The 72,089-nt window shown below is 47.6% G+C and overlaps 1 protein-coding gene across 1 annotated transcript; it reads right to left on the bottom strand.

The window, feature by feature from the left end:
* Positions 1 to 749: 749 nt before the first annotated feature.
* TUNAR (transmembrane neural differentiation associated intracellular calcium regulator) lies at positions 750 to 49,554 on the bottom strand. The gene is made up of 2 exons (XM_073241891.1): positions 49,237 to 49,554; positions 750 to 3,186 (listed from the first exon to the last, which is right to left on the bottom strand). The coding sequence occupies exons 1-2, from the start codon at positions 49,246 to 49,248 to the stop codon at positions 3,001 to 3,003; spliced, it is 198 nt and encodes a 65-aa protein (XP_073097992.1). The 5' UTR covers positions 49,249 to 49,554; the 3' UTR covers positions 750 to 3,000.
* Positions 49,555 to 72,089: the final 22,535 nt, after the last annotated feature.

Raw genomic sequence — 72,089 nt, forward strand, 5'->3', positions numbered from 1 at the left:
CAAGGAGCAGGGCTGGTGGGAAGCTGCGTGCCCTGGGGCTGAACACGTCAGATGGTCCAGCGGAGTCCCAGCCCACAGCCTGGGCCATGCGGGGTGCCGATGGCACATGGACACAGAGCCCCAAGGGCTGAGTCAGCTGCACAACCTTGGGAAAGGCATAGTCTTTTCTAGAGCCTTTTCCTTCATCTTATAAGATGGAGATAAGCACACACCTCACACACAGTTGAGGGTCCCTGAGGATGGGTGGGAAGTGCTGGGTATACAGCCCTGGTGGTGTCATGATTATTGCTGTTAAGGCTGGGCTCAGCGCACTGAGACTGCAGATCCAGGGCAGTGGGCAGCCTCTCCCTTGCACACCCACTCAAGATGCCTTCGCATCCCAGGGAGGCTGTGAGTTTGCCCTGTGCCTGTCCTTGGGCTCTGCTAGACCAGGACAGAGCTACGCCCAGGCATGCCAGGGCTGTAGGAGAGAGTGCCATGCTCAGGCTGGCAGGCAGTCACCGAATGGGCAGCGTTATTTCCAGCCTGTGGATCAGGAAAATCTAGAGGAACCGTTGGGGAGCTGTTCAGAGCACTGGAAAAGCAGTTGTTCCCCTCAGTAAATTTCAAATCACTGGGGCTTCAATGGTCCGAACACCACTGTTTCCATTTAACAGTTGCCTTCAGTTTTTTTTTTAATGAAACAAAAATATGTATAGGCAAAGGAATGACACTGAAGTTTTAATATACCACAATGTTGAGAAAAGACATTGAAGTTGTTTTTCCATTGCACCTTTATTGTTTACTCTGTTCACTGTTCAGAATTTTCATACAGTCTTTCTAGAATCACACAGAACCTGTTAGACAGCTCCCTCCCCAGGACATTCCATTTTATTTCTAACCAGCCTTCTCCTGTCCCAAGTCCCGATGTGTATGATATTCTGCCAGTGTTCAAGGAGTTCCCAGGGATTGTTTATTTTTATGGGGGAAGGAGAGGGAGGTGTGCAGAGCCGTCCCTCAGCAAGGTCACTGGACTTGTGTCCTGATCCTGGAGGGCCTTTTGCTGTGACGTCCCCACCTCTCCATTCCCTCCCTCCAGCAGCCTACTGGCCCTCACTGGGCTAAGGAATCAGGCAGACCAGGGCTGGAGATCTGACTCACCACTAGCAGCCACATGATCTCAGGGAAGTTTCCCGATCTCTCTTTCTTCTTCTACACATGGTTACAGTGAGCATTCAATGACATCAGCAATACAAAGTGTCTGGCATAGTGCCATGCACACAGTAGGCCCTAAATGCACATCAGCTTCCTTTCTTCTGGTGGGGAAGAGAAGACACCTGACGAATCAATGTCCGAGCCATGTGCTCAGGGGCATTGGCTTTATAAATGAGCCTGGTCCCTTAAAGAAGCCCAAGAAATGACTCTCTAATGGTGACATTTCAGATACCACAACACGAGGTGGGAGAGATCTGGCAGTAGAGACCTCCTGGGCATCATCTGAATCCAACCAGGCAGGCTGCTGCTTTTCTTGCCCATGGGCAAGGCTGGCACTGGCAGAAGGAATTCTGATCCTCTTTTTAAGGCCATGCCACTACAGCCAGGCAAAGGCCTATCTCAGGGAGCTGGGAGAACAGGGCCAATTCATATTTGTTCCACCATCCCTGCCAGGGATGAAGCAGCTTCATATGGGTGTAAACCAGGAGCTTTAAGAGGCACAGCAATCCTTAGGGCGATTGTTCCATCCCCTTCTAGTGTTCTTGAAAAGTCACCCCTCACAGGGATGTCCTTACAGCCTGCAACACCCAGGTGAGCTCTCACAGAGGGGAAGGCCAGGTGTCACTTACACCCCATCTACTTTGAAAAGGATCCCACGTGGTTCTCTGAGGAAGGAATTATGCACCTAATGCTAAGCTTTTCTCCTTGTTCTTCCCCTCTACCGCGGTATGTGCCCATTAAACTAAAAATCTGATCTACGAATGGTCACAAGAATAAAATAATAATGCTGCCACTAAGAAGCTGAATATTCTGTCCCGCAGTTGTTCTGCAAACATAGCCGCGCTCTCCTTCAGTGGTAGTCCTTTTGACATTGTTTTAAAGCTGATCTGTCACTCAGCCCTTGTTCATGCAAATTTCTCAGTAATGATACAGTGCATCTAAGTCCACATGCCCACGATTGTTTTATATCTCTGATATAAGAACAAAAAGCCACTCAATGGACAATCTTAAAACATGCACCAACAAGACCATGGCTGGTATTACAGAAAAATGTCCTTCAGACCAAAAAAGAGAGAAAAAGAGAGAGTGAAAGAAAAGGTGAAATATGCAAGATGAGAGAAGTAGGACTAGAATAACAATACAACAGACCATCGGTGGTCCACGGGGTGAAGCAGTTAGAACCAAGGAAAGCTCTATGAATCCAGGAGCGCCTCTCCAAATATTTGGTTCATGCTAAAAAATAGAGCACATTTATTAAAAAATAGATATTTATAAACCTTGATATGAACAGATACACATGTCAAGCCAATGAAAAAGAAAAATAAGTTATCTTCCTGGTATCAAATAGTTGGACACTTTTGATGAATGGTATGTCTTTCAGAGACTGCCCTTGTGGTTTTTCGTACTAAACAGCTCATCGAGTTAAGATGAAATGCATGTCGCCGGAGACACATTGCTGAGAGCTGCATCCGCCCTGTTCCTCTTTTCGAATGCGTGATATCCATTAGCGATCTGGGAGAGTGAATTTTCGCACCCATCTGCTCCCCGATGGCGCCGGAGGCTGGTCTTTCGAGTGTTCTTTTCAGCCCCTTGCCAAAGACGCTGAGTTCCTTGTTGTGTGAATGAGTTTTGTTGGATTCATTGTGCTTTAGGGTCTGCTCCTTGCAGCAGGATTGGTTTATTTGTGTGACCTTTTATGAAGTTCGAAGGTGCATTTGAAGTTCAAGCCTGCTTGTTTGCAGAGTGTCAAATCACTGACCTGCCGTCTTTGGGCCGTCCCGAGGCCTTTAGGGACCCTCCGGGCATTCACAGAGTGGTGTATATGTATACAAATATGATCACGATTAGGTTCAGAATGGTCCCAATAATCCCCAGCACGGCCAAGATACTTTCCTCTTTACTCTCTTTTTCTTGGCCTCCTCTGTCTTCATCATTTCCACTCGTGATTACCATCTTGGTTGCAAATGGCTTTATCTTCCTCCCCAGGCTAACCTGTAAGTGGAGAGAGGCAGCACAAAGGATTATCATTGATACGCATCCTCTCTGTAGCCAGGCAGATCTGCTCGGGGAGGGGATTTTATGCCTGGGCACCAGATCACAGGTGGGAGTGAAAAAATACCCAGGGGTCCAATTCAGGGACATGCTGCTCTTGCCGTGGAGAAACGGCAGAGCATGGCTTATCAATTTCAAGGATGAATGTGCCGACATTGGAATAAAGAGACTAGCTCAGGAATCCAGCCTGGGCCATCCACTCTACTGAGCTTGTTTTTCCTATTTCCGTGAAGCAGAGAGAAACAGAGGCCACTGAATAGCGGTCAAACTAAAATGTGCACTGTCCCACACGATCATGAATTTCACACATACTTATATACTGGATCACACCCAAGAAGCGTGCTGTCCTGTCTTACATGTGCACAAAGTGTATAAATTAACCATCACAACCCTGGAGCAATGAGAGCAGAAGGAGACAAGGAGCCCTGGCGTGGTCCTCGTCACATCCCACAGAGCAGACAGGCTGCCACCACACACATGGTGATCGCCTGGCACACTGTACACTACACCACACTGCACACTACACCACACTGCACACTACACCCTGCGCTGGCTGCAGTGTGGGCAGGGGTGGGTGGAACTTGGGGAAGGTGATGCACTGAGATGGAGAGGATGGCGAGGCGCTGAGAAGAGCCCTATGAGAAACTTGCATAGCCTCTAGCAGAGGTGTAAACTGGTACAACCATTCTGAAAGTTCCTCGGCATCACCTGAGAAAGCAAAGAGATGCACATTCTACAACTGGGTTGGGCATGTACCCTGGAGAAATCTCTGGAGATGCAGGATTTGCATCATTTGTGACAGCAAAGGACTGGAAGCTGCCCAAATGTGCACCAAGAGTAAAACAGATGGACATGTGATCTGAGCAAAGGACACACCCCTTTGATGTAATATTATATATACTGTAGCAAAATGAATGAACTGAGGGTACACGTGACGTGAATGAAGCCCCAACATGTAACACAAAGTGAGAAAGCAGGGTGCAGAATATGTATAGGGAGTCGATTCATCAGGGCTCAAAATATAGGCAAAACCAAAAAATGCATTATTTAGAGACATATACTTTGACTTTTATAAGCAGCATAGGATTGATTCAACAAAACTCAGAAGAGTGAAGGGCCTCTTCTAGGCAAGGACAGAGGGGGAAGCCACTTGGGAGGAGCCCAGGGGCCTCTGATACACTTGCCACTTTCCGTTGTTAAGCTCGTAGGGAGTTCCTGGGTGTTTTTTATCCTTTAAACTGTAGCTGCATGTTCCAAATATTCTTTTGTGTGTATGATGCATTTTGCATCATAACTAAATAACTAAAATAACTTCTTTTTATTCTTTAAAATAATAAACATGGCCGTCCAGAGGCTTGGTGGGTAGCTGAAGCCTTCTTTTCCATTGATTACTAATCCAAACCACATGCAAAAATGATCAAGCTGTGGCGGTGGCAGCCTGTCTTCTTGGTGGGATGTGACGAGGACGGGCCAGGGCCTCCTCGTTTCTTCCATCAGAGAGCTGAGCCTTTAGAGCTCGGGGGACGTGATGGTTAATTTTAATTGTCAACTTGACTGGGTCATGGAGTGCCCAGACATTTGTAAAACATCACCCTGGGTGTATCTGTGAGGATGTTTCTAGATGAGATTGCCATTTAATTGGAAGACTGAGTAAAGCAAATGATCCTTCCTAATGTGGGTGGGTCTCATCTGATAGGCTTTAGGAAGCCTAAATGCATCAAAAAGGCAGAGTAAAAGGGAACTCCTGCCTGGCTGCCTTTGAGCTGGGACATCAGCTTTTTCCTGCCTTCTACTTCAAACTGAAACATCAGTTCTTCCTGGGTCTTGGGCCTGCTGGTCTTCCTACTGAAACTAAACCATCGGCTCTCCTGGGTCTCTTGGTTGCTGACTCACTCGGGAGATCTTGAGACCTCCTATCTATCATCTATATCTTATTGCTTCTGTTTCTCGGAGAACCCTGACTATACAGGGGTCAAAGGTTATCTCAGGGTAATTGCCTGGGAAAGATCACAACAAGTATGCAGGAGGGTGGGGAATGTGGCTGCAAAATGAAATGTCTGTGTGCCTCATCCTCAGGGCACATGAACCCTGAAAGGGCTGGGTCACGCCATGAGAGTCAGGTCGGGATTCACAACACAGTATATGTAAATAGATGTCTTTAGGAAGGAGAAACGAGTGGTCACGGAAAACAGGAAATTAATGAAGCATGCATGTGCATACAAGTGAATGAATGGCTTGGTTTACTAGATAGGCCCACCATGGGTGTCTATCCTCATTTCTCAGGTAGGCAAAGCTTCTAGTGGGATCTGTTTTATTTTCTTTTTTCCCTAGTAGAGTTTTTAATAATATATAATACACATACAGAAAAGTACACAAACTTTAAGTTTGATAAAGTGTCACATCTGTTTAGCTAGCTCCAAGATCAAGAAACAGAACCTTCCAGTACCCCAGGAGGCTCATGGCACCCCACTCAATATCCTTCTCTCCTTTCTCCCCAAAAACCATTATCTTGATTTCCAACACCCTAGGTTAGCTTTGCCTGTCTGTGAATTTTATACAAATAGAGTAGTATGGTGTGTCCTCTTTTGAGTGTTGTTTCCCCCAGCATTCTGCTGGTGAGATTTGCACATGTTGCTGTGCATAGCTGTGACTCTCACTGTGAACAGTATCCCATTATAAAACAGACCCACAATGCATGAATCTATTTTACTGCTGATGAGCATTTTGGCTGCTTTCAGTATGAGGCCATTATGCTGCTAGGAACATTGTTGTACATGGCTGGTGGCAAACATATATATGCATTTTCCCCAGCATTTTGTATGAACTTTTGCAACATATACGAAACCTGAAAAAAATTTTACAGGAAGTGCTCATATACTCACTAGTTATATTCCATCACTGTTACTGTACTTGCTTTATCAGATATCCTGTTATGAGTCTATCCATCCGACTTCTTTTTGGGAGCATTTTAAAGTAAACTGCAAATATTGTTATACTTCCCCTTAAATGCTACAGCATGCACAAATTGATTAGAATTCAATATTTTTTTCAAATTTTCTTTGGATGTAAAGTTTATATGTGTGCAAACTTCCTATTAGCTACATATACCCAGGAGAGGGATTGCTGGGGTGTAGGGTACGCATGTGTTCAGCTTTACTAGATACCGCTAAACAGTTTTTCAAAGTGGTTGTATCTGCTTGCTTGTTTGTGAGTGCTAGATTGATCTTCTCTTTTATTTGAGTGACTCCCAGCCTTTGCACAGTCACAAGAAGGTATCAGTAATCTAGAAATCGACTCCCTTCTCCACTCTGGACAGACATCTAGAACACCATGTACCAGTTATGTCTTTAATGGGTCTCTGGTTTCTTATAGTCTCCTTAGCTAGACTTCCAGCCCTGAGAGGACAAGAATCTCCACATATAAACATGGTGCCTGGCATGGGCCAGGTACTTAGGAAAGAGATACTGAATGAATGAATGGGTCCTGAGGAGGCATCAGCATCTACTGGTCTCTGGAGGGCAGGGAATAGATCGCTGAGTTTGGTTGGTCTAAAGAGATACAATCAGTGCTGCCCTTGAAACCAAAGCCCCATGATTGCGGTCACTCAAGCTAAGCAAAGTGGCTGTCATGGAGGCTGCCTGCTTTCAAGGCTTAATTTAGCTTCTTCCCTGAGTTAACCCAAGATAACTCTGACTCAGGAGGAAGTGGAGGAGAATAATCAGGTCGACTGCGTTTACTTTCTGAGGACTGCAGCGAACCAAGGGCCAGAAGAGTCCTTTGAGTCACAATAGAGTTGCATCCCAAACTGTTGTTTCTAAGGTACCTGAGTCATCAGCTTGAATTTCCTTGTAGAAGCACAGCTGGGTTCCCAAGGGAGCTACCAAGGGCTTCGTAGGAGAGAAGTGTTTAGAACCCTGTATTCCTTGGGAAAAGTTATCTGGCCAGGTTGTGGAGGATTAAGAGTGGTGGAGGAGAATGGAAGCACTGGGAGATTAGCATGGAGACCAGGTCCGTAACAGAGATGGGAGGAAAAAACAAACAAAATAAAAGGCAAAGGCTGTGGCTGGACAATGTCTAACATACAGCTTGCTGCACAGGCATAAACCCATTAACTCACTCATTCATTCATTCAATCCACCCTGCCAGGGGCTGGGTGGAGGGGAATGGGGAGAGATTGCTAATGGGAAAAGCACTTCTTCTAGGTGATACAAATACTCTAATCTCAGATTTGGTGGTGTTTGCACAATTCCAGTAATCAACTAAAAGCACTGAACTGTGAATTTTAAATCAGTGAATTTTGTGGTTTGTAGATATCTCAATAAAGATGTTCATTTTAAAAAGACAGCATCTGCAGTTGTATCTGAAATATAAAAGTATCTAGAAATAAATATAACAAAAATGTATAACATCTTTATAAAGAATATTAAAAAACCTTACTAACAGACATAAAAGTAGACCTACATAAAAAGGAAGGGAGATATACCATCTTCATGGAATGTAAGATTTAATATATTAAAAACATCAGTTTTTCCTAAAGCCATCTATAGATTCACTGCAGTTCCAGTCCAAGTTTCTACAGGGTTTTTGGAGCTACTTGACAGGGTGATTTTAAAATTTATATCAAGGTGCAGAGCCATAATAACAGCCAAGATATTCATTAAAGGAGAACCAGGTAGGAGACTTGCCTTGTAAGACATCAAGAATTATTATACTGCTTTAAGTAATTAAAACTTAGACAAATACGCCAAAAGAATGGAAACAGAAACAGAGCTACACATGCACAGACCCTGTTGACAAATGGGGGAAATGAGCCGTTGGCTAAACAGCGCTGGGATAACTGAGTATCCATATGAAGGAAAAAATGAAATCAAACCAATATTTTACCAATTACAAATAGATTATAGACAACTGTGTAAACTTAAGAACTTTAGAAGACACTGTTGAGTGTATTTACCTTGGGGTAGAGAATATCTTAAGACATAAAAGCTCAAACTATAAAGGAGAATGTTAATAAATTCAGAAACAATTTGATATTGATAAAAAAAATCATAGAAAAGTGAGGAGTTAAGCCATAAACTGGGAAATATATATATCATATATATATATACTACATATATCATACATATTATGTTAGTGTCAAGTCAGTAAGAAAATGATAAACTTCCAGTAGAAAACTGGGCAAAATCCATGTCCAGACACTTCCAAGAGGGGGAAATAACCATAAAGAAGCTAAACCTCAACAACCAGAGGAATGCAAATTAAAACACAACGAGTGACCACCCAATAGCCATCAGATTGCTGAGAGCTAGAAAATCCAATGGAATTACCAGTGTTGACAAAGTCTGTAAACAACAGGGACTCTTAGACACCAGGTGCAGGAGGTACAACTTGGCTACTGTCACTTAGGAACACAGGATGACATTGCCTTGCAAAGCTGACAGACTCACTCCCTGGTGGCCTACCATGCTACCATTTCACCTCGGGGCACACCCCCAAATACACCTGCATCTATGCACCAGGATTCACAGCCGAGAACGCCCACGACAGCAATGTCAGGGGTTAGTAGCATGCTGGTTACAACACAAATGTCCATCCACGGTGGCCTGGATCTGCCGGCATGTATTCCTACAGAGATGGAAAGGAATGAAATGCTGCAACACAGCATGAATAGTAGCATGAATGGATCGCTCATATGATATGGTGTGAAAAAGCATGCCCCAAACCACTGCATGAAGGATGTTTTCCTGTATACGAAGTTCAGAAGCATGGAGAACCTAACAATATACTGTTGAAGATATGAACGTGAGGCTGCCTGCGCTGGGCCCGTCGCTGAGCGGCAGTGACGAACTGGCTCCTCCGCTGCGGTGGCTGCGATGGCGAAGTGAGGGGTCCCGAGGCTGGACGGTGCTGCCCTGGGTAGGGCCATCTTCTTCCAGCAGGACTACGCACTCCTCCGTCCCACCAGAGAGAGGGCTGAAGATCAACTGGAATATGTGTTTCATTCCGGAATCTCAAAGCAGTCCACAAACAGTAAATTCTTCCTCACCTTGTCAGGGGGGACAATATATTTTTAAGAAGAATCACTAGCTGGAAGCACAAGATTGGTTATTTAATGATGTTAAGATGAAGTTTTCATCAGCAGAGGTGCTGTTATCACATTTGTCTTCTGGTTATAAAATAAATATGACTGAAGTTCAAGCAATGGTAGAATTCTCGGTGGAGCTAAACAAGTTCTACAATGTGGATTTATTTCAGAGGTTTTTACCAGATTCATGCATCTATGAAAATTCCACCAAGAGTTCCCCACAGAAAAAAAGCTAGTTTGTTACATGCAGCAGGTATGGCTTTAGCTTTTCCAGCTTCAGTTCATGATTCCCGGATTTGCAGTAAAACATTTCAAATTCTATATAAAAATGAGCAGGTTGTTTTAAATGATGTCATGATCTTCAAAGTTAAAATGTTATTGTATGAAAAAAAAGATTGAAGAAGCCTTTGAGGAAATGAATTCTCTGTTATCCTTGGATCTACACTTCACAGACGGAGATGATGCGGCAGATGATCTGAACGCTTTGCAACTAATAAGTAGCCGAACATTGAAGCTGCACTTTAGCCTCCATAGGGACCTTCGTCATCATGTTAATGTTATGTTTGATTATATCCACCTTCCTGTTGTGTCTGTCACAGCCCACACATCGTTGGTGGCACCACACCAGCCACTAATGAGCTTTCCTCGCCCTGTGAAGACTAATTGGTTAAATAGAAATGTACCAGCACAAAACAAAGATTCTCTGGTTCCTACTCTTGAAAGTGTGGTCTTTGGTATTAAGTACACAGAACGGTCAGCGCCTGGCGGTTGCAGCTTCGTCACTGCAGACGCCTTCCTCATGCCTGTCATTTTCAATACACACTTGGTGCCACTTTGCTGCTGGCCTTCAAGGCATTGCACAGCTACTTCATTACGAGGAAATGGAGTAGAAGCTCGACTTGCTGAACTGTCTGAAGAAGTTAAGGAAGTAGAATATCCTGATGAACTGGCTGAACTTATAAATATGAATCTTGCACAACTTTGTTCACTTCTAATGGCTTTATGGGGACAGTTTCTGGAGGTCATAACACTACATGAAGAACTAAGACTGTTATTAGCACAAGAGCACCATGCTTCGAGGGTAAGTTAAAGAAAAGTGATGGTAGACCATTTAAATGAGTATTATTATCTTTAGAGTATCTTCAGAATTTCTTATGAATAAAAGGCCTGATTTTTCCCAAAATGTTAATAATCAGGAAAGGAACACATAATAATCCTTGTGTGTTTGTTTGATTTTTAAAATTAATAGGTCAAGTGTTTACCTGTATTTCTCTATTTCAGTTACAATTCCTGCTAGTAAGAAAAACCACCTAAACGTAAATATAAATAAAACAGAAAAATATATGATACAGGATATCCCCTGGAACCTGAGAACAAGAATTACAGCCAGGCCTCATGAGGGACAGAAATCAGAAACTAGAGAGTCGTCCCAGACTAATACAAAGTCTCTCTCTCCAACTTTTCCTCCCCTTCTCTCTCATTCCTTCGCCTCACTTAGGGATGTTTCTTATCAACTTGGAAGGTTGGGGGGAATAGTCTAGGCATACATGTTTGCTGTAGGCTTAGTATGGACATTATTTAGAAATTTTTGCATACTCTTATTGTGTAGCACGTCAAAAGGCTTTGAGATACTAAACATCTGACAACCTGCCCAGTCTTAGCTCTATTGTACTCTAAACACTAATTTTCCTGACCTACTAGTACTTCCTCAAAAACATGTTTATTTTTTCACCTTTTCTTGTTTTTTTAATTATAAAATATGACATAGAATCAAAATCAGAAAAATCACATAAAAGATGCACACTTAAATAAATCATTAAAAACATATACTCTTTTAGCTGTGACCCAGATCAAGAAATAGAAAATTGTCAACACTACATAAGTCCTCTGTGTGTTTTTTTCCAATTTCTATTCCCTCCCTGACATTTAGAAGTGATCACCATCCTATCCTCTAAGGTGATGAGTTCCTTCTCTCTGAATCTTACCACCTATGTATGCACACTAAAAAAAGGAGTTTCATCCTGTTAATGTTATTCAGCCTGTTATTGAAATCTATGTAAGGGAAATCACACAGTGTGTTTTCTTTTGTATCTTGCTTCTTTCACTTTAGATTTTGTTTGTGAGAATAATCCGTTTTTGCCTCTAGAGCAATCCATTTTTTGCCGGCAGCTACAGATTGTTCATTTTCAATGCTGTGTATTTCATTTGAATATATCCACAACTTGCTTATCCGTTCTACTATTGGAGGACATTTGGATTACTTCTGACATGTAGTTACTACGAACCAAGCTTCTGTGAACATTCTTGAACATATTTCCTGGTGTACCAGTTTCTTTAAGTATTTAGGAGATGCGTACCTTCAGTTTTACTAGTTAATGCCACACTGCTTTCCAAAGGGGTGCTGATTTTTACTCCTCCCAGCACTGGGTGAGAGTACTCCCCATACTCCCCAACTCTTGATGTTGGCAGACTTTAAAAATTCTGAGTATCTGATGGATGTACAATGGTATACCGTTTTGTATTTAATTTGCATTTCTCTGATGACTTGTGCAGTTGAGCACTCTTTTGTGTGATTATTAGCTATGTAGATTTCCTCTGTGTGAAATGCCTTTTCAAATTTTTCACCCTTTTTTTTGTAGGATTGCCATTCTTTTCCTTCTTGATTTGTGATAGTTTTCTATGTATTCTAAATACTGGTCCTTTGCCATATGTGTTATAAATAAATCTCTCATTTCAAAAAAAAAAGATATGAACATGAGAAAATTATAAAGAAAATCAAGAAAATAATAAACACAGGGCCAGGGTAGCCCTTACTACTAAGTGGAGAGGAGAAGTGGTTGGAGTGGGGGAAGAACCTTTCTTAAGCTGGGTGATGGGTACATGGATGCTTTTCTTCAATCATTTTGTAAATATGCTTGTTATCTATCCAATAATTAATAAACTAATGGGTTACTAATTATTACAACTGAGTAACTGATTTGTTCATAAAACAATATTGATAATAAAAACGAATTAAAAACAACAGATTCTAAACACTGGAGGGGCTGAGTGCTACACTAAATGCCAAAGGAGGCCCTGGTGCTATAACCAGGAAGGGGGCCACACTTTTGGCAAAGACAGAGCACCCCAAGAATGCCAAGGCGATGGACATGGTTTTCAGCAAACTGGCCCTCCGCTGGACTGCTTTTGATAAACACACTCATGAGGCTTTAGTAGTTTGCCTAAGGAAGTTGTAAGTCTTGGAAACTAAGCCACGAGTGTATGGCGCTGAGTGTGGAGGTTGCAGGGCAAAGCCCTGAGCAGAAGTTGGGGCTCAGTGTGGCTCCTGGATTCCAGCTGGTCAGGGTCGGAAGGTACCTGGGGGCATTCTCCACCAGTATTGCCCAGCACGTATGCCTTCAACGTCTTGATATTCATCTGGAAAGACGCCCTTCCCAGTGGGCGCAGTGGGTCATGTGTCAGGGGATGGGCCTGCATCCAGGCTAAACCCAGCAGACCTCTCTGGAACTCAGTCTTGGGTGGCTGTGGGAAGCAGAGGCCACTCTAAGTGCTGACTCACCCAGCCATGGTGCTGAAATGAGATCCCATTGGCTGCTGCCCCCTAGATGCCTGGAGCCAGCCTGGTTTTTACCCTGTTTAAAGTTCAGCTCACCATTTCCTTCTACCCCGTGAATTATCTCCTATCCCTGCAAAAGTAGCATATTTCTGCTTAAGGCAGGGAGAACCCGTTTCTTATCAATGTCTGCTGCTTGCAACCCCAAAAGTTTTACTGGTACAGAAGAGACAGGAAGTTTCTTTTGTTGGCTTCCTCATTTGACCTCTGGATTCATCCTTGGGGAACTCTTCTAAGTGCTTCTTGAATACCACCTGTCACTCTGGAACTTACCACCTGTCAGGACAGCTTATCCTACCTGCTCAGTCAGGGAAGTTCTTTGCTTTAAACATCCTCACTGTAGCTTTCACCTGCTGGAACCACTTCTATAATGAACAAAAAGAAGGCCTCCTTGTCCTCTGCCAAGCAACACCTCAGTTTTTGAAAAATTGACATACAGTGGGAAGAAATGACAACTCTGGTGTCAAATACAACTGGGATCTAATTTTGGCTCATGGTTTACCAGCTGTGTGACGTGGGCAAGATGCCTCCTCCTTCTGAGATGGGAGTTTCCCCATCTGTAAAGTGGAGTAATAATCAGCTTGTAAAATTTAAGATAATGGTTGTCGATTGCCTAGCTCACAGACTGGCAGCACTATGATTACATGATGGAGATGACGGTGATGAAGAGGAGGGTGCTGATAACGACTATGATAATGATGGTGGTGGTGAGGATGATGAGGATGAAGATGAGGATGAGAATGAGGATCACCATGATGGTGACTGTGAAGGTGATGATGATGACAGAGGTTCGTTCTCAAGCCTCCAGGAACCTTCTTTTCTCCAGCTAAATGCTGCCTATTCCCTACTTGTCCATATAGCCCCTCCTAACCATGATCCCTCTCCTGGAAGGGCCCCTCCTAACGCCATAGCATGCATAAGAAAAATGTCACCCCAGGAAAGGAAGGATCCCGGCCAGACCGGGCAGGACTGTCTGCCCTTCATTCTAATGCAGCACACCCTTTAACACTGCTGGGGCCACCCTGGCTCTGGGGCTGCCCCACCTCGCTGTGGATTCATGATGCTGCTGCAGCGCCACCCTGCTCCCTTCCTGCAGAAGGAAGTGAATGTTTTGAACCCAAGCACGCAGCTGTGTATTTGGCTGGCATTACATTTCTGTTGCCTGACTTCTGCTTGCTGGGCCACCTGTGAGGCCACCTTGGCTCCTGATGGTCCTGTCTGTCTACCCATCACTTCCTCCCAGCTTCAGATAATCTACCACCTGGATGTGCATGCCTCCATACTGTGGTCTAGGTGACTCACTTAATAATTTGTGACCAGAATTCCAGGTTAGTGTGAATTCTTCTGATGCCATCATTATGTTGTTTCAGTACATCATTCTGTCTCCTGCCTACATTTCTGCATCTTTTCTACAAGGTGCTGTGAAGTCCAGCTGGGACTTCTAGGTCTACTAGGTCAGTGATCTTGCCAGAAAGAAGCTAGACAGGAGAAGTCCAGTCCTAGGAATCCACACTGGGTCCTAGCACTGTCTGCCTCCACTGCTTCTTGTGGGGTCCCCTCTCTATACCAATTTCTCAGAGCCACTTACTAAGAGTCACAGACCTTCCTTCCATAGCTACTTGATCAATAATAAACAGGGGATGGAAAAGCTATGGACCTATGACCCACTGAAACATTTGTACAACTGTTAAAAATGATTTGACAGACCACATCACTAAAGGAAGAAGCCAGGCTATGATAAGGGCAAACACAGGATGTTAAGTTCAGGACCACTCAGGACTGCGAGTCATATTTTTAAAACCTCACTTGTATAAGAAAAAATGCCTGGAGAATAATGTTCAGAAATTTTCTGTAATGTAGTTATCTATTTATATCTATTTGCTGTTACATATATAATAAATATATAATATAGTTACTATATATTACATATGTTTATGTATTCATATATTTATTTAATTTACCTTTAGGTATCATTAATGTAGCTAGTTATTTACCTTTCGCATGTTCAAACACACACATACATAAAGAAAATCAAGACTCCAAGTGCTTCTGTTTTCCTACAGTCCTTGGAAAACCTCACATGAGGGTGACAAGAACCGAGTGTTCAATGCCTGTGTGCAAGCGGACATGTCTGTGTCGGCATGTCTCATCTGAGAGGTTGGAATATGAGCCAGAAAGGGAGTGCTGTTGCAGATGAGATGGACCAATTCTAAAGATTCTGACAGCATTTCTATAATATGGCAGGCTGAAAGGAGTTGGCTTCAGTTTTCCTGAATGCTAGTTGACATTCATTTTTCAAAATACACCAGTATTGGAATGAAATCTGCTCCCCCACATGCTAAAAGGTACCATGGATTCAAGACAAGGGCAGGGACCATTTCATACAAATTCTTTCTGAAGTGGCTCAGGCTCAATTGTAATTCCACGTATTTCTCTGCCTCGAGAACATTTCCGTATTTTAGGATGAGGAAGGTTCATTCTGATCTTATTTATAAGGATGAGCTCCTGCCTGGCAATTCAGAAATGCCAGGGGATAAACCCAGTGGGTGATGCTTGAGCATTAAGGAAACATCAAATTCCCTAGAGAAGAGACCTACATGGTCACTTCAAACACAACATCCCTTCGGGAACCTGAGGCCGGGGCTTCCAATGAATAGTCCCTGAGCACCCATGCCAAGCCAAGTCCTAAGCAATGGGTGCAGGCACATAGAAGACAAGGCCTCTGGCCCTCAGGGACCTCCTGCTCCAGTGAGGGGAAAAGTGAGATGGCTACTTAGGGAGATGGCAGTCAGGATAAAGCCGGTGACTAGAATTTACTCCCAGGAGGTCCAAAAAGCCACTGGAGACAGAGAACATTTTTAAAGCATTTAAGCTGCTCATTATTATTATTAACAACAAGTATAGTGCTACTATCATTATTATTTATATATATATCATTAATATCTAATTTTTAATGATATATATTAATTAATAGCTGTCATCATTATCATTATTAACAAGTAGAGTGCTGGCCTTCATTAACTGCCAAGATGATGCTGGACCAAGCTTGGCACATGGGGACTTTTAGTAGTGGGCAGTAACTACTTCTTCAGTTATATATAATGACAATAATCATAGTTGCTAATTAGATAAGGTACAGGCCAAGCACTAGGTCATCATCCAGCCAGCCAGTCACTCATCAAATATTAAGCACCTACTATATTCCAGAGTATAAGCATACAGCAGCAGAAGCAAAGACAAAATAAGTGTCATTCTTATTTCAGAGAAAAAAAATTAAGACTCAATATTTACTGACCACCTGCAACATGTCAGGTGCTGCAGTAGGTACTAGGGATATAGCAGTGAATAAAAAAGAATGCACCATCAACTGAGTCAGGACTGAACCCAGTAGCTGACACTACTGCCCACCATTGCATCTCCTGCCTGTCCTCACATGCACCCACACTCCAGTCCTGGCCTCCATCACCTCACTCCTCCCTCCACCACAGTGCATTTGTTCACACTTCCTTCTTAGCTTAGACAACTGCTGCTCAGCCTTCCAGGATTGGCTTGGGTAGCAGCATCTCCAGGGACCCCTTCTTGATGTCAGGAGGCCTACTGCAGACGGCACTTGAGCACTGCCTGCCCGATTCTGTAACCACCCCCTTTATCTGGATCCTTTCCCACTCAGCTGTGAGCTCCTCAGGAGAGATGGGCCTGGGTCTGATTCGTCTCCATGTCCCCCTGCCCCTGTGCCTGGCCTGAACTACCAATGGTGCTCAGTGTACCAAGTCAGTGAGTAAATGAATAAAGAGACAGACCTCCAGTGAGACTGGGCAGGCCTGGCTTCCAGGTTATGGAAGGGAAAGGCAGGGAGGCAGCTGAATGGCTGACGGGGACAGTCTAGTCCAGCCCACCTGGCTGGACCTCACTATACAAAGACGAGTGTGCCATCTTTTCTGGTTCCCCAAGCAGGGGTCAGCCAGAGCAGGCAGGCTGGGCTAGTGAGTGGGGGTGGGGGGCCAGGGGAATGCAGCGTGGGGAGAGTGCAAGGTCATCAGCCTTGAGGGCAGAGATCACGCCCCCTGCTCTAGCAGCTCCTGGCATCTCCCTCACCTTGCCCACCATCTAGAAAGGGCGACACCTGCAAGTGTGGTCCTCAGAGCACAGAACAGCCTAGTGCCCACCTTCCTGCTCTGCCACCTTCTGGGGAAGAGCCCGGGAAGCTACCCCAGGCTCAGTTTGTCTGTGCGGCCAAGGAGAGCATGGACCCAGAGGAGGAGATACAGGGGACTTTCCCATCCTTTCCCACCTTGAAGTCTGATGAAAAGGAGGCTTAACTTGCTGCATGTTAAGTAAGAAAAATGTAAACACTGATACAAAGAGAAAAAACAGCTCCCTGTACTAACACTTTAGGGTAAATTAATCAGTATTTCTCTTGCTCAGGTGATAACAGCTTTTAGTTGAGGGAAAAATGAATTTTATTAGCCTAGACTCCCCCGAGGAACACAAGGCATCAGGTGGGTCTGTGGCAAGGCTGCTTAACCCCAGCAGTGGGAACAAGGCACACACCTGCAGTATGGCCCTCCAGCCCACCGGAAATGCTGCATCCACCTGCCTGCTACTTCTGCTGGGCCACACACCCCAACCGCCAGGAGACCCCATCCCCAATTCCAGGACTATAGGAACTAGGGAGGGAGCCTGGGACTCTGGAAAGCTGGATTTGGGTTCCAGCTTGGCCCTTAACAAGCTGATCACCTAAGGCATCATCCCCCCTTCTCCAGTCCTTATTTGTAATTGACTCAGGATAGACACAAACTGAAGACTTTGAACAGGAAACAAATATTTACCAAAACTTGAGGGGAAAGCTTGGAGGGGAAGTCCAGCAACACCTAACAAAACTACATATGCATCTACCCACCAAAGTGGCAACCCACTCCTTGGACTCTACCCTGAAGATAACCCCAAGCGCTACAAAAATACATGTGCAAGTTATTCACTGCAGCATTATGTGCAAATGTAAAGATATGTGAAGCAACCTACATACCCAGACATGAGAGGGGCTGAATAAAATCTGAACAGCCACATAATGGACTGATACACAGCCGTAAAGAAGGAGGGGGAAGAGCGCCTTGAGCTCATCTGGAGAGAATTCCAGGACATACTATTAAATTAAAAGGCAGAGAGTGAAGAGTCCTTATGGTGTGCTACAATTCATGTAAGAAAGGAGCTCTAAAAATATATAATCTTATTTGTGCAAAAGAAATACAGGAAGAGCAAATTAGAAACGAAAGAGACTGGTAGGCTAGAGAAGAGGACCGTAAGTCAGGGAGTGAAGGAGGGACTGGATGGGGTGGCAGGAGGGACATGACTCTGAGCATATCTTTTGGTACAGATCTGCCTTAGAAGCATTGTCATATTCTGCATGCCCTTCATAAACACATAAAAATATAACTGAAAACAACCAAGATGTGAGGGAAATCCAAGATGCAATGTGAACACTAACCAATGGGCCAACTATTACAAATAAATAGCATACCCACACTCAAGGGAGTGGAAAAGAAAAGAGCTAGCCTAACTGACTTTGGAAAACAATTCAGACTTGAAAGTGTAAGGCTGAAGACAAGAAGTGCATAAATGCTGACATCTGTTTAGTAAATATGTTTCTTGCAGGGGTATGGGTTAGCAGTTCTGAAACCACTACACTATATATTTGAGTTAAATAAACATATTTGAGCTAATGAGGGCTGGGTTTCTCACTGTTGGAGAAAAATGTTATACATAAAGAAAGGGTAGAAGGCAAAAATAAGCCCTATACAGTTGGACTGGAACTAGAGATAATCAGTATAGACCTAAGACTTTAATATACATCCAGGGGATATCAGTATAACTCATGGCTTTAATATACATCCAGATAGGCAGACCCAGAAATACAGATGACTGTGCATGCGTGTGTGAGTGCATACCCATGCCCTTCCCAGCTCTTCCCACTAACGGCCTAAAAGCAATGATGCCCAGTGGCGATGAGCACACCTAACACCCAGATCTTGGTTTCTATATACCATTCTCCAGTGAAAGGAACCAGGGCTCCTTGGAGAAGTGATTGATTTCAGGGGTGGGGAAGAGAACATACAAGATGAGGTTTGAACATCCCATGATTCCAGGAAGTAAAGAAGTACCCTAAAAAAGGAAGCATGGGGAATGGGGCTGGTCAAAAACACATGTGCAAAACTGAAGTCACTCCTAATATTAGATCAAAACTGAAACAACTGAGCAAGAAAATAAATAACCACAGTATTAGATTATAACTCACAGAGTAAAATAAATATCCAGGAGTCTATACTGATTTAAATAATCACATAAATAAATAAATGGGGCAGAAGGGCCCATTTTTTCTTATAGTAGAATTTCAAGTAATAAATGTAGAAGGAAATAGGGAAATAGAAGATCACCATTATACAAATATAACAATAGTAACTGTTGTAAACAAGATCCACCAATGGATGCAAAAAAAAGTATGGAAGCTTAAGGAGAAACAGGATTTACATGGTCTCAGAGTATCTCTCCCAAGCATGTATTAATTGCCGAGGAAAGACAGGAACTTTACAGTGCAGAAGCCCCGCAGGCACCACCACCAAGTACCAAGGTCAACATCACCAGTGATATGACACAGACACCATGAACCCCCAAAAGCAGGTACTGAACAGGACACAACATCACCTCTGTGGGATTCTTGCCAAAATATACACCCTTGGTCCACTCCTGATGAAACATCAGACAAGCCCAAACTAAGGGACACTCCACAAAATGACCAAACAGCACTCTTCAACAGGGCCAGGGGTAGGAGAGACAGGGAGAGACCAGGGGACTGCTACAACCTGAAGGGGACTAGAGACAGCACCCAAAGCACTGGGGATCCCGGGTGGGATCCTGGATTGGAAAAAGGACACTGGTGGAAATCCTGGTGGCCTCTGAATAAAAGCTGTGCTCAGGAAGAAGTATTGTGTGACAACGTTCACTGTCTGGGTGTGCTAACTGCGCTCTGCTCACCAAGATGGGAACTTGAGAGGAAACTGGGTGAGGGGAACCTCTGAACTATTTCTGCAGCATTTCTATAGTCTAAATTAGTTGGTTTGGGTTTTTTTTAGAGAAAAGAGGTAATGCTAAACTTCATTACTCGATTATTTCACAAATAGTTATGGTCCACCCACCAGGCCTTTGTGAGGCCTACTCAGAGTTCACTTAAGTGTGAATTCCTCTGTGGGGAGTGGGAGGGTGGCAGATGTTAAGGCGTATTGGATTTGGACCAGAACCTCCAGAGGTCTTTGGTTACTGGTGCTGGGTCAGTCCTTGGTTACAGAGACCCCCCAAAACTCCAGGGATCTTACGGGACTATCTGTCAAACATCCTCAGCCAGGGCTGGTATCCTGAGGGGAAAGGGGTCTACAGTCAGGCCCCGTGAGTACCCTCCACCTTCCTGACCTCTCTGCGGACCTTGCCCACTCCTGCTCTCAGAAGCAATCAGGATCCCAGGCCACCATCTCTCAGGGGCTGTCCCATGGGTCCTGGGCTCCAGTTACCTCAGATTCTGTGTTTTGGGGGTGACACCTGGGCTTTGCCCACACAGACCTGTGGCCCCTTCCTAGCACCAGGCCTCTGGCTGAGGACAGGTTCTGAGTTCCTGTTCAGAAGCCTGCTTGGCAACGCTGGGGCTAGGCTGTTCACTTCCATTGTCCCCCATCCTCCAGGGGGGAGTGTCCTGCTCCAGAACCCTGCCTGCTCTGTCCCTGGGCTGGGGAACAGGTTGCCTGTCTCCCTCAGTCCTGCCTGTGTCCGCCTTACTCTTTCCAGACCCTTAGCTCTGCACATCTTCACACATGTCCCCTGCTGCCCAGTGGCTCATGGACCTGGATGTCAACTGCTTGCCTGGCCTCTGTATGCTAGACTGACCTCTTCCAGCTCCTCAAAGTCAGGTCATGGCCTAAGCCAATCACCCAGACCATGTCCCTACGTGCGTAAGGCAAGGCCCTAGATCCATTCTAATAAGGGACCCAGCAGAACCCACATTATGTCAAACCCACGTGGACCCCAGAGTCTGCCAAGCCCTTCTCCCCATGAGACGGCCACAAGCCTTCTGACCCGCTCCCCTATGAAGGTGCGCACCTGTGTCTTGGCCCCTTGGACGACAGCACACAGTGGCAGTGATCATGTGCGGTTTCTGCATCCAGCCCTGTTAGGTCTGGTGGCTTCCATTTCCTGCCTGCAGGAACACTCCACTCTAGGGAAACCAGACACCGTGTAAGAAGTCTACCTACCCTGAGCCTGCTGTGAGGAAGCCCAGGTGAGCCGGGTGGAGAGGAACTCAGAGAGAGATGCCCAACAGCCTCCGGCTGTGCCAGCCAGCACACACCAGACACCTCAGCAGAGGAGCTTCCGTGCTCCCGCCCTGGCCACCTTCTGACCCCTGCACGGGAGAACTGCCCAGCTGAGCCCAGTCTACCTGCAGAACCACATGGGGCAGTAACTTTTGTTTCAAGCCACCAAGTTTTAGGTTGCCTTGACAGCGACAAATAACTGGACACTGGCGGAAAGACACATTTGTTTGCGATCCTGATGGAGAAAGATTTTCTTCTTCATGCAGCAGCAAATGCGTCCAGCAGAATCTGACAGGTAAAGAGGCAAGCAGAGCCCTCTGGGGGGGCAGCGAAGACCATGAACATCCATTTTCTCATGGGTACAGTGGGGGGTCATAACTCCCCAGGGAGCAGATGAGACCATGAGCTGGATAATGGACTGAGCCCGCTGCATCTGTGATGACGTCCAACATGGGTCACCGTGCGTGTGTATATGGTGGAGGGCTGGGGGTTCACTCTGGGATCCTCGTACCTCAAGTTGCAAGTTCTCACAGATCTCGAGAATCGGGTGGGGCCTCTGGGCATTGTGTGTGGCTATGCCTCACACAGACCATCCAGCTGTGCCACTTCCTGCTAAATAAGGAATCTTGGACACGTTGAGGGCTGCCAGCAGAGCCCCTAGGTTACTGAGCACTTTCCAGGGGCCAGGCAGCATTCAAGCACTGACAACTTTAATTTTTCCAGCAACTGAAGACAGGGAGGCACCGCCATCACATTTTACAAATGGGAAAAGTGGGGCCGACGAGGGGAGGGGCATCTCACCGCAGGTCCCACAGCTGGCAGGTGTGGGAACGCTGGGATTCGGACCCACACATCCAGCCCCAAGCCCGCACTCCCAGGTGCCCTGGTATATTGCTTCCCAGCAAGTGGCCACAAACTTCCTCCCTTTGCTCATCCCTGATCCTCCGTTTCCTCACCTACAAAGTGGAAGGTGATGCCTTCCTGTATCTAAGCGATACACGTTCCGGGTGCCCAGCCCACATTCCTCCCTCTCTCCAATGCCACTCTGTAGCTCAGAGTTGCAAATAAAGGACATTTACTGAGAAAATATAGGTTCTTTCTTTCCCTCCTCAGTCCCACAGGAAAAATCTTTTTTAAGGAACTCCAACTTGAGGACCTTGATCAGATCAGACCCAGAAGAGCCTGAGGTGAGTGGAAAGCAATGTGGGCCCTCCCTCTGGGCAAGAGGGAGGGGTTAGACTCTGCTCTTTGCATGCTGAGGCCACGCTGAGCGATCCACCTAGAACACGAGAGGGACGTGGACAGAAAGTCCTTTTAAGAAGTGGGCCTCTCCACCCCGTCTCATGAGCCCCAGCACCTGCACGGCCCCATCTCCGAATGCCCTGGGAAGATCCAGGGCTTCCAAAGGCACAGCGCTGGGAGGCTCCCGTAACTGAGATTTTGCAGCACTCACATCTTGCTGAGCATTGGCTAGCGGTGGATCAACAGCCTGTATTTCATGAATATTTTTCTTTGGAGGAGGGTTGTACATCAGCATTTCACTTACTCGGGAGCATTTGCATTTTAATGTGATTTTTTTCTACATGGCCAGACAGCTGGGTGGGTTTTACCATCTAGTGAGATACAAAAATCTCATCTCTGCGTATGGATCCCTCTGAGGGTGTTTGTGTTCAGGCTGGAAATAGCATCCATCTGAATGATAGCTTTTTGGAAGAAACTGCTACTGACATGCAGAGAAAAGTCAGGGTAACCATTTTGATCCAATACTTGTCCAAAACTAATGGGGAAAATATTTTTAATGGATTTTGCTGTAAGGTGTCATCACCAAAAAAAACATACAGCTCCTGCTCACCTGTCCAAATTCCTCCTCCTCCCCCTCTCATCATCATTCCCGTATAACAGCACCCTTAATCTTTTTTTGAAAATACCACACCAGGGCCTTTGCACTTACTGTTTCTTCTATTGGGACATACTTCTTTGCAGACTTGCTCTTTCACAGAATTCAGGCTTTGCTCAGATACCCCATCAGAGAAGTCTTCCTGGCCACCCTGTCTATATAAAGCTCCCTCCTCTTGTCACTCTCTGCCCACATGTCCTACTTTATTTTCCTCAAAGCACTGATCACCACTTGAAAGTCTGTTACTTTCTCATTCCTCCTCCTCAGTCTAAAGATAAGCTGCATGAGGGCAGTCTTGTCCTCCGCTGGGATCCCAGTTCCAAGAATCATGCCGACCAAGCATACAGCAGAGACAGCAAGTCGTTGTGAATCGATGCATAAGTACCCATTTTTCAGAAGAGGATGTTGTGGCTCCCTGGGGGTGATCTGCCCACAACGGCACTACAAGGAGTCAGCGGCAGGAGCATCCACCTTGGGTTGTCATGAGCCCAGACCTCATTCCACATTTCCGTGATTTCCATTTCCTGACTCAGTGCAAGACGCCGGTTCCCTCGGCTTCTCCAGTGCCATCTGCTTTGGGGCCTGGTGCCCAGAAGATGCTCAGAAAATGCTTTGCAGAGGAGGTCTGATCGAAGAGGCAGGATTCCCTGCCCCTGACTCTCAGGGCAGGGTGACAACGTTAGCCCCTGCCCGTCTGACCACACACAGAATACTCTGTCCTTTCTCTAATAATTTCACCACATGGCTGCCCAGATGTCTGTCGGAGCATCGCAGGGCTGCAGGAACCAGCGCCTCCCATAAGCGCTGCCCTTCTCAGCACTGGCAGAAAGCTAACGGTGACACTTGTTTACTCCTCTCTAAGCACATGCCTTCTGGAGCTATTTCTTGGATCGCCTCCTACCCATCTCAAATATTATGTTGGAAAATAAGAGAGAATAAATAAAATATCACTGAAAATAAAAAGCTGGGAAACATACGCTCTTAAAAAAAGGTAAAGAAGACCTAGAAAGAAAAAATCAAATAGCACTTTTGACCCTCAGGGCCTTTGTCTGGTCCTGCCACCCATGAACGGAACCTACTTTCCCCACCTGAGCCTCTGCTTGCCTGTCCATTAAATGGACATTTAGAACAGGTGGGCTCACCCCTTCTACGGGCACGCTGCTTCCCATTTTGCTACTGACTATTGACTGCCTGGGATCTGTAACCACTGCATCACGCATGGCGACAGCTGCCATGGGTTAAGTGCTGAGTGTGTACCCAGCTCTGAGCTGCCACCCATCCAGGCCAGCTCTTGTACTCCACTGCAAGTCCTACGCATGAGGTAGGGACTGTGCCCTTCATCAGACAAGAGACCCAAGCCTCCAAGAGGCAAATTCACTGCACTGGACCCTACAGCCCTGAAACTTAAGCCCCTCCAGCGCCTGGCCCTGGCTCGGTCCTCAGCCATGCCCTGCCCTCCTCACAGGCTCAACTCAATGCTGCACGCAGAGACCAAGATCCAGCTGAGGGCAGAGACCAGGTCTAACTGTTTCTGCATGCTGCACACCCCCTGTCTTTAGCACAGTTTTATCCTTACAAAAAGGTTTCCTATACTTGAGCTGAATCAATGAAAAGATTAAGGAATAAGTAACAGGTCACAGTGAATGACTCAGCCTCACATCCTGTGCAATTTGAGGGGCCTCCCAAACCGCAGGATGGCTGTGAACTGTTAGGCGCCTCTCTGCAAGCCAGCACATTCAAAGGAGAAAGCTCTCAGCAGCAGGAGGTGAAGGTAAAATGAGCTGAAGTGTTGGATGGTTAATGTTTACTGCACATTTTCCCAACTTTGCACCCTGTGGAGTCTAAACCCCCTTGTATTCTTCTATATGCAGGCAGGAGCCCCAGCATTGCAGGAGGTCCTCCTGGGGAAAGGGCTCCCCAGGAAGCCAGTGGGCTCCCCACGTGGTATCCCCTAATGGAGGGTCTCGGAGGAGCCTGGGGCTTTCCTTGAGTTGTGGGGAGCCTGAGAGTGGATTCTGCAGGGTTTGCCCTTAAAGGACACTGGGCTGGGGAGAAGTAAACATCCCAGCATCCATTCGGACAAGCACAGAACCAGGAAGGAATGCTAACACGCTGGCTCCTGGGCAGCAGACAAGTGGATGGGAAATCTGACACTAGTGAGAAAGGGAATTAGATTAAAGAGGGGAGAACAAGGGTCTGGACAGGCAGGGGTATAGAAGAGTGCTGTCTCTGCACCGGGCCTGTGTGACTTCAGGAAGGCCACACCCCTTTGCTGGTCTCACTGTCCCCATATCTAAACTGGGTGTAAATCTAATCCCATTAGATGAGAAATCATAAAGTCAGGCATCCACTGAAGTCACCTGGATCCACCAGCAGAAATAACCCCTCCCCTTTTGCAGAGATGTCAGACTCTGCTTTCACCCAGCGCAGCACCAAGCCCGCTGCCTCTCAGGAATGCTCCCTGGCCAGCGTCGGCATCTCCCCACTTCGGAGAAAGGGAAATGTGTCTTACTCCTTCTTTATTCCTAGCCCAGTGGTTGGCGTGCCATGTGCACACAATGAGTGCTGGCTGGCTGGCTGGGACTCTGGCAGATCTCCCCAAGAAGGTTCATAACACCCTCTGGGGTAGAGACTGCTAACCGTCCCACGAAATCCATGCTCCACTTTTCCCTGGCACACAGTCAGCCTATAGTATTTCCCATCTGCCCAGCAGTTAGGTGTGGCCATGGACTGAGGTCTTGCCAAAGGAATGTGAGCAAAGTGGTGTGTGCCAGGGCTTTGGGAAGGCATGTGGCCAAGCTCCGGCCTGGTGCAGATGAGAAGGTCCTAGAGGATGGTGAAGTCACAAGATGGGGAAGCCTGGGTCCCTGTGTCACTGCATGGAAGACAGTGTCCACCACCAAGGGAAACCCACCAGAACCATCTACAAGTGAGAAATAAAATTCTATTGTGTCTGAGCCAGAACATTTTTGGGTCATTTGTTAGAGTCATTTTGCTTGCCCTTTAAAAAATTAAAAAGAAAATTGTTGTACTGTGAAAGGGGCTGGTGGTAAAAAAAGCTGAATGTATTTAGAACTTTTCCTTTGAAACTGGCATTTCTAAGGTTTGAGGATCAAATCACCTCACTTATTCCTGACACATCAGAGGAACACATCTCCCATACCCTACTAGCAGCAGAAAATTCCAGACTTCATGCAGTCAGCAAAGTGGATGAATCTGAGCCTAAAATCAGTAAAGTCTTTTAGAAAACAGGTACCGAAGGCCTACTATGTATAAAGCAGTGGGATGGATGCACTAAATTTGCTGTCTAGTTTTCTAAACCCTAAATTGGATTACATGGTTGGAGAAGCATGAGTATAATTAGTATACTAATTAGCATATATTATTACATAGAACACATTATTCTGTATAGTAGAATAATATATTCTATTAGTAGAATAGACTGACATCAAGAGAGTTCCAGAAACCTCGAGATGTATGGATACCAGAGGAAGGATACTTAGACATGAAAGATGTAGCACTCAGTTCACAGGGGGCAGGAGTTAGCCATGCATGTAAAGAAAGTAGCACTGGGCTAGTGAAAACCAGAGATGTACACGGAGAAAGGGAGCAGGTCAGAAATCAGGAGGTTGCGGCTTACCAGCCAACCATGCAGTTTCTGCTTATGTGACCTTGGCCGATGACTCAATCCTTTCGAGTCTGATCACTTATCAGCCAAGGAAGAAACTCACAATGGCCGCTAGACTTATGCCAACTCCGGGGAAGCAGGTATATGAGGACGTGAGCAACAGGAAGGCAACGATCAAGATTCTACTCAAAAACTGACCTTAGAGGAAACAGAAATAATTCATGAACTAAAGTAAGCAGGCAAATAAACAAAAACCTCCAAGTAATATTCCACTACTCTGTATGTTAACAGCTATAAACAAAAATAGATTCTAGGAAGAGGAGCAATTGGAGAACATGAAACAGCTCTTAGAAATTAAGAATATTAGTGCCAAAATGTTATTAAAAAGCAAAAAAAAAAAATGGACTGGACAATGAAGTCAACAAAATCTAGAATAAACAGCAGAAAGGCAATGAAATGAGAAAACATACGAAAACTGTAGAAGTAAACAGACCCGTTCTGGAGGCTGAGGAGCTAACGAATGAGAGGTTCAGAAATGCAGGATGGGACAAAACGGACCCTCAGTGTGAGCACAAAACACGATTATCTGAGTTTACTTTCCATGTCTTTTCTTAGGAGGCTCCAACCCAGAAAAGCAACGAAGGGGTGTCCAGGATGACCTGGGAGCAGGTGGGCAGTGGAAGCAGCACAACTTGGTACAGGAATAGAGCGTCCAAAGAAAACAAGCCAAAACCAAACAAAAATCCCCTAGGTGGCATGAAAAATAGACCAGGTGACTTGAAAAAAAACAGAGTTTGAAAAAAGGAAGATATGATAAAGGCAGATAGAGCAAGAAGAAAAAAAGAAAGACAATTAGAAATTCCAGGTAAAAAAAACCCCACAAGACACAAAATCCTGCACATTTAGGTCAGGTCATCATCCAAACATGAAGCAAGCTTAGAGACAGCATGATTTTAAGCAACTGATGGGGTGCAAGTGAAGAGACGCCACCTGATTCTGTAACTGACATTCTGCCGGGAGCCACCCAGGGGTTGTGAAGCTGATCTCTGGGGAAGGAAATGTCATCCTGGCACACAGTTTAACCTGGCATTAGACACCTCTGGTACAGCAAGAAATACATCCGTGCTGCCTACTGTTCTCACTGTTTAGAGTCAATTTTATGGCAATTTTTGGGAAGGCATGTGGCCAAGCTCTGGCCTGGTGCAGATGAGAAGGTCCTAGAGGATGGTGAAGTCACAAGATGGGGAAGCCTGGGTCCCTGTGTCACTGCATGGAAGACAGTGTCCACCACCAAGGGAAACCCACCAGAACCATCTACAAGTGAGAAATAAAATTCTATTGTGTCTGAGCCAGAACATTTTTGGGTCATTTGTTAGAGTCATTTTGCTTGCCCTTTAAAAAATTAAAAAGAAAATATGGTAGGTAATACAGGGCAGGAGGTAAATATAAATGTAACCTGAACCCTAGCGTGTGCGTTGCATGATGCAGAGGCAGGTTGATAGCAGGACTCTCATTTCACAGAATGAGGAGACAGAGGCACCGTGAAAGAATGATGGAGAAAGACAATTATTTAAAGATGAAGTGTAACTGATAAAAGCACTTTAATAAAAACAGGTAAGAATGGTTGGAGGGGGAGTTAAATCTTCCTTTTAACTTGAGAAGCACCACAGCTATGGCCTAAAGGCATAAAGCCTCAGCCTGCACAGAATCCTGACTCCTGCAGAAAATGGAAAGGGTTGTGGAGAGGATGAAGTGAGTTTATATGGGTAACGTCCCCAGGAGAGTGCCTGGCATGAAGTAAGCGCTCAAAATATATCAGGTACTTTATTTTATTTCTGCCAACTCCATTTGATTCATTACAATGTGCATGTGTTGATTAAAAAAGAATTTTAATAAGTCAAAGACAAATACCGTTTGATTTCACTTATATGTGGAATATAAACAAAACAAAGAAAACAGAAATAGCCTCAAACACAGAGAACTGACTGGTGGTTGCCGTAAGCAGAGGAAGGTGGGGTGGGGAGGGCAGGTGAAATAGGTGAAGGGGACTTAAAAAAAAAGAATTTTAAATGTTAAGTGAAAAGGTATGCTAAGCATAGAATTATGAAGGAACAAATGCGAAGTCAATTCAAACTGCGACATAAAGTGAAAAGTACTATTTGAGAGTGTGCTGAGCAAGGCCAGGCAGCTCGCACTGGGAGCTACAGGGTGGCCCGGAAAATAAAGGGAGGGGGCTTTGGTGAGGAAGGTTTCCCAGAGCGAAGCCTGGAGAGAGAGTCTGCTTTTTGCACACCTGCAGTCTTTGCGAACTGTAGAACTGTAGAACTACAGCTGCATTATATCGATATAACAAAGTGTTGTCTTTTTGTGAAGAGAAAATAAGTCCATATACCTTTTGGGGAGCCTCCGCACTTTTAAAAAACTACTTGCAGGTGGGATTTAAACTGCTGCTCTACTGCTCACATTATTTGCAGAGTAAGGCAAATGCTTCAGAGACTTTCCATTTAAAAGAAAAGAGAAACAGCGAGGCCCCAGTGAGGGAGGGCACGGTGCCGCTCCTGGTGTCTCTAGCCCATCCCAGCTCCCTCCCACAAGTCCCAGCTTCATTCTGAGCCAAACAGGGCAGGAGGAACTTTGTGTTAGGAGGTGGGGCCCGGACAAACCTTGTTGCCAAAGACTTGGTCTCTGGGGGCCCACAGTAAGGCCTGCACACTACCTCTGCTTAGCTGGATCAGCCCAGTCTCTTTCTGGGCTTCTGAGCCGGAATACAGAGGCCCTGAAACTCTGCCTGGCTCACTCCAGTGCCCCCCTATAAGACTGGCCTCTGAACCTTATTCTTCCCACTGCTGGCCACAGAACTACTCAGGTTGGCTGGCAAGCAGACGCTGGACAGGTGTGGAGCCAGAGAAAAGGCCCGGTTGGCGAGCCACCTCTGCCACTCACTAGCAGTGTGACCCTGGGGACATTGCTTAAGCTCACCAAGTATTGGCTTTCTCGGCAAATCATTAATTTACTTCACAAACACTTCACTAAGTGTCTACCTGGGGCCAGGTACCATGCGAGGTGCCCAAGGCATGATGTACGTTTGCGTGGGATTAAGTGCAGGCAGCTTCAGGACCACTGCTCTGACGGGCACGTGCTCTACAATAGCAGAGCCCAGAGGTACCACAGCAACAGGCAGCCTGTGGTGGGGGGCCGAGGTCAGGGGGAAAGCACGCCTAGGGAGGTACCACAGGTGAGATCTGGAGGAGAGAAAGCAGGAGAGTGTTCCTGGGGAGCAGGCAGCTGGTGCAATGGCTCAAGGAAGGACAAATGGACTTGAAAATCATTCCCAAGGCATGGGACACAGAGTGGCAGTGGTGAGGACAGAGTTCAGAGGACCCTGCCAGGAAGATCAGACATCTGGCAGCGCCTGACCAGACCTTGTAAGGATTCCAACTCATCGGTAGTATTCAGATAATTCCCACTCTGTAGAAATGTTGTGAGGTTTAGTGAACTGTGACCCTGGGTGGGGAGCTGACCCCGGGACCTAGTATTACTACGTAGTGGGAACCACCCTGTCGTTGACTGTTGACTTGGCCATCCCATGGCCTGGATTTTGGTTTGTCTCATTCTAGAACAATTCTCCACCCCCTCACTCCTGCACACATACTCATCCAGTTTTGCAGACACACGTGCACACACATGCACCAAATATAGGCACACGTGTATGCCTTGCTGGAACTGAGGTCTTAGACACTGAGCTACACCGGGCCGGGTCCCAGTGCTTCTCCCACCAAAGGAAACCTGCACGTAGATCTTGTCTCTCTCACCCCAGGCCTACCATCGGCCCCTTCCGCTGGCCTGCGCTAAGGCCCCGCACATCCAGCCTAGTGCTCTCCTCGCGGGGTAAGCCATGGCTCTGTGCGTCCTGTCCGGACTGCCCTCCTTCACACAGCCGACTGCTACTCCTCCTTCAAGACACAACTCCAAGGTCCCCTCCCCAGGAAGCCCTCACGGACTCTCCCCTGGTTTCCATGCTGGTTCTGTGTGCCTCGTCCTTAACTGGGCTGGCAGGGGTTTGTCCACACTCTCTGCTGTCTAGCTAACTCCTAGAGTTACAGCCAGCCTGATGATCCGTGGGCCCTCAGCTCCAGCCCGTGCCAGCGGCGAGGAGGTGCTCCAGACGTGTGTGCGGATGAGCACCCAAGCACCCCACACCGCTCTGAGGGAGGCCTCCTCTGAATGAGGACACCTGGTGTGTGGATCCTCCCACCACCCTAAACCCTAACTATGTCTATACCTTGGCTGCAATTCCAATCCCTTCTGGAGCTTGCTGAGGGGACCACAGGCTTGCCCTGTAAGATCTCTTGAAGCTCCACAATGGTGCAAAGAGAAGCACCTGTTTCTTCAGGCATGGCCTTAGGGATCTTTTTTAAATGTGAAAACTAACAATCTAAAGACCCACAGCTCAGCACCTGCAGAAGGTCATGGGCCTGATTCCAAATCTCCTTCCCAGTTGACTGGGAACATTTACACCAGGAAGAAAAATGGTTTTGATGAGCGCCCCTGCTGCCCGAAGCCCTGTACCCCGTGCCCTCTCCTCCTCTCAGGAGGCAGGAAGGCACCTCCTCCCACCCCGAACCCCACCCCCACCCGCAGGTTACATGGTGGGGAGCCCAAAGCACACAGGGCTCCGACAGGGCATGACTCAGTCTAGTCTGTCTCATCCATTCAGGGGTCTCCAACCCCTCGTTCAGAGGTGGCAGTGGCGTGTGTTCCATGAGAGCTCCTTAGCAGGAGCTGCTCGCCTCGTCCCCAAGGAGGGGCTTTCTGACAAAGGAGCAGTCGTTTCACCAGGAGACTGGTCCAAGAAGATGGGCCCTTTTCCCGCAAATGCTGTCAACGTCACATTGGCCCTTTAACCAGTGCCCAGGGCCACTAACACAGCTCGGGGCCCTCTGGCAACCGCTGTCCCTCTTCCCCAAATCCACCGTTTCCGTGAGCAGAGTCATCGGAACATGAGAAGGTTGTCCACCAAACCACGGTAAAACCAGGTTTCCACTTTGAACCAGGAGTAGCGAGGGTGTTTGTGTGCCCGGCACTGCACTAGGGCCACCACACCCATCAGGCCTGCAAGCCTGGCCACAGGGTCACTGACCAGTGATGAACCAGGCCGAGCAGTGGACCCAAGGGCCCAGCCCCGGTAGTGCACCTTAGCCTTCAGGCAGCTTTAGGGGGAGCTTTGGTGCCCAGGCCCCATCTCTGATCGGCTGAACAATAATGCAAAGCAAGGGGGCATCAGCATCTTTCAAAGGTTCCCTGCGCTGAGTGGTGGGGGCAGGGATGTTTTCATCCACAGGGGGGCGCCTGAACATGGTGTCTCAGGCAGTCGGTCAGGTCATACCCTCCTAATGGTTGGTGCTCTGCTGGCAGCTTGAGGAAGCCTGTGGTCTTTCAGAAGCAGCCCCTGCCATTGGGGAGCATTCGTGCAACTTGGGAAAACAGGGCCACAAACCGGGGGTGAGGGCAGATTTGCACCCTGGGAGCTGCAGGAGGTAGTGCAGGCTCGCCCCTTTTTAGCAGGCCCTGGGCCACTTCTTGGATTCACCTTTGCAGCAAAATTTTCCTTAAAGGGCCAGGTAGTCAATATTTTTTGGTTGGCTGGCCCCATGCCCACCAAGGTTGCTCCAGGCTGCCATCTCTTAAGACCCTACACTCCTAGCTCCCCTTCCCAGGCTGCCTTCTGTGCTACCAACGGGACCAGCTAGCTTGCCCAAGCCCCATGCTGCCTCCTGCCCCTTCCATCATCCCTCTGGCACCTGTGTCTCCTCCAGCCCCTGGCAGGAGATCCCTAATAAAACTCTCCAGAGGGTCCCTGTTTTCCCATGTCTGGTCTCCTCAACTGAGAAAATTTTCCCATCTTACAGGCCACAGTCGCTGGTGACTTTCCAGGTCTAGAAGATAAGTCATCTTCATGTGCTCACCTGCAGGGGAAACAAGTTTTTGCATGGGGACACCTCCCTGGTCCCAACCCTTCACCCCTTCCTCAGAGCTGCTCCCGCTAGAGTCACGTTACCTCCCATCCCTGAGGCCAGATAGCGAGGTGCAGTCTCCACTATGCCCTGGTCCCTCAGTCAAGTCCTGCCATTTCCCCCTTCAACATCTCCCAGATTCTACCCAGAGCTGGCATTTCTCCAGTGCACAGTTTTAATCAATGTACATGATTTCATCGAATCCCAGAGCAGCCCCACAATGCATGGAGAGACTTGCCCAGGGGAATTAGTCTCCAAGCCCCAGCCACATGGTGACTGAATCTGAAAACATGTGGCAGTGTCCGAAACTGTGCCAGAGGGAAAACAAAGTTGGCCAGATGTTCCTGCCCTAGAGATGTCTGCAGTCTGATGGGAGGAGACCAGATGATCTTGCACGTCTAAGCTCTGTGCCACCTCCCTGGGCTGATCTGAGATGGGAATGGTATCGCGTCCGAGCAGCGTGCCAGGTGATGTCAGAAGCCCTGATGAAGAATGCCACATCCGCCTGGGGGTGGCCTGCTTCTTGGAACACGTGGTGTGCCCCAGTCACCACCCACTCACTATATCTGGGCATTGGCAGCATCCCAAACAGATGCCAAAGCAGCACAGCCTGTCCCCACAAGCTCCAAGCTGACAGCAGCTGATTTCATGCCCACCCTGGCAGAGGCCAGAGGACACAGGGGCCCACTGTGGGTAGGTGCCACGTCAGCCCCAGCAAGGGACATGTAGGACCCCCATGGGCTGGACAGGGCCGACTGCTCAAGAACCTTCCTGATGGGGGCATGGCCTCCTGCCCTGCTGGCAGTATCTCAGTGTAAGGGGCTGAACTGTGTCCCCCCAAAAAAATGTCCAAGGCCTAACCACTAGTACCTGTGACCTTATACAGAACTAGGGTCTTTACAGATGCACTAGTTAAGATGAGGTCACACTGGATTATGGTGGTCCCTAAATCCAATGACTAGTGTCTTCACAAGGAAAAGGAGAGGGAAATTTGGGCACAGAGATGTACAGACACACAGGGCGAAGGCTGTGTGCTGGCGAGGTAGAGACTGGAGTGGCAGAGCCACAGCCCAGGAGCACCGAGGATGCTGGCAGCCACCAGCACCTAGGAAGAGGCACCGAAGAGGTCCTCCCTAGAACTTTCCGAAGGAGCAGGGCCCTGCCAACAGCCTGATTGTGGACTTCTGGCCTCTGGAATTGTGCAAGATACATTTCTGTTGTTTGAAGCCACCCCGTTTGTGGTACTGACAGCAAGCAGCTCAGCGAGGCCAGGTGACAGCGGAGAGCTGAGATCAGAACCCACCCTGCACATAACAGTAACAGGGCTCTGAACCCGGTATGAAGCCATCAGGGGTAAGACTTGGTGGCAGACCCGCGGGTCTCCCTTCCTGCCCCAGCTGAGTGGCCCTAGACATGCTCCCAGGAGCCTGAGCCTTTTTCTCCATCTGCATTTGGAGGCCTTCAAACCCAGCCTCACCTCCCAGAGCTGCTAAATTCAACTGCAGCCATGAGGGGGCTTTATAAACAAAACACATCATATGAATTTCAGGACTCTTGTGGAAGAGGGTGGAAATTACTCGAAAATCAGTGGTTTTCTCAGAGAAAATAATCAGCATTCAGAGTTAAGGGCGCTCTCCTGGCCCATGTCTTTGGAGTCTGAGAGCGGGTAACAAGACAGACTCCACTGAAGCCCCAGAGGAGGTGGTGCCTTCATGCAGCTTCCAAGTGGGAATGTATTTCCAGAAATCTGTCAATTCGAGTGTATCTGCATGCGCCAAACATTTGCTCTATTTAAAAGTGTTTGCCAGCACAGATTTCTAATTTGCAAATGTTGGTTCAACCTCCACACTGCCAACAGGGGCTGTCTTTTTAATAAATCACAAACTGGATCACGTTGCTTCCCCACCCCAAACCTTGGCCGGCTCCCACAGTGAAGTCTGTCCTGGATGCTCCATAGTCTCCCAGACCTCTGTCCATGCCTCTGTGTCCATCCCCTGGCCTGGACCGCCTCCTCTCCTCCTCTGGCCAATGCCTCCTTCCTGTTCCTCAAGGCCTAAGACAACACATCTTGGGCGAAACTTCCTGAGTCCCCCCATTACAGACTCTCACAAGCTTGTTCTTTCTGCCGTTAGCATCACAGGCTGGCCTCTACGACAGATGACTGGGGCCCCACCCACCCCTTACCAGAAAGGACCCCTTTTAAGGAATCAACAACCAGAAATCAAACCCCACGCTTCCTCTTGTCATCTGTGCCACCTTGGACGAGGCCCGGGACCTCCCTGACCTTCACCATCTTCAGCGTATAAGGTGGAAGCAGTAACAGTGGTCTGCAGGAGCCCTGGGACTAAACAGTGCGTGTCAGGCTGTGAGCCCAGTGTGGGCACACATCAGCTCTTCCTGCCACTGTCCGTGTTCTGTTACTATGGTTAACTGACCTCTGTGGACTCCTTAATGCCCATGGGTCTCCCTGTGGGTCCACAGACCAGATCACTCATGTCTATGACCAAAGTCTTAGTAACCTTTGGCAAAATGAAAAGGCCCAGAACAATGCACATTGAAAGGTTACTTAAGTTAAATCAAATGAATTAAAAATAATTAATTTTTAAAGATTCGAGTATTTAGGGTCTTCCTTTTTTCCTTACTACTTATCATATGGTGGTGGTAACAGAGGGCAGATTAAAACTTGGCAATCTCATGCCAATTCCTCCATTCAACAAATTTCCTCTCCTATGTACATCAAAAGGCTGGCTACAGCAACCAAGTCTGTGGTTTAGTGAAAGCACCCCTTCCTCCTCCCAGTTACAGCCTAGGAGAGGCAGCGCTCCCTACCACGTGACCCCGCCCACCTGGCCCAGCTGTTGAGCCCAGAGGGACCCCACCCAGCCAGGACATCAGGTTCTCTCCTGGTGGCCCCATGCAAAAACTTGCTGCCACCGCAGGTGAACACATGAGGAAGCGTTATCTCCTAGACCTGAGTTGTGAGGTCATGCAGGGCTGAGGCTGTCATTTTGGGGTGACCATTATTTGGCCGTGTGCTCAGAGGAGCAGGAAGAGAAAGCCAGTATCAAGAGTAGGGGGAGCAGGGAGGTGCCAGATGGTGAGACGTGGAGCTCCGGACAGGCAGGAAGATGTCCCAGTGGCTGCGGCTGATTTCTCCTTTGTGAAGCCAGACCGCATGTTAGGTTTCCATGAAATGCTAATTCATCAAAAAACCTTTTTTTTTATGATAATTAATGCGCCAATTTTATTTCTTTCTGCCCCTCTAAGTTCCGTGAGGACAGAGACAGGGTGGAGGAAGGGAGGTGCCCAGGAGGGGGTCTTGCTGGCACGGGGAGGCTGCTCACTCGAGTGTTCCTGGATGGACGAGAGGACGATTGTAAGCTGGCTAGGGGGGTTCTGATTCATGCCACCCAACACCCCGCGATGCAGGACCTCGGGCAGCAGCCCTCAAGAAGCCGTCGCGCTGTGCTGCCGCTTCTACAGCTTTCAGGGAAGCAGTGGGTGAGCAGCTTGGGGCTTTGCTTTCACAAGCACGTCAGGAATGAGACAGGGGTGGCTGTTCGTGGGCTTGCGGGGAGGAAGCCTCGGCTTAAGTCCTTCTCCTAAGGAGGTCCATCCCCAGGGAAGGGCCAGGGAGAGAGGAAGCCCAGGGTCAGCAGGCCATTCTGTTCCCAGTGTCGGTATCAGCCCAGGGCATGCAGACAGGAACCTGGGGGCTCACAGACCAGGAGAGAAGAATGCCAGAATAGAGTGCTGGGCAGGCAGGGAGGCGGGGGCAGGGAACAGAGAGGAGGCGGGGAGGCCATGCAGGAAGGCCTGACCTCTGCCTTAGAGGAGGCGGGCACAGCATCTCGGGCCCACCAAAACCCTCCCTTTTCTTTCATTATCAAAAGGGGAAACAAAGGAACTTTATAGTTAGAAGACAATGTTTTAATACATAATATTAAAATATTCACCTTTTTATCAACTCAGTAATAAGCTATACTTTCTAATATTTTTTAATGGAGAAAGAGGCTCATGGAGGCAAAAGATGGGCCCCAAAATGTGGGAACATGACCCTGGTGTAGGGCAGGGCAGAGGGGGAAGGTGGCTGCACAGGGGTCTGTCCTGTCCCAGCGCCTCCTGGACCAAACGAGTGAACACCCAAAGCTCTTACACAGCTGGGTGGGCTTCGGGAAAGGCCAGAAAGGTGACGCAGGGAGGTGCGGGCATTACGGAGCACCCGGGTCCCACAGTGCAAGGTGGTCAGCACTTAAAAATGTCACAGGCTGGTGGGATGTGGCCTAGGTCAGACTCTACCACCTATCAATGCCTGTGCAGTCACAAGCTCCCTGTGGTAGCCTAACAGGTGCTGCAAATACTTCAAGGTTCCTCCCATCAAAAGATGGAGTCAAAGTGCCCTCCCCTCACATGGGCACAGCCTCAGTGACTTGCTTCTAAGGAACAGAATACAGCAGAAGAGGTGCTTTGGGCTCTCCCAGGCCAGGCCGTAAAAGGACATATAGACAGACCCCACACACCAGCCCATGCTTTTTTGGGACATGCACGTGGGTACCCTGAGCCACAATGTGGGAAGTCTGGCTAGGATGTTCTGCCATGCTGGAGAGGCCACATGGGAGGCCACACAAAGATCAGAGGGGCCCCGCTGTGCCAGCCTGTGCCCGTCTTCCCAGCCCAGGTACCAGATGTGAGTGAGGAAGCCTTAGGATGATTCCAGCCCCAGCCACGGTCTGCCTGTGATCTCACGGGAGAACCACCTACCTGGGCCCAGGCAGCCCCTGATCTCATGAGCAAAACAAAGGATGCCTAGTGTTTAAAGCCAATATTCTGGGGTGTTTTATATGCAACAATAATTACTAAGCCTTAGCTTCCTCATCTGTAAAATGGGGATAATCAAAGTGACTACTTTGTGGAGTTGTTGCTCAGATTAAAGGAAACAGTCACTGGAAAGTACTTAATGAGCACCAGGTCTCCACCCAGTATACAAAAGCTATGATTATGATCATTGTTACTATTATGACCATTGTTCAGAGGAGAAACAGCATTCAGAAAGACTAAAACCAATCGTCCAAGGATCACACAGTGATTTAGATGCTCCACGATTTGACCCTGAGAACAGCTTCAAACACAACCTACATGCCCCCTGGAAGCAGCTGTGACGGTCATCAAAATCTCCTGGGAGGACTGCCCTTCCTACCTGGGAGGGGCTTGGTCCCTGACCTGAAAAACAGGAGGGACTGGCTCCACGCATGGCGCTAGACATTTTCCAAACGTTTAGCATCCTGCCCCATGCCATGAGGATGGTCTTTACGGCTCTGCTCTCCTCTTTCATTAAAATAAAAGTAAGTTAAGGTGGTAAAACCTACGAAATTTGCCAGCAGGTAGATTACTTCTGTTCCCAACTGCCATAACGTATGGGTCTCCCAAGATTATTTATCTAATACATACATTTACTGAGCTTGGGGGTAATAACCTGGGAACATTTGCCAACAATTCCTTCACATTCCACAGGGCTCTTGACAGAAGCATTTTATGAATGGAAACTGTACTTACATATCTGCCTAATAAAGCCTTGAGGGTTTTACTGTTTTGAAGTCAGTCAGCAGGACGGCGGTCAGCTCCTTGGTCAGCTCCTTACGCATTTAGGATAAGCTATTTGGTAAGGTGAGAACCAGCCAGGAGAGCCAGTTGCTCCAGAAGCTTGGCTGGCTTTCTTGAACAAGTCCCCTTGCACCCCTCACTCGGCCATAAAGAGATCTGGAGCAACTCCGAGGCTAAGCGAGCTCTGTCCCCTGGTGCTGGGGACCCAGGGAACTGTGGAGAGAAGGAGACAGAGACATGGAAGGTAATGCCTTGGAGCGGTTTTGGCTAAACTGGGGCACATAACAAGGAGCTTTGACAGCCAGGGCGACAGGCTTTCCAGGGACAAGTGGCAGGCTGCTCTTAATACGTGGCACTCCAAACAGAGACCTCAGCCTCATTTCTTTCCACGCCCAGATTCTGAGAACCGTTCCACTTCGCTCTGATATTGCTCTCCCCTTGCACCGGACGTCCACAAGCTTCAGCAGCTGAAGGCGCATCACAAGGGCCGGCGATGCAGGGATCCTGCCCGGCTCCCTCAGCTCAGGACCGGGCCTGCCTCCAGGAGGAAAGGCACAGGAACAAGGAGGAAGGCACCTGGTTGGCAGCAAGGCAGGGGGAGTACAAACCATCCATTTTCACATGGACTTCTGCCAACACTGGGCACTGGGCAGCCCCAAAGACTGACTGACTCCAGAATGATTTGATGCCCAGCTCAGCTACAAGCCCACTGTGAAGCCTTGGACCAGTTGCTTCACCTCTCTGGGCCTCGGTTTGTTGGCCTATAAGTGGGCCCCATGAGCGGGTATAGCTGCATTCCTTTTCTGGGTCCACATGCTGGTGTGGTGAACCAAAGGTCCAGCAGGCAGCGCCTCTTCAAACTGCCTGGCATGCTTTGCCCTTGGCATGATTGGGCAGTCAGCCTGTCCTGCAAGGGCTCCTTGCCAGGGCCAAACTCCACAGAAACAGCTAAGATTTGTCCACTGGCCTGTGGAATGTGCCTTCTTCCCCTTCTCTTCCCTTTGGCAGTGAGAAGAATAAGGTGGAGAACAGAGATGGCATAACCACTAGTGCCCCCTGGGACAGTCTTCCTTATGTCCCATCTGCCCCTTCAGCTCTGCAGAACTCACCTGCCCCTAAGCATGTTGATTTCAAAGCGAACAGTCACAGAGTGGCTACAGTTCCCGACATTGACCCCCTTTCCCACCCATTAAGCTCATCTCTGGGGGAAGCTTAGGGAAGCTGGCTGGCGAATGCACACCCTGGATTCTCTCGGCTGTGGATGTAGGTCTGGGAGCATTGTTTTTAGGGCAGGAGTAGCCTGAATGCATTTGCAGAGGCACCGGGAGACCCACGGCTCGGTGAATCAGGCTGGGACACTGCCCGCTCCATTTCCTACTGGCCAGAGTCCATGATGGCTGGGCAGCAAGTGCCCGAGCCAGTGGCTACCTCGCTTCCCCCTGAGTTCTAGGAGGGTTAGTGGAGCTGCGGTCTGGGCAGCAGGGCCTGGAGGTCATACCCCAAACTATCACGCTCGTTCCTGCACAACACATCTTCCTGAACATTTTACATATCTTCACTACAATACAGAAGGTACAGAGGAGCATAAACAGAACCACCAGTTATCTTTCTAAAACTAACACCCTCACTCAAGCACCTCCCATGGCTCCCCGTCATCCTGAAGCCATAGAACACTCCTTAGCCTAGCACTCAAGACCCACTCCCATGAGGCAGGACTGAGGAACCTGTGCTTCCTAAGCCAGACACTCCAGCCCCGCACCACCTGCTCACCTTCCCCAACACTCCAGCCCTGCACACCACCTGCTCACCTTCCCTGACGCTCCAGCCCTGCACACCACCTGTTCACCATCCCCAACACTCCAGCCCTGCACACCACCTGTTCACCATCCCTGACGCTCCAGCCCTGCACACCACCTGCTCACCTTCCCCAACACTCCAGCCCTGCACACCACCTGCTCACCATCCCCAACACTCCAGCCCTGCACACCACCTGCTCACCATCCCTGACGCTCCAGCCCTGCACACCACCTGTTCACCTTCCCCAACACTCCAGCCCTGCACACCACCTGCTCACCATCCCCAACACTCCAGCCCTGCACACCACCTGCTCACCATCCCTGACACTCCAGCCCTGCACACCACCTGCTCACCTTCCCTGACACTCCAGCCCTGCACACCACCTGCTCACCTTCCCTGACGCTCCAGCCCTGCACACCACCTGCTCACCTTCCCTGACGCTCCAGCCCTGCACACCACCTGCTCACCTTCCCTGACGCTCCAGCCCTGCACACCACCTGTTCACCTTCCCTGACGCTCCAGCCCTGCACACCACCTGCTCACCTTCCCTGACGCTCCAGCCCTGCACACCACCTGCTCACCTATCCCCAGTGCTCCAGTCTCTGCTTCTTTGCTCATACCTCCCCCCATCTTGGCTTGACAGATTCCTATTCCTCTCTCAAGGCTCATGTCAAATGTCCTCAACCTTCCCCATCCAAACCCATCTTTCCCACCTCTGCCTTCTCAGGGCACATCAGACACTTAATTCCAACAGGTTGTCACATAACACGTTTCCCCAACTATCTCTGCATCTGCCGAAGGAACATCTTATTTATGTTCATCCCCTACACCACCCTGCCTGATGACCTCTTAGCAAAGGCCTGGTCAGTGTGTCCATAGGAGGAATCTGCAAGACTGATGCTAAGAATGAAACTGAGTCCTTCCATACACGTCAAGAAGAAGCACCTGCAATGGGCACGACCCAGAAGGGTCTGAAGTGTTCATGGCCTTTCTCATGCTTTCGACTGCTGGGCAGGCTGGCTTCAAGGGAACCCAAACTAGCGCCATGTGTTCCCACACATCCCACCTAAGACTCCCCTTATATCTTACATACCTGTACTCAGTTAGGCACTCAGCTCACCCTGGAGGTAAGTAAGCCTTATGAGATGGTCCATTTCCCTCCCACTCACCATGAGATCAGTATTTGTGAGTGTAGTTGGCTTGGCTTGGCCCAGACCCTAGGAGAGCCACTCCGGATACAAAGGCCAGAGGATTATTGCCCAGGAGTCGCTGTTTCATTGCATGAAAGCAAGAGCAAGAGTCGGAGACGGAACCAAGGAGACCCTGCTCCTCCCCCGCTGTCGTGTCTCCTGCCGTCTGCAGGGCCTAGAACAGGGCCTGGGCGTGCTGGAGCTCTGTGGACGCCTGTGGACACAGACAGGGCCCCTCGGATTAATGGCGGCTGAAGCAAAGATACAGCCTAGCTCAAGGATGCAGCTAACACTGGGGGGAGCGGAAGAGGAGGTGTTCAATCGATTTCTAGAAACTTCTTCTGCAGATTTCTAGACCCACTTTGACAGTCCAGCCCACTGACGAGCCACCCTATAATGTGGTACTGAGAATTAAAGGGCTGCTCCTAAAACAGCCTGCACTGCAGCAGGGGGCCTGGAAGCTGTGATTCACCCAGCGAGCTGAAGGGCAGCTGTCTGTATGGGTTTTTAAAGCGGTGGTGGTCAGAGATGGCTGTTCCGTGCAATTGTTCCCCACCTTCCGAGCACCCTGCCCGGTCACCCCCAGGGCCACAGGCGCTCAGAGAGTGAACACCTGGCAGCTGTGTGGGCTGCGGGAATGGCACAGAAGCCAGTGTGGCCAGAAGGGGAGAAGAAAGGGGCAGGTGGTGGAAGAGGAGGTCAGACCCAGGGCCAGGGTGTGAGGGCCTCTGAAGGCCACCGGCCATTGCTCTCAGGATACAGGGAGCACAGAAGAGCCTCTGCGCAGAGAACTCACGATCCTTTAGAAGGCTCTCTCTTCATGCCTACTGGGAACTTGAGGGCAGAGGGGAAGCAGAAGAGCAGTTAAGAGGAAGACGTAGGTGGCTTGGGTGGAGGTGGAGAGTGACCAGCTTGGGGGGTGGGGGCATGTCCTGAATATCTTGAAGAGGGAAGGGGCATTAGTGATCAGCTACTGTGAGAATGCACGTTTCTCAAATTTCACTGTCTGAGTTGAGAGTTACTTGCAGGGTGTTAAAAGTACATGTTCTGGGCCCCTAACCTTAGAGGTTCGGATTCAGTAGGTCTGCCCGAGGCCCAGGAATCTGTATGTTAGCCAGCTCCTCAGGGGCTTTCATGGAAGTAGCCCTGGGATCACACTCGGAAGAAGCCCTGCAGTGGCCCAGTCCTTGCACCTGACGGCTCAGGAAGCCAGTGGAAGGCCAACGTGAGATAGAGACTTGTCTCGACGCACCAGAGAAGAGAAAGAAGGCAGGGAGGGCAGGCGGAGCCCCTGACTCTCAGCCCAGGCTCTTGCCACCAGCCCCCTCACTCCACTGTAACAGCCAAGTCCTCCAGATTTTGAAAGGACCTCTCAAGGGCAGAGGCTCTGTCCAGGCCCACAGGGACAGAAGCTATGTGTGGACACACGGCAGCTCTTCTGTCTACCGCCCTAGTCGCAGTGCCTAGCAGAGCCTAGAACAGAGCTGGTGTTCAACACAGTTTTGTTTGACTGTTGACAGTCCACGTCTGCCTGATGGAAGAATGAGGGGCTGGATGTCAACGACAGGGCAGGACCCGAGGGAGGCATCCACTTGATGAAGATGGCACTATGCCTGGACAGATGGACCGAGCAGCCCTCAAAGTCCACAGGGTGGTACTGGGGCAGGCCTGAGAACAACCAGGCCTCCTGTTAAGTAGCATCAGCATCTCCAGGGAATTTTCTGGACTGCAGCAATGTTCATCTTGTCTGTAAAAACTGAAGTCTCAACATTTCCTTTTGGAACCAGGGTGCATTTTTCCATCCCTGCTTTCCAGGTGGACAACACAGGATGCAGGCTTTCATTTCTGCCTTTAGATTTTGACACGGCCAAGCCAGGCTTACCTTTTAAGAAGTATTGGATAAAGCTCTCTCGGCAAGTTAACGGGAACTGTATGCATTCATAAATCATTTTATGAATTTTAAGCTTGTGCATTATGCTCTCCAGGCACATTCATTTTGCTTAAAAATATAAGGCTTGTCAATATTGATCATTAAAAGATGACTGTCATCACCATCCATTTTCTGAATTAAAAGGAATCAAGAATCCTTTGGTGGGGGTGGTCACAGCAAGGCCAGTATGAACTGGAATGGTTTGACTGTGGCAGAATGAAATGGTGTGTTGGTCAGAATCCCAGACTACATTAGCAGATACAGGCTGAAAACTTGAGAGGACAGAAAAACCCAAGGCCCTGGGCATCCCCTATTTGCTCGTCAGGATCTAACTGAGGCACATACAGGGGCTCATCACAGATTATAAAGAGCTGAACCTACTGGGAAATACCCTCACAAACCCACCACCTCACCCTGTGACTCAGGTTCCAATAATGCAGGATCACTGAGGCACTTAGCCTAGCAAATGCTAGAACACACCACCCTAGGTCCACCAGGAAGGCTTGCAAAGATGAAGGCTTTTAACCATGTGAAAAGGATCCTTCCATTTGTCAAAATCCACAGATGCAGACAGCATGAAAACATCTAAAATTCCTTAGTTAATTCATTCTGTGATTTTTGATGCTAGAAATGGACGTTAAATCACTTCTGCTTATCGTGTCCTAAATAGCTTCAAAATAATTGCAGATCAGAGGCCATGGACTTCACTGCCTTCTCGCCCTCCCACCCCCCAGAGGCCTGAGTGGCTACTTCAGCATTTTCTGCCATTAAACAGGCATATGTCCTAGAAATCCAGCCCAGAGCTGAAGCTACTGGGCATCTGTTGTTCTCAGGGTTTGAGGGCAAAAGGCACAGACTCTATGGGCCTCACTGGAGACATGCAATGTTATTTCTAATCCACCAAATCAAAAAATTGTACTGGCTGCTAAGACATTTTGGTATTTTACAGATGACAGATGAATCACAATTGAATTTTCCAACACATCCTGTCTGCTTTTTTCTTGTTAACCACCCATCACGAAACTTGAAGCTCTTGGCATATAAGCAGTTTAGTAATACAGGACGGGCAGAGGGAGGGTCCTGTTCGCCGAGACATCACTCCCTTGACGTGGGCAAGGCCAGCATTTGGGCTGGACGGATCTTAAACTGCCAGCAGAGAGAACCAGTTTGAGTCTCATCACCAGAATGGAAGGACGGGTGATTTCGGTGACTTCCCTTGACTCTCTATAAATTGTGCGTTGCAGATGGCATTCTGGAATCTCCTGTCCTGGGTATTTGCAGGACCTCCAGATCTGCAGGCCTATCAGCAAAGAGCAGCAGCAGTTATGCTAACGTGGGTGGACTTTGCTGGCCACGAAATAAGCAGGGGAGAGCTGCATCTCTGTTCAGTGGCTGCAAGAGTTCTTTAAAACTACATTTCCTTCTAAGTTCTGGAAATTCTTAAGAGGTGCAGGTGAACCTTTGCGGTCTTGTATTCGTTCCTCCTACTTCCTCCTCTAGTGTGTTGTTTGGGGGAGGATTAACCCATGTGCCATCCTGGAGGAGGAGTCACACTCCTTTTGAAAGCCTCTGTTACGTAACTTTGATTCTTAGGCCCTGACAAGAAGTGCAAACTCGCAATACCCTCCAAAATGTCCCACGTGTCAGCTTGTGATCTCTCCCCGCAGAGCCCCAGGGTGACCCGTGATCTGGAGGGGTTATTTCAGCTTCTCCCAAAGAATTACCAACACTAACCTTTTTTGGGGTAACACTTGACTTATTTCTGAATATCTTTGGAATCTAATATATGTGACATAGAGTGAAAAGAAACCCAACATCCCAACAAAAATCCCAATGAATTCAGAAGTCCCTTGATAGCCAGGTCACCGCACGTTACCCACGTCAAATCTTCTGCACGCTCTCTCGCTGCTGTGGTGTTGTTATTCAGGAATTTGGGATGAAGGACACAGTTTGGTAACCAGACACACTGCAGTAGCACCAGTGGAAATGAGGTGTGGCATGGGATGGTTTAAACCCTGGCAGAGTGCATCTGAAATAATGCTTGGTTCTGCCATTCAGTCACGGGGGGCATCTGAGCAGCCCACTTCAGCTCGCCAAGCCAGGAGGCTAACAGTACCTACTTTGCACAAGAGTGAGGATAAAGGCTTAAGGACTGGGGGATCCTTGCGCCCGCCACCTCCTCTCCACCCTCTTTAGCTGACAGTGACTGCAAGCTCTGCTCCGGAACCTGACCTCAGACAACAGACTATTTAGAAGTATCATAAGGAAGCCTGCACCATGAATCCGGCAAAAATACCACTGCCAAATCTGTGAACTGCTCACCATTTTTCAGCTTCAGCTGAGTTCAAGGCTCTAATTAAAGTACTTTCCATTTGCAAAACAACTGCAAACAGTAATTACATACTTCTCTTTCTTACCTTCCAGGAACAGCCTGAGACCGAGGCAAACCTCTGAATCCCCCGGAACTCGAGCTCTACAAACAGAACATCATATTCCCCTACCCCACTGTCCCAAACCATGTAATGGCTCCTGTGGCTCCTGCCACACAGACCCTAGCCAGGGTCACGGCACATTCTAGCCCTCTCAGATGTGTGCTGAGACTCCACTGTGGAAGGGACGCTGATGGGGAAGCCGGCACAATTGCCTTTAAGATGAAAGTTCTATTGTCACACATTCAGTCCACACTTAGGGTGATAAGCGGCAGGTTTTATAATGACTGGTTCCTTATTGTTTATATTGATGCCTAACTGAAAATGTTATATAACCTTAAAGTATGGAGCATTCTGGAGCTATTAATAACCAGCTGCGTCTAAATTCTGAGGACTCTTTAAAGTGAGTGTTGGAGAGGATCGTCTGATACTAATATATACTCATGCACAGAGACACCCACATACTCCTTGCTTATAGGTAACTGAGCCCCACAGAATGGGAATAACTTGTCCAAGGTCACAAAGCCAATTAACAACAGAGTCAGGAGTAAAGTCCAAGTTCCTGACCTCCGGAGGATGGCCTTTTCCTCTACATCTCCTATAGGTACCTACATATATCCTTAATATTGCACAAATGCCACACACAGCATGTAAACTGGGTCCTCACAATACTGGGCGTGTCAGCTCCAGCCAAAAGGGTTCAGGGTCTAGACTCCCGAGTTAGACCTGGGGTGCCAACCAGGGAAACGTCTCAGCAAGGGACTAAATTGTTGTTATCCATTTGTGAAACACACCCTTCCTGTTCTCCCGAAAGACATCTAAGGCAGCTAAAATATGTTTTACCAAGAGGCCATTATATGGTATGAAAGAGTACAGCTTTAGAGGGTTCGAGAAAAAAAGTGGGTTTAAGACAAAGCAAAATTGAAAAGGGAGAATTTATTCCTGATTGCACACTTCCACGCCAGGGCGAAGAAAAGAGGAAAAAATGGGAGGGGACTGATGAATATAAAATCTACCAGGAATGGGAGTAATATCTTACTGTCATCTGGCTTTGGGCATCAGGCATATAGGTGACATAAAAGTTGTTCTTTCATAATTGTATTATCTTTTCAAAAGTAACTTAGTGAAGATTGTTTCTCTGCAATCATTTTTATTCCAGACCTTACCAGGTAAGTCATGAGGGACTCAGACACAATCCCGGGGAACAGATATGCCTGCACAGGATGCCTTATTCGCCCTCAGCAAACCCTATGAGGTTGTCAAAAATGAAAGCTTTGCTGTGGTTTTGCAAATTTTAAAGTCACAAAACCCACTGGGAGCTCAGTTTCTGGGAAAAAGGTGAGACATACCCATTTCATTTGGGATTCAGTAATTCTTTACAAGGTTCACTAATCTACATCTTTAAAAGAGCTATGACAACCCATTAAAGGCCCATAGGTCAAGTTGATTAATTCAGCTGTAATTAACAGGCAAGGACTAAGTCAGGGTCTAAAATCCTTGTTGCCAACCTTTCTTGTCCCAGGCCCTCTGGGCCCGTGCTTAGGCAGGCTCCATCTGTCTATCACTGATATAACCAACAAACAGTGAATGGAGAAAATCTAAAAATCACTTTATGTGCATTGCTTAGGCTGAGCAGGTTTTTACCTATTCAACTATAATGGATTCTTTCTGGAAGGGTCAGGAAGACTCACTGGCTTGCTGCTTTTTAGGGGGCTATACATCTAATTGATGCATTGTATTTCATCAGTTCTTAGGGCCAATGTCATCTCTCCAAATGAAATGCCTAACCTATCCCATAACCTCAATCTGGCACCTTGGGACATTTTATAGCCACCATGCTTTAGCCCAGTAAATAATCCACCAAAGTACTGCACAGACTTCATCTCCTTTAGGGGAAACCTGAATCTCACAGTATCCTCCCGACTATGTCCTCTTCTTGGAAATAACAACCTATTCAGCGTGTAGCTAGTAGTCCAAATGCATGTCTGATCAGCTCACACAGCCCAGCTAAGGCCTGCCACCCACTCGTAGAATCATTTCGTTGGAAGGGACCTGAGAGGTCATCCAGTCCAACTCTGCTCCTTATTATTAACAGAGAAACTGAAGCCTTCCTGACCCTTCCAGAAAGAATCCATTATTGCTCAGGGACTTTCCCAGCACTGACACCTGCAATACATGTCCTGTAGACAAGCAAACCCAACACTGACGACTCAACTCACCAACAAGCAGCTCAGATCGGGACCAAATGACTGCTGCGCGCGTGGCTTCCCCGTTCAGGATCGACCAAAACGCACTTAAGCAAACAGTTAAAAGCTGCAAACCAGAGAAGCAGGGGCACCAGAAGACCTTATGCTTACATGAACGCCCCCTCCCCTTTTTTCCAAGCTGAAAAGTATGAAGTTCTGCCAACATGGTGGGTTGGCAAATGTGAGCCAAGATAAAATTCCTGACAGGCTTGGCTCCTGCATGGTGGCCATCTGGGATCAGCCCCACTGCCTGTTAAGTAACCATGTCTGAGACTTACACAACCAGAGGCAGGCAGCCTTGATGGCCCTCACCCCACAGAAAGGTTAAGGACACGGTTCTGAGGCTGGGCAGGCCCTGGACACACAGAATAGAAGGGGCATACAAAAGGAATCAAGTACTTCCCTTTCTAGTCTCTTAAGAGGCCTGGGAGAAACAGGAGATCAGGAAAGAAAGCATGCAGGGGGTCATATACTCCGCCCCCTTAACTAAGAGAAGTGGCTTTATACTTACAATTCACTGGGGTTAGCAGCAACGTGATGGAGAGATGGGCAGAAAATACATGCTACCAACATTTGTTTCACCTGAGCAGATATTCATCGGCACAACTATTTTCACACATGCAACAACTCCAGATAGAAGCAGTTAGAAGAAGAAATGGGACAGGTGTGTTTCTGTTACAGAGGGATCAGCTCTGTGAAGCAGAAAGAAACCACGGTTTCCAGTCCTGGTCCCCCACTTCCAGGCCTTGTGACCTTGATTAAATCATTCAACCTCTCTGGGCCTCAGTTTCCAAATCTGAGCCATGGAGGAAGGGAGCCCTACTTCCTCGGGTGGTTTTGAGGCACTCTACTCAGCACAGGCTGGACACCCACTACGTGCGTGGTCGACACCTATGCGTGGTTTCCCCTACAAATGATGAGTCTGAACCCAGGATGGAAACATCCGTATCTAAACCAAACAGGTCTCCTGCCTGCGTGCGTGTCGAGCCTGCGGCTGCCACCCCGATGGCGAAGGAAAGCACGGGGTCTCGAAGACGCCCGCGCTGTTCCTCCTCCAAGCAAGGTTCAGGGGTGAGGTAATGGAGGGGTTCAATCGGGAGCCCCGCAGGCTTCCAGGCTCTGGGTGGGGGCCGGGCAGGGGGGCTCCGGGGCGGCCTCCCGGCCGAGCGAAGGGGCTTTGTTCCCGAGGCGGAGGGCCTGGCTTACCGAGCAGCGCATCCGGAGGCGGGCGGGGGGCGCGCGGGACACGCAGCAGAGCCACAGCCCGGCCCGGGCCCGGGGCGCCGGGGCCGGAGGAAGGCGAGGAACAGGAGGCTGCCACCGGCTCGCGCCTCATTCTCCCGGGCAGCGCGGGCCCCCTGGCCGCCGCCAGCTGGGGCTGGCCTCCGGGCGCCGGACCCCGTGCGCGCCGCTCATGTCCTCGTCCGCCGCTAGCGAGGTGTGCGCGCAGCCGGGTGGTCTCCGGGCGGCGCCCCGGGGCTCCTCAGGCCCCGCGCGGGGCTCGGCGGGGGGGACCTCGGGGAGGCAGCGCGGAGGAAAGAGGGAGAGAGAGCGTGAGACCGCGCGGAGCCGCGGGATCCCGCGGGGCGGGGGGTGCGGGCGCCCCGGCAGGACCGCGCCGCCCCACCCACCGCGCGGCTGCGCCCCGCGCCGCGCGCCCGCCGGGGCGCGGAGCCCCAGAAACTTTAGCACATGGCCGGCCGGGAGCTGCCCCGCTCGCCGCTCCTCCCCACTGCCTCCCCGCCCCAACAGCGGCCCCGGAGCGCAGCTTACCGGCGGTGGGGCGCCCACCCAGCCGCGCCGCCTGGGCGGGAGGAAGGGGCTGGCGGCGTCGGGGTCCCTGCCAGGGGGGCACCTCGGCGGCGGCGATCGACGCGCCTTAAGGCATCTTGGGCGGGGCCTGCCCCCCAGCCGATCTGCAGGCCGGGCTGGGGGAAGGCCCGTGGGCCCCCGGCCCCGGCCGCGGCGCAGCTGGGAACGGCGCGCGCGGGTTCCCCCGGCCCGGGGTCTGCGGAGCCGGCCCCGTTACCTGGCGACTCGCCTCGGGGAGCCCACGCTGACGCGCGAGACGAACCGGGATGCGGCAGCCGAGGGGAGGGGTGGGAGGGCCGAGGGGAGGGAGGGCGGGAGGCTGCGGCCCGAGCTCCTCCCTCCGCCTCCCCCCCGGCGCTGGGGAGGGGGCACCGGGGAGGACTCGGCCGGCCGGGCAGGCGAAGGGGCCCGCTGGGGAGCAGCGGATGTGGGAGGCGCGGAGACGCTCCTTCTCCCTCACTGGGGCTGCAGCAGCAGGTGGCGGCGACGTGGCGGGTTGAGGTCCAGCGCCCCGGCGCGAGCGCGGCGAGGGTGGCAGTGGTCGCGTGGGTGTGTGTGGCACGTTGCCACCCACGTGGCGTACATGGGGACCTGAGGATGTGGGGACGAAGGAGGAGCGGCCTCCTTCCTCTGCTCTCCCTCCTGCCTGGACATTTTGCTCCTGAGCTGCTGCCTGTCTCCTCATCATGGAAGTGCAGGTCGCGCAGCTCTTGGCTCTGGGCTCTTCCCAGGCCTGGGAAGTTGGGGACAGCTGGGTCGTGATCAACCACCCCCGCCTCCCGTGGGGGCCCCTCTCCACCCTACCCCTATGTCCATTAGCCCACCTTACAGGCCTTATACTTCAGGGTGCCTTCCTGTTTCTGGTTTTGGGGCCTTTTGGATTGGTGTTCAAATTCGGGTGCCTCCAAATGCCTGCGGTATGTAGGATATTCCCTAAGTCACTCAACATCTTCAGGAAAATGGAGTGTTTGTCCCCAAAGCTCACAGCTAAGTACTAACGTGCTCCATGAATGTGAACTTGGGTTTGCTGGGAGGCGTGCAGCCTGTCTGCTGATGCAATGGGATCTCACCAAATATACTCCCGTGCAGAGAGAAGTGGGACAGCGTCCTCACAGCAGGCAGCAACCACTGTGTTGAGGCCGGAAACTTGCCCACGTCCATTGGGTGCCTCAAAGCCCAGAAGCCAGGCCTCCTGGTTCCAAGGTCTGGTACTCCACATTGCCCCCCTTCAATAGCTGTTTGTGGGGAGTGTCACTTCTTAACTGTTCAGAGGTCCTCCTGTTTGTTTCACAGAATAGAAACCACCTGCCACCTCACCCATATGACCAAGCCCACACCCCTTCCCCACCCGGTTGTTCTCTCGTCCTCTTTGGTATGGATGTGGGAAGATAGAGGTAGAAGACAGACCCTACAGAGGAGGGGATCTCACCTGCTCCAGAACACCCCACACCGTGGTGGTGGGTCTCCACAGTGCAGATCCCCACGAAGGCGCTTTGGTTTTTGTTGACCCAGTGACAGGATACTTCCTCCTGTTATTATTCTTGGTATTACTATTATTATTAAGATGCTAGTAACTCTTATGGAAAAACCTTGAAACCTCATCCAAACAAAAACCTGCATCTTTTCTGGGAGAAACACTTTGCATCCCAGCCCACAAGCAACAGTCAAGATTCAACGTTTCCCAGTGACATGCAGAGCAAAACCTCTGAATCTCCTAACTAATTTATATAGTGGTGGCATCCAGGCAGCGGGTCCACAGAAACTCCAGGATGATTGTTTTCTGGTGCCATATTGGCAGCTGGCTCTTTTTTTCAGCACAGACTGTACAAAATGCACATAGAATTTGACACCTTATTTGGTCAGGAAAACCCAGTGTTTACAATAAACAAAACCTCAGAGCTTGTATTCCATGCACAAGCATTATCTGGGCCCCGCTACTCTGGGAAATAAGGCAGCCTGTGGGGAAACATGATTTCATAGCACAAGCATCGCATTCACGGTTCATGAAAATTTGGAAAATGTTGGCTTGCACCCTTAGCCCAAGGCTGCTTGTTCCTTCTTTACAGTGTGTGCTTGGAAAATGCACCAATAAGGCAGCAGGCAAGGCTTCCTCCCATCACATCATCATTCCTTGGGCTTTTCTCAGTAGAGCTGGTGCATGCATGAGCAAGTTGGGATTAAGGAAGCCCACAAATCCCCAGGACCACTCTTTCCAGGATGTCTATCTGCAGTGCAGTGGAGGAACATCTCCCCAAATTTGTAGGAACAGCCATTGAAGCCAAGCACATTGCTAGGCACTAGGATGCAAAGATGAACTATATAAGCCCTCTGTCCTCTGGGTCTTCCTAGGGACATTTAAAGAGGACTTAACCCATGCTAGGCATTCCAGGTACTAAGGGCTTTATAAGAGATCATTTTAACCTCATCAAAGCATGTAAGATAGGTGCATTATCCTTTCTTAGAGAAAAACTTTAAAAAGTTACATAGATTCCCTAAAGTGGCAGCTGGCAAATGATGGATTTGGGAGCTGCAACTGGGTCTCCCTGCCCGCAAAGTGCATGTTCCTAACCATTACCCTATTTTGTCTGCCAGGCTAAAAGAAAATGGAGACAATAATAATATAGAAAATGCCTACCTGACATTTAGACTTACAAATGAGATGTATTTGTAAAGTCCCCAGGATAGTTCCTGGAACAGAGCAAGCACTCAGTGAAAGAGAGCTTTTATTGTCACCATTAGACCTATGGGATGGTTGTGGGCAGAGACAGTGGGCAGACAGCTAGAGGGGAGGGCTTAGCCTCCAGGCAGCCACCCAGACAAAGATTTGCTGACTGCTCTTGCTGGGGCACCTCCCATCATTCATAGGGACTGTGGGGTCATGATGGCTGCCAACTGCAGCACTCTGCAAGACCACTGGGGGGGACATAGCCCACATGCAGGTCACTGTGTGAGAGAGGGCTTGGCAACCTGTAACGGGTGCATTGTTTGCATGGGAGGCAATACTAACTCACCCATTCTCAGGTTTTTCCCACAATGCATTCATCTGTGCATTCATTCATTCAATAAATGTTTAGTGAGTATTTACTATGTGCTCAGTATGCTGTTGGATCTAGGCATTCAGCAGTGAACACACTGCAGCCCCTACCGTCTGGTGACCTCCTAGTCCAGTAGGGAGAGAGGTCAGTCAGCAGGATGGTATGGCAGGACATGAAGTCAGTGTCAGGGTGCCTACAGTCTGTACTGTTGCACAAAAGAGGAGCCCCTCCCTGGATTTAAGGAACTGAGGATGCTTCTGGTGGCAAAGTTTTCTGAATGGGTGGGAGTCAGCCATGTGGAAGCAAATGGGCCAAGAGAGAGGGGAAGTGGGTTGGGGCAGGGGAAAATGTTCCACAGACAAGGATAGCATTTGCAAGAACCTGGAGGTGAACTGTGGGGAACTTCAAATACTAAAATATAGAGTGCACTGAGAAAAGTTGCCTTTTGGTAACTTTTAGTAAGGGACAATCCTGTGTAGTTCAGCTGGATAAGTGTATGATATGGGGGTCTGGAAAGTAGTGTCCAGGGAGGAAGGAACTCCTTAGAAATGGTTCAGGAAAAGTTGGGAGCATACTTCCTTTTTCAAAATCAGGCTATCTACTTGTTAATGACTTTGGGGATTTTTACAGTACTTTGCAGTTTTCAAAGCCTTCCCATCCCATGTTGTCACTGGCCATCATCACATGTGTGAGAGTTTGGGCAAGATGACATAAAGGACAGGTCGTGGAGTGAAGACGACTCAGACAGGTTTCTTGTGTAGGAAAGAAGGCTTTGGGTCTGAAATCTTTCTTTGTGACATTCATGCTAAAGTGGTTATCAAAATGAATTAATCCAACTAAACATACTTAGGAAGGGTAGGAGACTTGGAATCAGAGCAACTGAGGACAGAAGAGAGATGAGAAGACCGATAACTTGGGAAGAGAGTATGTATCATCACCTTCAAATAGCTCAAAGGCATTCTCACAGGACAGGGTGTGATTGGCTCTTATGTATGGCCCCAAAAGGTTGAATTGAACTAGGCCACCAGGGATACAGTTGCTATTTTCAGGACAAGGAAGCATAATAACACCTAGAGCAACAATGGGTGAACTATGGCTCACAGGCCGAATCTGGCCCACTGAGTACTTCCATAAGCAAAGCATTCTGGGAACAGAGCCTGTCCATTCATTAGTGCATTATCTATGATGCTTTCGTGCTACAAGAGTTGAGTATTTGCTACAGAGACCATAAGGCCTTAGTACTAAGCCTGAAGTATTTGGTATGTGGCCCTTTGCAGAACAGAGCAACCAAACACCAAAAGGCTGCCTCGTGAGGTAGTAAGGTCCCCATCACTTGTAATATTCAAGCAAAAACTGAAGTCCTGTTAAGTAGCGATGTTACAAAGTTCCCAAGTGATCTTTAAGTTCCCTTTGAGATCATAAGAGTCCAGCAGTTAATGCAATTTTCAAAGTTCTTCACTGCCTGCCAGTCACAATAGTTACAACTATTGATAAATAACTCATCTATGGGGTAGACTCATAGGTTCTCATCACCAGACCTGAAGCCCATCAAAGAGAGCAATGGCTTCCTCTGCCTGTTTCATATAAGATATATAATGTACCAATTCAGGCAATCTCAAGAACGAACCTCTGCTGGTATCTCTGTACACCCAATCCTCTCCCAGTGGGAGAGACACACTTACATGTAAGCTCATTAATGGATGACTGTGTGATCATGTTTAGGCCACCAATATATGAGGCTCACACATTACGGTGTGTTTGAAAGTGATGAGTTACGGTAGAAACTAATTTAGCTGTGTTAGACTTCTGTTGGGGTCTCTGGGGACATCGTTCAGCAAACTCTATGCCAGACCTTGAACTGGGTAGAGCACCTGCCCTTGAAAAGCTGGTTGCCTAGGCCCCAGCTAGCTTAGCCAGAATGTGACAAGTATCGGGTACGTCCCAAAGGCAGGGAGATGCTTACTCAGCCAGGTGCACTTAATCCAGCCAAGCAACATTGCTGTCCAGCACTGTTAACAGAAATTTGCTGTCTTTCCAACTGGGATTGCAAAGACAAGCGAAACGGTCTCTTTAAGGAAAACTAAAAATCTGTGGTCACTTCACTGTATTTTGTCAGCGAGATTGGATTCAGACAGGTTCGATTTCCCCACCTCAAACTGTGTTGCAAACACTGTGATAGAAACGAAAGAAAATTTTCTCATGCAGGAATCCACAGCCAGCATAGAAGCAAAGATTTTCAAGCAGAGAAGGAGAGTGGCCCCTTATGAATACATTGGCAAAGGCTAAATTGATTAATACTGTTCCTAGCATCTGCACGAAGGACAGTTTCCCTGGTCCTAAGTGGCCTGGCCCAGTTCACCCCATGGTGGACTTGAGGCACAGATTTTCCTAAAGCCATTGTTGCCTTGAATTTTTATTCCTTTTCCCATCAAAGTAAAAAATCAGCCGCAACAAACTCATTTTACATGTTCACATTTCCTATTTTTCTTCTTGCTGCTTTTTGTCTCCGGTGGCAGGTAGATTATCAAGGTTGCAGGTTGCCGTTGGCAGGATTCCCCAGCTGAAAGACACACATTCCCAAGAGCTTTCTCCTGAGAAGCATTCAGATATTATTCAGGCTCTGATGCATCCCATTCTCAGACACTTAATCATGCCCAGAACCTATCTGAACCAGTGTTATGCTAGCTTTCCAGCTAGGGGAAATCTCAGTGTTGCTCTGTGTTTACGTAGAATTTTAAAAGACTGCAGAGAATACCAGGGACTTCCACTTGCAATAAACAAAAGAGGCACCATGAAAAAGGCACCAAACAGTCCCTGCCTTCACAGGGACGCCCTACGCCAGTTACTCCTTTGTCGTCTCTTGCCAGTTGTCATCTGTGACCAGATTGTCTTGTCTCACTGCTCAGGCCTTGTGGGTGGCCAGCCTCACCTCTTCCAGGCCCCAGAGCACATGAACCTTCACCTTGTTCTCTCCATTCTCCCTCAACCACAGCTGGGATGGTGTTGAGTCCTTAAATGACAGTTGATTTTCTCATGTGTGCATGTTTTGGTGGGTTTTTTTTTTTTTTTTGGTGCAACAACTTAACAATGCAGGGTGCCAGGGAATAATAGCTTGGTCCTCAGTTAATTACAAATAAAACGATTCCTGGATGTTTTATTGATAACTACCTAGTGTTAGCCTGCTTGGTGTCAGTTCCTAAGGTAAAATTGGGAAATAGTGTGAAATTAATTGTTCCATGTACATTCAAGCACATATTACCTTATTCCAAGGATTAACATTAATGTAGTAATTCAGTTCTGCTGGGGAGCTCTTCCCATAAAATAGACATTTCCATAAAATTACCAAAAATCTAATTTGGGAGGAAATGAGTTGAAGTCACTCATTCTTTCTTAGTCTCAACTATCCATAATGTTAATTGCTCTAAAAGCTGACAAATATTCTCCCATAACAGGGAGGCTCTGATAAGTAAGAGATAACATGTCACAGAGCCCATCTATGATCAGAGACATTTCTCGAACCTGCCTCTGTCCACCACACATGCCTAGTTAACTATGTCATCTGCTAATGTTAAACAAATTATCACACTGTAACCTCGGTCATGTGTGAAGTGTGAGTCCCTTGGATACAAAGAAGGCAAAGCATTCCCCACCTTGTCTTTCCAATCAAGGTCCTTGTGAAGACTTTTATTTGTTTATTGGAACAAATAAGTCAACAAATAAAAGTTTCTATATGAGACTCGGCAAAAAGCCAAGTCTAGTTAGAAGCTGGTTTCCTTGCACTTAATTTCCCTAAATGAATAAATGAAAAAAGAGGGAGTGGCTTTGGATTGCTTATGGAAAGGAGTATCTCTTAAAACACATTGTGTTGAATTGCTAGGATGATAACATTAATAACAAACACATCTAGGAAAAGTTCCAAAGATGTCTCATGGACTTAAGAAAACTTTAAGTAGGAATGATCAAAATATACACATCTCTGCTATAGTTTCTTCTTCTTCTTCATCATCATCATCGCCAGCATTTATTGGACCTCTAGACTGTGCCAGGCACTTACACATACATTATTTCAAACTAAAATTCACAAAAGAAGTACATATCCCCATTTTACAAATAAAGAATCAATGGTTCTAAAAACCCAAGGCTGTTTTAATCTTCAAAAATCTAAATTTAGCTAATGAATATTTCCAATTGTTAGAAGTCATTTAAGTGATGGCAACAGCAAAACACATTTCTGTCTGACCAGTCAAAAGCTATAGCTGATAAAAAGCAAAGCATCTGGTCACATTAGTGAACATAAATGCAGAACCTTCAAGGGGAGATTTTCCCTTTTCAGAGGAACAAAACAAACAGTGGCTGAAAGACTTACCTTTTCACCTTCTCAACAGCTAGTATTTTAAGTTTTCCTGCTCAAAACACTTAGTCACTGTACCTACTTTTGAACAAAAGAAAAAGTGTGCTCCATCTTTTATCTGCTTTTTTCTAAATCATTGAGGCTTAAGTATCAGCAACCTTGTTAAAACACCATTTAATCCATTACCTCTTTGGAGATCATTGAATACACAAGTCCAGAGGGCACCTCTCTGTTAGCTTCCCACCCCCTTCAGTCCTCTCCAGCCCTTTCAGGGATCGCTCACTAGCCGCATATCATAGCTGCTCTTACCTTAAAAGCGCAGGCTGTGTTGCTGGCTTGAGTAGGATGAAAAGGGTAGATAAAAGCATAACCAGTAAGATGAATATGTGGTTATGATTTCCCCATTCCCCCATCAAATTGTTGCCATTTTAGAGGTGGATGGCATCCTCTATTTGTGTGTGGGGGTGGGTGTGTATGTGCTTAATCAAACGGATGGAAAAATTATACAAGAGGAGAGATGCAAGTGATAGTCCAGAAAGCAGTAGGCAGCGATGGGTCTCTCGTGATGACTTTGAGTTAATACTCCTCCAGGGAAGATGGAACAAAAAAAGAAAAGTACTAATACAGCAAAATCTGTCCTACAGAGTTAAAATCTGTTGGATCAGCCAAGCTTTTCTGGCAAAGCAGTATAGAATAGATGTTTACCCTATTAATTTTAAGTATTACAACTGGAGAGTGACTAATAGCCAAAGGTTATAATCTGCATTGGAGGTTAAGTATGATGGAGGGGTGGTAAAGGAAAACCTAACTTACTGTTTTTTACAGTAGCTTGGGGAAACACTGCCTGAAAAACTAGCGCAGCATTACCCTTATTTCCCCATGACACGAGATGGGCTAATTAATATGAGTCACAAATCCAACTCCAGAGTTGGACCCAGACATTCTCTGGTGCAGTGTTATTGAGAAGCATGTGCCATCAGGGTCAACTCAAGGGACTGAGAAGTTTAAGGCACCTAGAGATTTTGGGAGGGTCTAATTTTTGCCCTTAATTTGGAGATAAATTTCTGGGAGCAGTTCATGGGGCCATATTGATTCTTTGACTAAGTGGAAAACATGCACAGCATATATGAATTCATTTTTCTCTGTTATGCATGGTTGATGGTGAAGGTTGGAGCAGCGGAAGTGGCTGCCGTTTATTGAACACCTTCCACCAGCTTTGCCAAATGCTGGCAGCCTATATTTTGTTTTATTTAATCCTCCTACCAAACCTGAAAAGCAGTTCAGTTCATGTATTATAGAGAAGAAAGCCAAGGGTCAGAGATGCTAAGAACATGCCTAAAGCCACTGCATTAGTTATCCATTACTGTGTAACAAATTACCACAACACTCAATGACTTAAAACCACATGTATTACTTAAGAGTTGCTGTGGGTCAGAAATATGGGAGTGGCTTACCTGGACCCTCGGCTTCATGATCTCTCACAGAGCTGCAATCAGCATGTCAGCCAGGGCTGGGGTCTCATCTGAAGGCTCAACTGGGAAGTATTTGTTCTGGGCTTTTTCTCACATTGTGGTTGGTTTGAGGGAAGCTAGACTGAAGGCCTCACTTCCTAGCTGTGTACTGGACAGCTTCCTCGCCACATGAACTTCTCCAACACTGCACCTTCTTTCATCAGCATGTGTGGTGGAGAAGGCAACAGAAAGAGTCTTCTAGAATCATGGAAACCACTGTCTTATGTACCTGATTAGAGAAGTGACATCCCATTGTTCTTGCCGTATTCTGTTGGTTAAAATCAAGTCACAAGTCCTGCCCCATGCTGAAGAAGGGATTATTCAAGTGTGTGAATACCAGGAGGTGGGGGTGCTGGGGGCATCTTTGAACTAGTTCTCGTTGCCTCGCTGGCATCCAGTCTCCAGGCTGTTCACCCATTGCTTCCCTGTCCTCACAAGATCTTCCTTTCCTTGGAGGCTCTGCACCAGCCACACTTTCCTACAAGAAACCATCTCTAGCAACTCCAGCCTTCCATTTCTTCTCTCTCTGGTGAACTTTCTCTAGCACTGATAGCAGCAGGCATAGTAACTGTGAACTAGTTCTTTGCAAACCATTTTGTGTGTGTGTGTGTGTGTGTATAAGCTGTTTAGTAGACACTCAAGGCACATTTCAAGGGGTGCCTACATATCTTTAAGCCATGCACCATAAGCTCATGGTCCTACACAGCTTCCTCCAGGCTGATGTTTTGGGAGACAGGGAGGGCAGAGTTCTGTACCCAAGCCCTCCCCCATTCCACCATCAGCTGAACATCCACCTTCCTTCACTTTAATATTGAATTTCATTTAAAGAAAGAGCCCAAGCTAAATAGATATTTGGAAGCCATTTGTCAGAGAAACAATGCTACAAATGATAGTTAAATCCCCCAGAGAGCCCACTACTCATAATACTTCTTTGAGGAAATACATTTAAAAATCCAAATTTGACTTTATGTACAGAGGAGGATCCTCAAGAGTTGTTAAGATGGGGACAGAAAGGGCAGAGTAATTTATTGAGTATTTTCGTCTACATAAAAGAACAATTTTTTCTGTGCCTTCTACTATTCACCTATTGCCTAACAAAACACCTTCTAGAACCCACCCAGAGATGCCCATTTGTCCATTACCATTGCACCAACTTTACTGTAGGCACTTAGACTTCCTCACCTGAGTGACTTCAACCATATTCCTGCCTGGCTTCCTTGTTTCCAATCTATCCTCCACCCAGTAAGCCAAGTGAACCTCCTAAATTCTAAAAGTAACCATGACATTCTCCTACTTAAATGCCTTCAATGACATCCCCCAAGACTACAGCAAGATTCCTTGGTTGGCTCAAGAGGCCTGACATGTACAGCTGTCATTCATGGATGTCCAATATCTTTTGAAAAACCTGCCTACATTTTGACAGTCCCCACTCAGGATCCCCACATTCCTGTGGCTGAATGAAAATCAACATCAACAGCTGCATCTCCCAGTCTCTTTGCAGCTAAAGTGTGGCATGCGACCTGGGTTCTTCCAATCAGATCCCTCCTGTGAGAATTGGATGTGGAAGTGTTACAGGAGGCAGCAGGTCCTCATAATCTAGGAGATGGTCTTTGTCAAACACAGCAGTGGGGGAATCTGATTGTTCTGGGGCAGCTTCTGGTATCCAGTCCAGGATGATTTGTGCCAAGGGGTGGGTAAGGCCACCATGGCATTCTGATGTTAGTTATGGCTGCATAGTTTCCGACTGCATGTTATCTTAACCCTGTGTGCTAACTAATGGAGTGGAGTCTATGACTTGTCAAAAAGCATCCTGACCAACCCAAGGCCATTATGTCCCAGCCTCCCTCTTGGCCCTTCCTCTACATCCTCCATGCTATGATTTGACTGCATTCAAAATATTTAGAGTCTATCAAATATTTCATTCGTTCCTTAGTTCTTAGGCTTTTCCACATGATATTCCCTGTGTCTGGGACATTTTTGGCTGCCCCCTTTTAACCTGGATTACTTCTATTCAGTTTTCAGGTTCTATCTTACGTGTCACTTTTCATGGAAATTGTTTCCTGACTCTCAAGGTCCCTCTTTGCCCTGTACTTCCTGTACTGCAGCACAGAAAAGATTGGATTTTCATAGGCTGTTTACTCATCTACACTACCTCTAGATCATGGACAAAGAACCTGCTTACATTGTTCACCCTTTGCAATGGGCAGCTCCTGCTCTGCCCACCCATCTTTGCACGGTCTCTGATTCTGGAAAATATTCTATCTAATTCAGTGAGTTAGAATGAGGCTGCCATCTTCTTACTATTCCACCTTCCTGGTGGAAACATGTGATTCCGCCACACTATGGAAACCTGATGTAAGCCGGGCCAAGGAGAGAGGGGGTCTTTAGATCCAACCATGTTCCAAAGTTTGAGATGTGGGTCTGGGGATTTTAGGCACTATGCTCTTCATTCTATTCACCTATTGCCTAACAAAACACCACAAACCCAGTGGCTTAAAAGGATACTATAGTTCCTGTGGGTTATGAATCTAGGCACAATTTTTGTGGATCTCACCTGAAAGCTATAATCAAGGTATCGGCTGGTATTCCAGTCTCATCTCAAGGTTCACATGGGGGAGTTCTCCCTTCTAAGTTTATAGGGTAGTTGGCGGAACTTAGGTGCTTGCAGTCTGTAGGACTTAGGACTTAGAGCCTTAATTTGTTGGCTGTTATGCGCCAGAGGCCACCTTCAGTTCCTACCTGGTTGCTGGCTAGAGGCTGTCCTCCGTTCCTTCTATATAAGCCTCCACAGTATGCCCACTGGCTTCATTCAAGCCAGCAAGGGAAAATTTGCAAGCAAGTAAGGTGCTGTGGTCTTACATAATATAATTACAAAAGTGAAATCCCATCACCTTTGCCTTATCTGCTAGTTAGGAGCAAGTTACAGGTCCTGCCCACATTCAAGGGGAGGAGATTACACATGATTATGAGTGTTAGGACGTTGGGTAATTGAGGGTCATCTTAGACTCTGTCTGCCACAGACATTCTGAGTAGAATAATCATTTGGAATAAAGCAGAAAGAAAATGTCAGTGTGTTGTAGATCTTCATTCCAATTGTAACTTAGTCCCAGCTGTAATCCTACAAACTGCCCCAACATCATTACCCATTCCTCACATAAGGCAGTGTGTTTTGTGTCCATTCCAACCAAAAAAAGTTCTGACTACTATATCATTAGATATAATGATTTTAAGTGTATTGAATAACCCTTAATAATATTTTGTTCACTTAAATTGAGAACCCTGACACTTGTCCAAATATTTTGGCAACTTTGAGTTGCTAATTCATAGGATGCTGGAGCTTAGAGCCCGCTTGTGCAGTTTATTCATTTTATATTCTGAAGAAATCGAGGTTGAGGGAGAACAAGTGGTAATCTATCCCTTATATTCCTTTTCACACAGTTAGTCATATAGTGATAGTGCCAGAACCATGCTCTAAATCCCAACTCTGCATCTGGCCTTCTCAGGGTGAAGAAACAACCAGAGCCTGAGATGAGAGGATGGGTAATTCAGTACCACGGACAGTGGCTCGCTTTTGCTGGCCCCTTTGTACATCTGAGTCTTGATTGGCAAATGGTTTCCTTTATACATGATTTAAGGATTGAAATACAAACATCTGATGTACCAAGCAAGAACTTAGCCAGGTAAAATTATTAGTTTCGATGTGATTTACAGTTTCAATATATGTGAAAATCATATAGTACATCCCTCTTGTGGCTCTAAGTATATAATTTTCCTTAATGCTTGTCAGATGAGGACTTTAGTTGCTATTTTTTGAGAGTTTCAGTAATCCTCGATTATCAGTTTATTTCAGAAAGAAATCAGCATTCTTGTAGTTCGATCATCTAAAAATAGGCTCTAGAAAAATTTATTTTATAGCCTTATGCAGAACGCATGTCTTTTTGCTGAATAATATTCTTTGTTTCTGCAGAGTCATATGCATTCCCCACTGATTTGGTTCACATAGTTAAAATAGTTGAAATGTTTTGCTTGCTCTTTTTAATACTTGAAGGGTGTCAGCATGCATTTTGGCATAGCTGGAAATGGCCCGCAAGGGGTTCTCTTTACAATATTTGAAAAAGGTAATCTCTCAGATTTGCTAGTTGCAGAAAATTGAACATAAATACTTTAAACTGAAAAATATTGCCTGACTAAGCATCTCTGATTCTGTGGGTTTTTTAAAGGCACACTGAGTGGGAAAGTGTTTTGTAAACATTAAAGCTCTATTCAAATGCTTACTGCCCTTGTTAGAAGTAATAGTGTTACTTTGGTAGAGTTTATCGTTAAGACGTATAGGCAAGAGTTACCTTTTCTACTTGACACATACAATAAAGGTAGCTGCAAACAGGATAAATAATTCAGACTTCAGTACAAGAAGCTGGAAGAAGACTGTTATACAGAACTTGCTCAGTGGGGCTAACACTCAAGTTAGCAGCGGTTGGGTCCATCGCCCCAGCAGATGTCGAACTCCTTGAAGTCAAGAACTGTGCTGTTCATCTTTTTGTCAGTCCCTTCCCCATGCCAAGTACCAGACTCTCAACATGTTCCTTGCTTTGAAATGAATGCCATTCTAAACCAAGTCACCCAAACAAGCAAGCTATGTGTGATGTGTAAGGACTGAATTTGCATTCTCCACCAAACTGCATCTTGTGTCTTTCCTTCCCCCCAACCTTTTTTTCTTTTTTTTGGCTTTCTGTGAAATATCAGAAGTTGCAAAACTCCAAGAGGATGCTAATTAGAAGTGGCAGCAGTGAAGATGAAACATCTAAAGGAATTTGAAAAATAGGTAATTTTACTATGTCATGTAGCATTAAGTTAAATGCTTTTAGTGGAACCACATCTTTCAAAAGCATAGAGCCCCTGCTAGCTGTTTTCATTGTACCTCAGTCAACTGAAATCTTTGACCAATATTGCTGTTACCTGATCAGACAGGTTCACCTTACTGGTTTTAAAGGGAAGATATGGTCTGCATGTGGCTATCCTGGGTTTTTATTTTTTCTTTTTCCCATCATGTTGTCAGTTCTGTAGATGGAGTCTCAAGAAGACCATGAGATCTGTTGGCTGTGTCTTTTACTAACGGTATGACATTGGGCAAGTCTCAGTTATTTCATCTATAAAACGGGGATCCCAGACTTGCCTCAGAGGCTTCTTATGAGAATTAAATAAACTTATGTGAAAGGACTTTGCAGGCTGGTAAAGGGTGTCCTTCCTCCCTCCCTCCCTCGCTCCCCTCTTTCTTCCCACCCTTTCTCCCATAAAATTATTTTCGATCAATGTATGACCTCCTCGAAGGTAGAAGAAGGAATAAAAGAGAGAAAAAAAGAGGAGCAAGACAGAAATGAACCCATGAATTTGCAGGCCTTCCTTGGTTGCTTTTGTTGACAGCAAAAGAATAGGTCAGGGAGGAGTAAGACAAGGTGGACTTCCACATGCCGTGCTGAGGGGAGACCACCTGGGTTGCAGCCCTGGCTCGGCCCCTGATGGGCTGCGAGACCTTGCCAGAGAGGGCAAGTCACTTGTCCTCTCTGAACCTCGGTTTTCTCACCTGCAAAATGGGGATGATAACTGCAGCCTCACAGCACAGAAGATAGTGGAGTGAAAGCCTTAAATAAACTGTTAAACTCTACAAGAGTACCAGTAATTATTTTATCGTTAGATAATAGTAAATCTGAAAGTGCTTGGAAGTTTCCAATCCTATGCTCAAAAGGGAATAGTACCTAGTTAATCCCTCCACTTTAAAGGTGTGGAACCATGGATGCCAGCGCACCGATGGAAGAAGCTTTATTTTATGTTCAGGTAATTGGGAAGGGTTGCAACTGAATTTCATCATTAATGACATTGATGACTAGGAATGTTGAGTTCCACTTTTATTTCTTCGACCTATAATTGTTGCGCATCCATTAAGTTAAATGCTTTTAGTGGAACCACATCTTTCAAAAGCATAGAGCCCCTGCTAGCTGTTTTCATTGTACCTCAGTCAACTGAAATCTTTGACCAATATTGCTGTTACCTGATCAGACAGGTTCACCTTACTGGTTTTAAAGGGAAGATATGGTCTGCATGTGGCTATCCTGGGTTTTTATTTTTTCTTTTTCCCATCATGTTGTCATGATGGGAACTGGACCTTAGAGATAGAATGAGTCCTTTGTCTTCCCTCCCTGCATTCCCCTAAAATTGAGGGGACAGCACTTTTTTTTCAGCAGAAGAAGGGACAGGGATCAGTAGAAGATAGCTTCTAGGAGTCAGTAGGGAACCAGGCAGACTACGGCTTCATATTCTTCTTAAGTGTTCTGTGTTGAATCTAGTAGGTTTGTTTCTAGGAAACCTTCTGAATTTTACTTTTCTTATTATTTCCACTACATTTGCTGCTGATTGCTGAACACTTGGAAAATAAACCTACTACTTACCACTTGACTGGAAAAGTTTTTTCTTCCTTATTTACCCTTGAGCCTTTCATGTTTTTCCAAATGAGCTCTTCCAATAGAGACCCATAAAACTTGAGAACCAGCCAGGGCTTAGAGAAGGTATATTCTGGATCCCTCATTTTATAGAGATCTGAGTCAAGACCCAGAGAGGCCAGGCAACTTGTTCAAGGTCACACAGTAATTTAGTAACAGGCTCCTCTCTAGGGCCCTTCCCACTACTCCAAACTGCTCCCAGCTCTGAGACGTGTTCTCATCTCCCACACGACACACAGCCTTCCTCCCAAGTCACTTTTGCCTGTTTTGTGAACTACATATTCAGGATACCAGATCACACCAGTGATGTCCTGGATACCTTTCTTCCAGAGACAAAGGCTGAGTTTGGCGTTACAGGTGAACCCCCCCTGGTTTGGCTCCTTTGGGGTGACTCCCAGCTGCTCGGCATGGTTGGTGGCACACCAGAGCCCTGGAGAACCTGGAAAACTAGTGAAAGCCCCAGATTCTGAACTGCATTACCAAGTGTTAGAACTGGAAACCTGAGGTGCAGATTTGAGCCAGGTCTTCCCTCTAGTTCTCAGTAGGACTGCGGGCAAATGTCCCAGGCTTTCTCATTTATTCATTTGGTCAGTATTCCGCTCATTCAGTCATTAAAGTTTAGGGTTTTCATGCTAGGCCCTAGGGAGATACTCACATATACAACGTGACCTCTGTCCTTGAGGGGGACAGCCTGGTGGGGGAGCAGACACACAAAACACATCCCGTGCTTCAGTACCCAGACTCACAGAAGGCCTGATGAACTCCACCTGACCTACACTGGGGGCGAGGTCCAGGGAAGACGTTACAGAAGAGGTGAGGTTGAAAGTAATATTTCGATTCCAGAAGTCGAAAATAATATTCATCCACTCATTTCATTGACAGGTGTTTGGCATCTCCTATAGATCAAGGAGGAAGGAGAAGATAAGACACAGTCTCTGTCCCCACGGAGCTCCCACAAACTCGAGCAAAGATTCTAGGGCCACAGAAGAGCCTCTGGCTTCGGGGAACAGCAAGTGACTTGCTCCGGCAGGAGCATGAGGAGAGAGTGAAAGGCCTAAGGGAAAGTCACAGGAGGTTTGTGATTTACCTGGAGGACCAGGAGTTAGGTTCACTGGAAGGGCGTGGGCCCAGAGGAGCATCACCCACCTTGAATTTTTGGAAGACCTGTCTGGTTGAAGAGTGAAGAATGAGTGGGAGAGGGGAAGGTGGGGCTGAGCAGAGGGAACAAGTCAGGAGTCTTGCTGATACCAGAGGAGCTGTGGCGGTGGCCTGGCCAGGCTCAGGGGGGAGAGGCAGGGGATATTCCCGAGCAGGTGTCATGAAATCCTGTGTTACATGCCTGTGTTGCTGAAGAGGAGGTTAGACTTACCTGACCCTGCTTAGACTTATCCCACGCGGCCCATGTTGCTCAGGCTCGGGAGCTGGACGGTGCCCTGGCCCTGCTACTGCCCAGAGAGGCACGGCCCTCTGGGCGAGGCCTGTTTCTTCATCAGCCACACCTGGGACTTGAGCTGAGGTTCCTCTGGGCTCAGCTCTGTGACTGCCTGTGCTCTGTCTGCTGGCAACTGCCTCACGCGGCATCTGTTTCCATATAGGGTATTTAGGGTCTTATGACTGGGGAAATTTTAATAGCTTGGCCCCCTAGGGAGACTTGGGGCCCAATGACAGTAATCAGGGAAACCATCTGAGGAGGAGGTGAGGTGGACGGGGTGCAGAAATGAGAAGGGATCCAGCTAGAAGGAAAAGAAGCCGCCTCGTGGGACCAGTACAAGACCACACGGTGGCTCCAGCAGGATGGCCCTGGCTGACTATGGCCAACGCCGTCCCGATGAGGCGGAGCATTCTAGGCTGGCTGGCAAACACGGTGAGGAGCACCTGTGAATATAAGCCCCTGGGTGGTAACCTCCCTTGCTGGGATATCCTCTGGGTGTGAGAGGAGAGGAAGGAGAATTTAGAAATGGAGGGAGGAGGCTGTGTTGCAGGAGTCCAGCGGAGCGTGGTTATGGAGGTCCTACAGGCAAGCAGACGACACGAGAGCAGGGTGCTCCATCGCCTCTTCTCCTGCTGTCTGAAACCTGAGGCTGACAGCCTGGCTTAGTGCTTGAGAGCGCCAGATCCCTCACCAATCTCAGGTCTGGCCCAAACTTTGAGCAAGTTATTCAACCTCGGTGTGCCTCATTTTACCCACCTGTAATGTGGGGTTAGTAGCAATGTAACCAATGCATCATGCTGTTGAGATGAGAAGGGAAATAATGCATTTAAGTTCGTGGTATGCAGAGAGAGCTCCGGGCTGGTGGGCTGTTCCTGCCTTTCAGAGAGGCCCTCTGAGTCCTTCTTTTCTGGCTAGTCCGGTGTGTTTCATGTTTAGTGTCTGCGTGGATCCTTCATGCTTACCCACAGTTGGTCCCCTCAGAATCCTGAGCTGCTCCACAACCAGCAATGTATTCTTTTCTTCTAAAAGACTCCTGTCAGTTTCGTACATTTTGCATGATTCCCTCCCTTAGAAAGAGGGTTTCAAAAATAAACACAATTTAGAATGACATACTTTCCCCGTGCCTGCTACACTTTCATGAGCCTCGCACAGTAAGTCAACCAGGAGTTTTCAGTGAGTATGTCTGACTGTGGAAATCCTTAGGCTATAAATAGTGTGTGTGTGTGTATGTTTTTTTTTAATATGATGGACTCATTTTCTCTGATCATAAAATCCATGGCTTCTATGTATAGCCACAGTGTTGCGTGCTAGCGTTGAGGGATTTTAAAAATAGGCTTCAGGAAATAAGATGTGCCGGCCAACTCTCAGTACGGAGGCAGTAGAAGGGGCCGGGAGATTTGGGACTGGGATTTAGGGTCCTGGCAGAAACCCTGTGCTGTCTCTGAGTTGTCCCCGGCTCCAGGTTCCCTCAGGCCTTAGGCCTACACCTTGCATTATATTTGCTTCAGTGAAGAGATGTATTCATTCATTCATTCATAGAGCCCTGGCTGCTTTGGGCCGGCCATAACGCTATGCTTTTGGGAAATCAGCATAGTGCTCCTAATATCAGGTGCTCACGTGGGGGGACAGCCCTGTAAATACAGATGGGACTCTGTGATGAGACTGGCTAGAGCACAGGTGTGAGCAATGGCCTGAAAGCCCAGAAAAAGGGGTATAATTCTTCCCTAGGCACCGGGACAGCCTCTTCTGGCAGGTTATATAATGCCCCCCAGAGATATCCAGGTCCTCATCCCAGGAACTGTGGATATTAACTTATAAGGCAAAAGATACTTTGCAGATGTGTTTAAGTGAAGGCTCTTTAGGTGGGGAGGCTGTCCTGGTTTCCAGGTGGACACAAGGACTCACAGGTGTCCTTATAAGAGGGAGGCAGGAGGGTCAGAGGAGAGGGAGAGGAGAAGGTGGCGTGACCACACAAGCAGACAGAGATGCGAAGATGCCTTGGTGCTGGTCTTGGAGATGCAGGAAGGGGCCTTGGGCCTTGGAATACAGCTCCAGAAGCTGGAAAAGGCAAGAAAACAGCTTCTCCCTGAGAGCTTCTGCAGGGAGCTCAGCCCTGTGAGACTGATTGTGCACCTGCAGCCTCCAGAGCTGCGGGAGAGTAAGTGTGTGCTGTTTCTAGCCATCAGGCTGTGGCAGTTTGTTTCAGCAGCCCCTGGAAATCAGTATGGCACCTAAGGTACACTTTAGCTGGACCACCGGAATGAACGCTTGGTGTTTAGGACCACCTGATATCTATTCCCTCAGCTTGGTACCTGCAGCCAGTTTGCATTTAAGTGTTCCCTTCCTCTGCACAGCCCGTGCTGCCGTGAGGCAGGCTCAGCTCTGGCTCTGGGGTGGAGGGTACGGGCTCATCACTTAGGCCCAAATGCATCAGCATGGTCCATTCCCCACACCATATAATTGGTGAGGGGCTGAGCATATGGCATAACCCAATTCAACTGAATGTTAAAAGAGTTGCTCTGAGATGAACAAGAAAGGATGCGGCCCCAGGGAGAGCCTGGGTCCTTCTTGGAGCTTTGAGGGAAGAATTGTCTTGAGAAGGAGTCAAACTCCAAGCAAGTGGAACCTGGAGATATTGAGAGACACAGGTCCTGGCTGTGTCCTCTGAGCAGCTGGACTTTCTGGATGCACAAGCCAGTGACATTTCTGTGATGGTTAATCTTACGTGCCCACTTGACTTGACATGGGGTGCCCAGACACTTGGTCAGAAATGACATCTGGGTGTGTCTGTGAGGGTATTTCTCGATGAGACTGACATTTGAATCAGCAGCGTGAGTAGAGCAGGTGGCTGTCCCAAGGCGGGTGGACATCACTCAATTGCTAAAGGCCTGAACAGAACAAAAAGGCAGAGAAAGGGGTAATTTGCTCATCTGCCTGACTGTATTCAAGCTGGGACATCAGTCTGCAGTGTTTGGCCTTTGGCCTTAGACTTTTCCTGGAACTTACGGCACTGGCTTTCCTAGATCTCTAGCTTGCCAGCTGAAAGACTGGACTTCTCAGTCTCCATAACCATGTGAACCAATTCTTTATAGTAAATCTAACCTAATCAAATCCTATATACATATATATGTATATACACACACCCATGTATATACATGACTGTAACATTTGAATCAGCCGCATGAGTAGAACAGATGGCTGTCACAAGGCGGGTGGACATCACCCAATCTGTTGAAGGCCTGAACAGATCCCTCACATGATCCTTCTACCTTTCAAGGGGAACAAATGGGTAGAGCTATTTACAATACCCTCTGGACTTTAAAGTGCTGTGCATTCACCAAGGTGGACATCACCCCCAATTTTTCCTTCTGTCCTGAAGGATGCTCCACAGAGACTTCCCACATGACGCACCAGGGAATGGGGTTGGTCCCAGGACCAGGCTGAAGTTCAATTGCCTTGATCCAGAAATAAGCCATCTAGGAATATGCCTTAAGCTGAGCATGGAGAGGTATGCGAGGGACATGGGAACACTCAACAGAGTCCCGTTGTGCTTCTCAGTGCAGAAAGTGAGCTGCTGGTGCGGGGAGGGGTGGCATGGGTGGTGATATCATGAAAAAGAAATTTCCCTTCCACAGGTTCAGTATAAGAATGTGGATCTTTCCTGCAACAAAAGTGGAAGGTCAGCAAGTGACATAAAAATATGCACCATAAAATGTAGACTGTCATATAGATGGAAAGGACTTTAGAAATCATTTAATCCCCCATACTCACTTAACAAATAAAAACTTGAGGTCCCCAAAAGGAAATCAACTTGTCCAAGACAGCATAGCAAATTCAAAGCATTGTCTGGGCTGGAACCTCATTCTTCTGACTCTTAGTTGTGTGTTTTTCAAATAATACTGCACGGATGCCTATAATCCATCATCAGTGTGGACCCAGGAATACTGGACGTCCTGATCCCTGAGACCTGTGAAATGTGCCAATTTTCCTCAGTTAGGTATTTCCACAGGCTAGAAAACACATGGTATTAATATATCAAATAAGACAAGGATATGTATTTGTTAAGCTTTGGAGACATATGAAAATCTTTACATGAGATTTTATAGTATCCAAGAGAGATTTCTTTCTAGAAAATAGTATGAGGTCATAGCTGAGGAGTGCATTTGTGGGAGTTGATCCTCACAGTAGGTTAGTCCTTGGCCAAGGTTACAAAGTGATTAATGGGCAGATATGGCATTTGAAGCCAGCTCTTTGGGACTTTTGTGAACAATGTGAACCCTCTCTTTCCAAGTCACCGGTACTCCTGGGTCTGCACTGATCATCTCCATTTCTTCTGCAACAGCCACAGGCTCTGCCAGTCAACATCCAGCCCACTGAAATGCACGATGCACTATCCCGGGTTCAGTCAAACATGGCTTTGGAATCAAATCTGGCTTCAAACGTCAGATTTGCTAATTGATCACTTTGTGACCTTGGACAAGGACTTCCCACCGTGAGGATCAGCTCCCACTCTAATCAGCATTGCCCTTCAGGTTCCAGGGAGGATTAGATACAATGCAGGGAAGATAGCTAGGTTATGGCTCAATCTCAGGTGGTCTAGTCTCTGATGTTGCTGTACTAACCATCATTATGGGCAAAAATGACAGACAGTAGGAGATGGGGAGAGGAGAGGCTTTCAATAGCCCTCCACATTTTGAGAGAAGGATCTAATCCATACGAAGAGTCAGTGTTATTCAACTGCTATTATTGAATATCCACCAGATGCCTACAGAAGGGATGCTGGGATTAGAGACCCAAAATCACAGCCTTTAGGGAACTCACCATCCAGCGGGGATGTAGGCATGTGCCAATGACCCAGAAAGACAGAAAGGAAGAAACCTGGAGTGACCAACTGACAAAGGAGCCCAGCCAAGGAAACGGTGAAGCCCAACAGCAGGGATTGCACCATTGCAAACACCGTGGGAGTCTAGTGATGCAGTGGTACAACTTCTGTTCTGATGGCCGTGCTGGGTCTGTCCCAGACACAGTCAAAATGGAGAGGGGTGATGGGTCAACTCAGTGTCACAGCCAGGAGTGATATTTGATAATGCATTCCAGGAAGGATTTTTTTTAAAATCATTGATTTCTGTGCAGTAAGGATGACTTTTTTTTTTAAGGTAGAGCATGTTTAAAGTTGTGCCCTTTCTGCCAAACCCACGGGGTACATGATCTTCCCATCACAACAGAGTGTGCTATGCAGAATAGCCTGCATGTGGAGAAAACCAACTGATCTGTGTTTATCTCAGTGAGTAAATCTGGGTGGCATGAGACCAGGGATGGAGCCAGCCAGAGCTATGAGTGACAGCCGGGCAAGACCCTGTTCCTAAATTGCCTTTGCTCCATTTGTAGTTGACCTTCTTTGAGCAACTAAAATGAAGCAAAGGA

The sequence above is a fragment of the Manis javanica genome, chromosome 8, assembly GCF_040802235.1.
Source record: "Manis javanica isolate MJ-LG chromosome 8, MJ_LKY, whole genome shotgun sequence".
Classification (NCBI taxonomy): Eukaryota; Metazoa; Chordata; class Mammalia; order Pholidota; family Manidae; genus Manis; species Manis javanica.